The 68,614-nt window shown below is 34.7% G+C and overlaps 2 protein-coding genes across 4 annotated transcripts in view; one reads left to right on the top strand and one right to left on the bottom strand.

Annotated features, from left to right (window-relative positions):
- LOC129748282 (protein phosphatase PHLPP-like protein) overlaps window positions 1-3,817 on the top strand; it is a 55,289-nt gene extending 51,472 nt beyond the window's left edge. Inside the window, 2 exon segments of the mRNA XM_055742823.1 lie at window positions 493-646; window positions 708-3,817. Of these exon segments, the coding sequence (XP_055598798.1) occupies window positions 493-646; window positions 708-3,283 (2,730 nt within the window). The 3' untranslated portion in view covers window positions 3,284-3,817.
- A 7,278-nt stretch (window positions 3,818-11,095) lies between these two features.
- Window positions 11,096-36,002, bottom strand: LOC129745223 (LIM/homeobox protein Lhx3). 3 transcript variants are annotated; one of them, XM_055738161.1, is made up of 7 exons: window positions 35,107-36,002; window positions 18,341-18,515; window positions 18,002-18,213; window positions 17,726-17,921; window positions 17,516-17,670; window positions 12,659-12,850; window positions 11,096-12,587 (listed from the first exon to the last, which is right to left on the bottom strand). In XM_055738161.1, exons 1-7 carry the CDS (start codon window positions 35,291-35,293, stop codon window positions 12,217-12,219), a joined length of 1,488 nt encoding a protein of 495 aa, XP_055594136.1. In that variant the 5' UTR covers window positions 35,294-36,002; the 3' UTR covers window positions 11,096-12,216. The 3 variants fall into 3 exon arrangements, with proteins under 3 accessions (XP_055594136.1, XP_055594137.1, XP_055594138.1); XM_055738162.1 differs by having other exon boundaries at window positions 18,002-18,204; XM_055738163.1 differs by having other exon boundaries at window positions 12,366-12,587; window positions 12,655-12,850.
- Between the last annotated feature and the right edge of the window lie 32,612 nt (window positions 36,003-68,614).

Genomic DNA, 68,614 nt, shown 5'->3' with positions numbered 1-68,614 from the left:
ATTTACACAAATTTATAAAAATTTTCAAAAATTTACACAAATTTATAAAAATTTTCAAAACTTTACAAAAATTTACAAAAAAATACAAAAGTTTACAAAAAAATTTTGAAAATTTACAAAAATTTACAAAAATTTACAATAATTCACAAAAATTAACGAAAATTTACAAAAATTTACAAAAATTTACAAAAATTTACAAAAAAATCACCTTAATTTACTCAAAATTTTTAAAATGAACAAAAATTTACAAAAATTTACTGAAATTGTCAAATTTTTTTTTAAATTACTTAAATTTACAATTTTATTCAAAAATTACCAAAAATTCTGTGAAATAATAAAAAAACAAACATTTTCATAAAGTTTCATTGACTGCATTTTTGTTTTCCTGAAAATATGCATTCTCGAAATTTCGTTGTGTACTGAAAATTTTTGTTTTCAACAGCCAAGCATTGTTTCCTTTTAAATGTAACATTTTCTACTTCCCGATTACAGCTCCTCACGCAGCTGGATGTCAGCGAGAACTCCATCGAGATTATGGATCTATCAGCACTGGATAAACTGGAAACGATTCAGTGCTGCCGGAACAACCTGAAGGAACTGACGCTGAACGGCCGACATCTCCATTCTCTGATTGCCGGAAACAACAGTAATTTATTTTAGAAAAACCCTTTTTTATTTGTTGATAAAAATTTGTTTTAAAATTTTAGATCTTACCAAAATTATGGTCCGAGCTACGCCAACCAATCTGAAGCACATCGACATCAGCTTCAACAGTTTGAGGGAGCTTCCGGATTGGTTGGTCGGATGTCACCAGTTGAGAACGCTGTATGCCAACAACAATCAGCTGCACGTAATATCGGAACATCTGTTGAACAACGAACACGCAACCCTAGTTACGTTACATCTGGCCTACAACCGGTTAACCAACTTTCCTCCGATGGTGAAGCGGAAGCTTCCGCTGCAGAAGTTGTATCTGCAGTGCAATTTGATCGAAGATTTACCGGAAAACTTTTTCATAGCCTGCGAGCGGCTTACGATACTCAACATATCCAGCAACAAGCTTATGACGTTACCGATCATCTTTGGGACCAACTGTCATTTGGAAAGGTTGTACGCCACGAACAATTGTCTGACGGATAGGGTGCTGGATTCGTTGATTTGTTTGACCCGTTTGAAGATTTTGCACATTGGATACAATCTACTGACTACGCTGCCAGAGACATGTATTACTTGCTGGGGAGAACTAGAGGAGCTGGTGATCTCGGGGAATAAGTTGAGGCATTTGCCGGAAAACTTAACGAACTTGCGTAGTCTAAGGGTGCTACGAGTTCATTCGAATCAGCTTCAAACGGTTCCACCGCTAGCAAGGAATTTGAGCTTGCGGGTTTTGGATTTGGCACACAATCAGCTGGACAAGGTCAATATGGTGGCGTTGGTGTCGAAGAAGTTGCAGTTTTTGGATTTGTCCAGTAACAGTCAGCTGCAGGTAGATCCACATCAGTTGCAGGCTTGTCGATCGCAGCGACCCATGAGCTTGGTTGATGTTTCCGGGAAGAATCGGCCTTCGCTTCCGACGGGACCGATACCCTATCAGGAACATGAGATGTACGAGCCGTGTTGGAAAGTGGGATTCGCGGAGACGCCTGGATGTTTACCCAAATTGTATATTTCTCAGCTGAGGTTGCCAGGGTTCTGCAATACAGAAGGACTGTTCGGAATGTTTGATGGTGAGGTGAGCAATGTCATTCCTAACATGTTGATCAAGACGATTCCAAAGATTTTGTTAGAGGAACGAACTGTGAAGGAGACGGCCAACGATTATATGAAGTACACACTGCTGTCAGCTCACCGAGAACTTAAGCAATTGGGACAGCATGAGTCAGTAAATGTAACCCTATGTCACATTTCCAGAAGCAAGATTCCTTCGGAGGTTATGAGCTATCTACCTCCAGCTTCAACCGGAAGGAAGTTTGTATTGAGAGTAGCGAGTGTTGGAGAAAGTTCAGCAATTTTGATTAAACACAATCGATGTGTCAAACTGACAAACAGCAACGCTAGTAGACGGATAGGGCTGAGTGCAAACTACCCAGTAACTGTTCCCGATCCAGAAGTTGTTGAAATAGTTTTGAGTGATGCCGATGAGTACCTGGTAATTGCGAATAAAAAACTATGGGAAGTTATCACAATGGATACGGTAGCTGAAGAAATCCGAAAAGAGGATAACATATTGCTAGCGGCTAAGCGAGTCCAAGACATTGCTCAGAGCTACGGAGCTGAGGAGAACATCAGCATAATAATCGTGAAGTTCAACAACCTCGGCACGGATATAGATTTCTTGATGCGAGAGCTTAGACAGACGATCAGGAAGAAACCCTCCGGAGTGAGTAGTGTTATGTCGGGTTTTTGTAAATGCGGATGCTGCTGTGAGTCCAACAACAGCTGTTGCCATTCAGGAGCGTCCGCCAGCTTCATGAGACATCCATCAGGACGCAGTGATCGATCCTCGCCGAGTGGTCAGAGTGATCAAACTTCGGGCAGTGAAACCCACATGAATGGAACCAAAGCTAGGATGGATATTTCTTCTTCAACGCTAGGAAGGAAGACAAATCAATACTTGACCAACGAAAGGCGAAGTTTACGCGGAGGAGTTGTTCGGGCCGTTCGAGCACGGATAGAAGAAGAAAAGGAGAGAGAAGTCGAAGAATCTGACTCGGCCATGTCAGAAGAACAATTCAAATGTTGGGAATATATGCTGGAGCAAAACACTCAACTTCTCTTCGACAAAGAACTGAACACGATCTCGAGAGCGTTCACCAAACGACCATCAACCAACCTCACCAGGCCTCAAATGCGATCCCTCTCTTCCAGTTCACCCCAACTAGCCTTAGAATCAGAGCTCCACACTTCCCTCAATGGATACAACACCATCTCGAACTCGATCCGAACAACTCCCTTCCTTTCCAAACATTTTGGCAGTACCCGATCGTTCCACCCATCGTCTTCCCAGAGCTTCTTCAAACCCATCCGATACAGTACAATGCGACCCCAGCACCAGCAGCAGCAACAGCCAGCACTCAACGCGGGACCGAATGCGGCATACTTCGGATCGCTGCAACGGTTGATGCCGTACAATCTGGAGTACGATTTCGGCGCCATGCAGGAACGGTACGCCGCGAATGGTACGACGACTGTCCCGGAGGGAAGCACCATCGAGCTGGATGCCATCGATCCGGACGGTGGTCGAATGCAGCAGTATTGGGGTGTTGCGACTACGGAACTGTGATTGATCGTTGAGATCAACTGTTCACTGAATAATAATCTAAACGAACACTCGAAGTTATATTTAAGCTGAGTATATTGTTAGTATAGCGTGATGTTTGTAGATTTCGATAAGCACGATGGAAGTAGAAGTGCTTTTTGCAGTTCGATTACCTGTATTTTCGATCAAATACGATTTTTAGGTAGAAATGCGGAAATGGACAAAGCAAACTACTTAGTGTATATTGGAATAAAGAAAATAACAAATGTTTTATTTTCCTTGCCGTGTATAAAGTATAATGTATTCTATAAGAAGAATGTATAATAGAAAACTAATGTAAGCTAATATGTGACACGCGGATCAATCATAATTTTCTCTTGTTAAAGTTTGAAAGGAGTTTCCAATTGATGTAATTAATAGTTGACTTGTGGAATAGTAATTAGTGTTTCCAACTTCTCATTAGAATATTTTAAAATTTGGTATAATATCATACAAAAATGTGTAACATTCTTGATCAACATGAAATAAATGATTCTTTTTATGCTTATCGAAGATAGTTAATTAGTGTACAAAAATAAAAACGTTAACTTTGCCTCAACTGAATGATTTTATTATAAAAATCTACCGAATGAACAGAAACAAATGGTAATTATTAAATTAAGACTCTTTTGTCTATACCATGGGCCAGACTCCAGTTGCACTTTGAGGAAGTGTCATTTTGAGATCAATTGAATATTTTTGTTGAAAAACAAATCCTGGACATTCCCGTTTTTTTCTAATCTACTCTTGGGTAGGTCATTTAAACGAGGTCTATTTATAGTTAACCAAAATTATCGACCATATGGAAGATTTATAACAATCGTGGAAGGGTAAAATTCTGAAAATATATTTTAGAGCTTTCCAAAACTTCTTCTTCCAACTAAGTACAGTTCAAGTGGATAAAACAGCCATTACTCCAGTTTCCGATGCGTGGGGTGGCTCAAATAGCTTTCTTTCGATTTTTCGGAAAAAAATCACACCAGGTAAGACTCATTTGATTGAAAATTTTCAAGTCCGAACATTTGTTTTTCTGAATTAATGGAAAAATGTAGGGGAATTGAGGGTAAAAACAATCATAACTCCATTTTTCGTAGCGTACGGTGGATCAAATTACCTTCATTCGTTTCTTCAGAAATATCACACTAGATAGGACCTATTTGGTAGATAATATTCAAGTTCGAACATGCTTTTTCTGAACTATGTATATTAATAATGTATCTCATTTGATTCCTCGGAAAAAAATCACACAAGGTAGGAAGATTTTTGTTCAAAATTTTCTAGTCTAAATCAGTTTTCGTAAGCTCGTGCGGCGTCTGAAACTACATATGTCCAATCAATTTTTCGGACATTTTCACTTAAGGAAGGCATATTTATGAATTTTTGGGGCTTGTTCTGCAACTCGAATGACGTGACTCCAGAAAATGCTTCAATAGAGAAATTTGTGTATCGATGAGCTCCGAAGACCAATAACAGCTCAACTGAACGAAAATTTCTTGGCTAGAGAGGCTATTTAAGCCAGCAAAACGATATGAAATTTCGCAAGTCACGTCACTCGAGTCGCATAATAAGCTCCATTTTTTGGCATCCATTTTTAAAACAATCTGCGAATCTATAATATCCACTGCGAAAAAACGTTGATTAAAAGATAATTTTCTAAATTTGTATATTTGGAAGTTAAAAAAATTATCACTTTATGAATCTCCTGAATGGAAGTGAAACACACATTTTTTGAGAAGAATAAGTAAAAAAAATATCCATGTTATCTAAAAAGTTTTATTGTCAATTTAGGTTTCAATTCATCAATTACTAAATATAAACTTGATTCTAAAATACGATTACTTAATATTGATTTTATTTTGAATTTCATACCAAATTTTCAATTAAGGGCTTCAGTATCAGAGACAGATAAGTACCCAAATGATTATTTCGCGCTTAAAAGTTGTCAAGTTGCTCGATTTTTCATAGATTTAGCAGTTGTAAGTCAATTGAAAAAGTTAAAAAAAAAGGTTTTTCATAAATCTGAGTATTGAACCGGATGTAGATTAACATAACATTCTTCTTATTGGTAAACTTAACTTGATTCGATTATTTTTGCACTCACCCCCCTCTGATTTTAAGAACCTAAATTTTATTTGAACTGAAACGAATGAAAAAGTAAGGAATTAGCGACAAATGATTTATAAAAAAAGTAAAAATCTTTTTTTTTCATTATGTGCACATCACAACTAATTTTGGTATATTTTTTAATGTGATAAAAATCCGAAATAATGGGTTAATTTCTGATAGTTAATACTTTTCTTTGATGAAGAGTCTTAATCAATTCTTATTGAAATAAACAAACTTTCAGATTAAGAGTGGAATTTCTTCTTAAAATCTAAAACTGAATGTCTATTTTAAATTCAATTATAATTATCTGGACGAGCTAGAAGCAGTTTCAGCTATATAATTGGTAGAATCTTACAATCCAGTCGGGTTGTTCAAAAACCACAAAAAGATCTTACGAATGTTCAACTTGAGCTATTGCTTTATTGCAAAGAAAATAGTGGACTTATAACGGACTAATTTTAATTCACAAGGGAAAAATTTTAACATTTTTGGTGGAAGATTTTTGCGTCCTGAACTCGATCACTTAGTCAGATTTTGTCTACAGGTTCTAATGTTAGGTATATAGCGTTCAGAAGTTATGAAATTAATGAGTTTAGAGTGAATGAATTAACTAACCTACATGAAAAACACAAAGCGTCACAAAGTGGTGAAGCCCCGGAAGAAAACGATACAGATCTTGAAAATATAATGTTCCAGAGATACAAGGCGTTGAAAGAATCAATGTTACAAAATTTTCAAAAATTGAAAATTTTAAATATTTCTGACATCATAAAAGAAAGTTTTTCGGTTAAGTATTTGACTGAAGATTTAAATCTATTTTTATTCAAGCTTTCAAAAATATAATATTCATTTTGGTTCAAAACGATTTCAAAGTTCCGTAACGAGGAAATATAACATGAAAAATGAATATTTCTATAACTTTAACCCAGATGTCAAACTTACTCAAGGTCTTCCGGAAAATTGATCATTAAATTAAATCCTCCAGGTCTTTATAATATGTCACACTTTGGCCAAAAAAGTGCACAATATTTTTTGGTGATTTTTTTCTTATTTTGAAAAGGTATACCGAAAACGAGGGGCTTATAGAAATAAAAATTTAATCAGCGCCTAAAAATAAATCAAAATCAGTTTTCAAATAAATGCTCCTCGTGAATTTAGTTCCTTGTGTTATAATTGTGAATGTGGATTTTGAACTCAGGAGATGAATTAAAATATATATCGCGAAAACACTTTTTTTCATATTTAAAAGCATTTATATTTTACTTCGTAACATTTAATATTCGATTTCTCTTTTACAGTACCTGTAAAGTCATTCAATGTATGAATATTTTATGTGAACGATGTGATTTGAAACGGAATGAAATGAAATCGAATCCAAAATTTAAATAATGATCATTTGAATTTCTTACCATAAAGAGAATTTAACACTTAGAGGCCCAACGTCTTTTTCACTTCTGAAAAGGAGCAAGGAATGTTGATCCATAAAACATGGTTTAAATTTTTAAAGATAGAAAAATATTGCCAATCACATGATTCCGTACATATAAAGTTAAGGGATTTTTTTTTGTTTTCTTCTATGACAGTGAATAAAAAATATACTGCAGCAAAAAATATACTGGCAGCAATTTTATACCGTCAGCAGGAAAAAATATTTCAAGGATTTTATTCTTATAACCATATCCACTTTCATATTTGACTTTTTAAAATTTGTCATTCCATTAAAGAAAAAAAATGAAGAATTTAGAAATTAAAAAGTTAAAGTAAATAAAAAAAAAATCATATCCATTTGGTCGTGTAAATTTCGGCAGATAAGTGACACTTTTTTTAAGTTGCCTCTACATTTCATCATGTAACTAAATAGTAAATAAATCGTTAGCAAATTTGAAATCATAATTTTAAGTAACTCAACAAAATTTATGTTATATCTGTTTGAGCTTGGCGGATCCAATTTTTTTTAACATTAAACCTTTAAGTGATGATAAACTTTTTTTGTTTAACAAGATTCCCACGGAGTGGAAAATTTGAAAAATTCAAACGAACATCAACTAGGTAAAGTTCTAGGTTTTTATATGGCTATGTGGGAAAGCTAACGTGAAAAGCTTCACATACCTGCCAGTTCTAACGTCTGAGTTCTGGTCCATCCGTTTTAAAGTTTGTGTTTCCGCTTCAAACTGGTTACACAGTAGAAACCGCAGCTGACACTATCTCTGACAAATAACGAAATAAATTTTCTCCACCAGGTATAAACAAAAACGCCAAGGCATGTTGTTAAAAGTTTCGAATTGATAATTACCCAAGTAACCAAAAGTCCCATTTCTACATAAACTCGTGCCTCCAAAGTTCGAATTTTGCTGAACAAAGGTTCCAAAGGGAATTGGTACCGAATTTTCTCAAATGTGAACTTGAAAGTTACCAAAGGTTCAAATTGCCTTCTGTGGACTTGAAGTTCGAAGACTTTTATGACTTTTAAGACAACCATCTAGTATTAAAGTTACAAATTAAGTTTCAAATAGCCTTCTATGGAATTGAACTTCCTAGAAGTTCCTCAAATAGCCTTTTATGAGACATGTCCGCCATTTAATGAATTTGAAATGTAAACGAATACTACAAAAGGGCATATAATCAATTAATCATTTTTTGTAGCTTGGAAATTGTTGAAATGTACAATTTATATTGAAATTTCAACTCAGAACAACTTAAAGCTAACTCGCAAATGATTGTTTTTGAAACGAGTAAATATTTTGACTTTATAAAATTTCGTCCAACTGTATTTACTTACCACGAATTTATCACACATACAAAGTCAGTTGAAGCAATTCAATAATGAAATATCAATATAAACTCAAGAATTTGTATAATTTTATGCCGAACAGTTATAAACATGGAATACTTTTTTTTAAACCGATATTATTTTAACCTAAGGTTGCCAGAATTTTTTTCTCTACCATCCGGGCCTAGCAATTCCGGGCATTTTTTCGAAAAAACCTGGCAAAATCCGGGCATGGATTTCAATTTTTCAAATTAAAAAACCAGGCAAAAACCGAGCAAAATTTTGGTGTTATTATATATAAAAGCAAAGAAAAAACGCAAAAAAAATCGAAATTAATATTTTATTAATGTAGCTGCAGACTTCCAACAACTTTTTGGAACACTTAAATATTTAAAGGATTATTAAAGTGAATCAGCGAAATTATTTAAAACAACCGTTGAAAATTTCCATGCCGATAATCGATTTTGCTGAACCTTACTCAAAAACTTTGATGTTTCTTTGTGAAAATTGTGAAAAAATCCGGGCAATAACTGGACTTTTTTCACGATATCCGGGCAACCGGGCCGAACCGGACTTTCTCGAAATTTTGCATTAAATATCCGGGCAAACCCGGATAAAACCGGGCAATCTGGCAAGCTTATTTTAACCGTTGATTGATTTATATGCCGTCTCGTTATGTTTCTTAGTAATAATCAACATGCGTCTTTGCTGCTGGCCGCTGACTACTTGCGGGTAGATATTCTAGGAAGCTTATAACCACTTCAAATTTTAGCTGCCGGCATAGCAACATCTAGGCGTGGCGTCGTGGTAGCGTGTTTGGCTATCATCTCGGAGGATCGCGTTCAAATCTTGTACCAGGACTAATTTTTTTCCATTAGGTTGTTTAATTGCTTGAGTAAGCGAATCAAATAATTGTGAAGCAGAACTGGCGTGCGTGCCGACATGTATCGAATAAAGTTAAAAACAAAGCAATTAAGTAAGATCAATTGAGGGAGATGATGGGAGGAATAAATATGGATGCCGAGAAACCGGCAGCACCTCATTGGCTGGTGGTGACCAAAGTAAGAGAGGAGAGGAGAATTATTTTTTTGTTTTTGCTGATTAAACGTTTACTTGTGGGCTGAATAGAAGGCCGTTCAAATCTGTAATGGAACTTCAAAGTTTCAATAAGAACATAAATTTTGGGCTGAATAAAACGAACTTCAGCACATTGATTATGCTGATTAAGCTGTGTTTGACCTTTTAAACGAGACTTTCGGTTGCTTGGGTAAAGCCTTATTCGTCAATATTATTTTGACGCTAGTGTTTTGTCCCCAATATTTCTCAGAAGCCGATAGTATCTGATTGAATGCTACTGCCAAAAATAAGCTTTCTTACTTCGTGAAGTAAGTGAAATAAAATATTTTATCAAAGTAAATCGGAACAGACTCACCTATGTAGGATAGATAACTGGAGTCAATATCCAGAGCCGAAATCCAGAAGCCAAAAGCCGGAGGTGTAGAAGCGCCTCTGACAAAATTCATCAAAGGTGTGTCCAGGTACATTTCTTGAAGCCGTGTAGTCAAAACTTCTTATATTGTTTCCATGGTTCAATTTTAAAGCAGCTACGCGCTTTGAACAGTTGAATTTAAAATATTACAAAATCTATCGAGAAAATTTTCGCGGAACTGTCATGAACACCGGTAGGTACTAGGTACATAATTTTCTTCTGTGAAAACACGTCCGTCACTTACAGGCACAGCCTACCGAGCCAACAACGTTGAAATGGGTCAAATTTTGGATTTTTTTCGAAACCCCAATCCCAATACTCAAACATAAACGAGCTCAGAGAAAAATGAGAATGTGTGTGTGTTAGCTTTTATTCTTCTCTTTTCGCCAATATTTTTGTTTGGTTTATGTTTGCCCAATTTTGCTCAAAATGCCGTCGAAACAAGAAGCGTTCCGCGAACACGTTTTACAGTTCTACGAACTGCAAAAAATCTGGGCAAAAAGTATACAGTACAACATTTTAAAAGTGAAAATGTGGTGGCTTCCACTGTTTTCGATATCCTAAATTCCCAAACAATAACTTGCAAGCAAGGTAGTGACAGACCACAAAAATTTACTCTGGAAAATGTTCTGTTTTGCACGACGAAAGTTCTTCCCTCTTTCGAAGACGCACATCTCCGGAAACGATCGATACTGTTCCACCTATTCCAAGTTCTACCACGTTCTACTACATCTCCGAACATTAAATACTAGTTTAAACATAAGTTTGAACAGAAAGTTATGATGTACATCGCCATTTCCGAGAGAGGTTTTTCTAAGCCAAGGTTAATTTCGATCCAACTTGTACCCAAGAACCACAACCCAACAAATCTGCCTCAGTGTAGCCTAACCGGAGTTTTTTCGGAACCTTGAGCTGATTGGTGTACAAAAAAAATTGGAGAGCCAAGCACTGCTAACAATTGTTGGTAGAATCAAGAGATGTATTCACAAAGTTAACATGAAGGCCGTAAAAACAACGCTTCTTTTCCGACAACAAACGGAAGCTTCGCCTAACAGCCGATTATGGATCGTTTTCAACTGTTTACTGTTTTTTTCAACAATGGACAATGTACCTTTAATTCCAATAAATCAAATCTTCTTCAAGTATACTTGACTTTTTTTTTCACAGCTTGGAAGAGAAATTCCAAAACTTTAGTTGCCACCCGCTATTCATGAAGTTGCTCTCAATTTTATTTTTAAATTTTTAAACTTTCAAAAATAAACTTCAGTCTGAAAAAAATCCAAAGCATTATTTTTCTCAGCAGTGACCCTCACAAATACTTCTCATTCGGAATAAAATAAAACTCTTGGGAGCGTAAAGGTTTGTTTCACATACTGAAAAGAAAAATGAACTCCGTTTGTTGTTTTGAATTTAAGATTTATTTTCCGTGTAAAGGTCTCGTTTTACTATGTATCGTCTCAATAATTTAAATAAATAAATATGTACGCAGTAGAATTTGTTCTTTTTACATACTCAGATTCACCTAGCAGCTAAGTTTTGGTATTGTGTATAATAAGTGTAATTATCTTTCAGTGTATCTCCTTACTACTCAAGAAATGAAAAAGGTGAAACAGAAAACTACGTTTATTTCTCGTGACTAAGTTATAATGTATTTACAGTTTTCAACCGCGTGCGCAGCTTTGAAGAAACTTTCTTCCTTGGCATAGAATAAGTTCCTTTACTGATTCTTACATCAACGACGTTGTAAAATCAAACTGTATCGGACAAGTATTTGCATCACTTGCTACTGCCACGCCACGGCCGTTTAATTTTGATTACAGTTTCTGTTGTTATTTTTGGTTTTTTTATCATACAATTGTTAAGTACAACGAAAAATAAATTATCGACTATTTCGTGACTAGAGAATTGCTTGTTTTGTTTTTTTTTTTCTGTGGAAATAGAAGAAAGTATCCCTCTAACTAAATGCTTACTCTTACCAGTTACAATAGAAACTACTGAAGTTTGACAGTAACACGTGTCTTAAGGAACTTATAAAGTGTCTTAAACATTAATTGAAAATAACTTTTTTCTTTTTTTTCATTTGATCAACAATGAAAACCTTCGTTCGACTTAGTTGAGATGACTGCCTATGAGAAAAGATTGGTTACATCTGCACTGCATCCATGTATGGAATTTCTCAATTCCACTGTTTAGTATTTTTCTCACCAAATGTTAGTGAATACTTTAAAGTTTTCGACTATTTTTTTTTTAAAAGGACTAGATCGGTTCAGTGTGTTTTGGCAAAATTTATGAAACACGGGTTTTTTCAAGTTTTGAGGAAATTAAAACACTCAAATTAACCAAAAGAAAGGGTAGAACAAATTTGAAGAATTCAATAAAAATAAATGAAAAATGTGATGTTTTGATTGAATAAACCTTGAAGTCATTCTCGGAAACCAGAATAACAGAAGAAAATATAGAAGTCTGAATTTAATAATCAATAAAAAACATTTTTAAAGAAAACATAACCTAAACCTTTTCCTTCAAGCTCTTTGGATTGACTAGATCTTTGGATCAGTAGTGTAGTGCTCCATTGGAGCCGTTAGTCACTGGCATCATTGGCACCGTGGCACCGGGAGGAACTATCGAGGGTACCGGTGGTTGTGCTGCCCCCGGAACCACCGGACCTCCTGGCGTCTGCTGGACCGGATTCACTATCGGCGGTGGACCGATTCCATTGGGTGTGCTCGTAGCATTCGTCGTCGTAGTCGTAGTCGTCGGTGGGCAGGATTCGCCTAGCCACGAGTCCGGACTGGGCGGAAAATCGGGATACCCGTGAGCCGGACTGGAATCGTTACTCATGTCCGATACCGCACTACCGCCGTGGCCCGGAAGGCCGTGGGGACCCCGGTGAGTGCCATGGTGCATCGAAGTGATAGGCTGTCCTGTGGTTTGGGGGAAGAAGAAACCTTAATAGGATTGTCCTTCTCGTGCAGGCGGCGGATCACTTACTCACCTAGTGGCGTGTAGACGATATTGTCTGGATAGGATCCGAAATGATGTCCCGGACCCATGGGCGGCGGAGAATGACTAGACAGGTACGGAGGAGGGCTTCCATTGCCGTGAATGTAGGACCCCCGGCCGCTGTGCGGGGAGGCACCGTCCTCGAGGCCCATGTTCGACGTGCTGTAGCTGTCGTTGCTGAGATCTGTAAGATAGTAAAAATGTGGTCCATATGTTTTAATTTTGGTTTAGATGCGTTTGTTCTGTGAACGAAATGAAGAGAATTATAATTTCAATAGATTTTGAACAGAGTTGATTTTTGCTAACACCTTTAGAACTCCTCAAAAAAGAAAAAGGATAAACGTAAGATAAACAATAGCTTAGCCCCTAGAATAGTCCACAAGCAATGATACTTCACCTGCCATACACTCAGTTCAGGTTATATGGTCTTGGATAAGTAGTGTAACCTAAAGAGACTAAACAGTCTCACGTCTATCCAACCATCTTGTTAGACTAAAACTTGCCCTGTATCTGAAATACTAGTTGGGGAGTGCAGAGACTTAAGTACTTTAAGGTTACCAGCAAATACCGGACCATTATGCCCACCTTTATTTGGCTAGAAAAGGATATTTATTCCTACTGCAATGAGGACACACCCAACATTCAGAAATACCCTAAGAAGGATACAATGACCAACTACTTGCTACAGCTGTGGAACAACACAGATAGAGGGAAGTGTATTAGACTTATGATCGCGAATCCCGAGAATTGGATGGGCAGAAAATACTGCGAAGATTACAATATGACCAAAACTTGACTAGGCTGAAGCCAGTGAAGCCAGATGTATGGCTTAAGGTAAAATGGAGGAGACACCTGATCACGTATTGTGGTATTGCTTCGCAAGCTTCGTAGTGATGCGTCCGATTATATGATTGAAGCTACAAAGATAAGGCATCATCTTCTGCGTAGTGGAGGTCATGGGTGCGCCGCGAACGTGTGTAAAATACCCCATCGTCGAGGAGTATCCTAATAGTGTCGCTTCCTACAGGGGAAACTGCGGGGATAGGAAGGGAGTAAACCACTGTCGGGGAACACCTACGGATAGAGAGACTTTCGATGCCGGGCGGGCCTCTTGAGTCGGTGTAGGATGTTGTCACTGTTGTAAAAACCGAGTCGTAGCGTTCAAAGTTCAGAACGTGTGCTCTTAAAGGCACGAGTCAAGGACAAGCTGCTCTCGATTCGGCACACAAAGGGCCGAAAAGGTTTGCCAGCCAAAGGGAGAAAAGAAGACCGGACAACGGTCGGAGAGACTGACCTCCATCGACAGGAGGCCTGTCAAGTAGAGTGCGTCCGATCCCACGGTTTGAAGCTACAAAGATAAGGCATCATCTTCTGCGTAGCGGATGCGTAGGATGCTCCACCATCGGGAAGTATCTCAGTAGTGCGGTTCCCAGTGATTGAAGCTGCGCGGATAATACTATACCTTCGTCGCAGTGGGAATCGTAGGGAAGGGTTATTTCACGATCCGAGAACACCCACGGGTAGGGTGGCTCTAATCGCCGACGGTTTGCCATTCGAATCTGTGAAGGATGATGTCTTCGTCGCAAATCATTCGAGTCGTTGTATTAAGACACGTGCGTGTGCTGTGACAGGTGCGAGTCTAGAATAAGCTGCCTTCGATCGGCACCTTACGGGCAAAATGTGGCGGGTCTCGAATTACGGGGGTTCACGGAGACTCGAGGTCTGACCTCTTCTCTTAAGACTTGAGGTCCAATCTCTTCTTCTAGAGGAGGATTCTGTGGCCAACCCCGAGTCTTCATGATGAGGAATTTGGATTTCGAGTCGCAAGAGGAGAGATCAGGTTTTGAGTCGACAAGAGTAGGGGTAAGAGTGTAAACCTCAAGTCATTGCGAGTCGAGTCAGCTTCATCACCGTCCCGTTTGAGGAGGCAAATGAAGATGAGGGCTTAGGGGTGAACTGAGTCGATTTGGGGTCTTTTTAGGATTTCTCGAACTCCGAGGTTTTATTCCATAACTTTTCAAAGAATTTTGAAGTAATGTTTACATGAGTAAATTTTAACTTTTTCGTTGGCATGGAAAATTTGAATCAACACTGGAACCGAGCCATCTGATAGTGCCATTGTGGCAAATCATAAATTTTCTATAGGATTTTTTTTGCTGAACAACTTTGTCCAAGATCGTATCTAAGTATCTTTTCCGATAACCGAGTTATAACATTTCGAATTGAGGTTTGTTATTTGAAATTGATGCTAGGGCAATCCAAGTAACACAGATTAAGCCAAATAGCATTTGAAAGTTTTATTATGGTTTTATTATGGCATTTTATATGTAGCTAGTTTAATAACTGATTTATTATGGTCGTGAAAAAGCTTAGATTCTTGATTCAACCATTTGTTTTCAGGAAAATCTGAAAAAGCTAATAAAGCTTCTATTAAATATAGGGGAGAGTTTTTAATCATATCTTTTCGAAAAAAATTTAGCAACTTGCCGTTTTTGCATTTTCTCACAGCGTGTAACTTCAAGTTTATATGTTAAAAGTTGGAATGATACACCCGTAGATAAATTAGAAGCATTTTCGTGGAAGTAAAAAATGCGATAATTTTGAAGTTAAGGAAAACTTGATCCTTTATTGAAGGAGACTTGATCCGTCATTCCGGGGGCCCTAGTCCTTGGAAAAAATCAAACAAAATTTAAAAAAGAATTTCAATTAGCTATTTTGGTCATGTTTTTTCTCATTCCACAATTTATAAATGTCAGAGGAAGAAAATTCCAAAACTATGTCTCAACCCTAGTTTCATTGCATACTTTAAGGCGCTATTTTCTGAATTTAAGAGAAAATCAACTTTCTTGGCCCTATTTGCCAGACAATTATTGTATAAATATCACTTACTGGATATATAATCATTATTTTACAATCAGCAATGATCACGATCTATTTAGAAGAAAAAAAAATACCTCTTTGAACTCTAGGGATCAATTGAAACTTTATCCTAAAAATGTTGAGAGTTCACCATTGTTTTGAAAATAAGGTATTATGAAGTTCTTATTACACGCTAACGATTTATGTATTGGAATATATATTTTGGTTTTAAATTTTTCATGTCAGAAACATCTTAGTGATAAAAAAAGATCTTCAAGTCGCATTTTGTGAAATTTTTCAAACAAAGTTCAATCATTCAAAATATTATTATGCTAAAATTTTTTGAGCTTAAAACACAGTTGTTTTGCTCCATTTAGCACATTTTTCTAGAACATTTGATCCTTGCAAGTCATTTAAGTTTCGAGATATAGGCACAGGTAAGGAATCAAGTATCCCAGGGATCACATATCCTCATTTTCTTCTACTTTTTAAGTAGCTCAGAAAGAGTTCTGAATGCTTTATTAAAATCATCCAATAAATCATTAGCTAAAAAATTTGTTCCAAGCCTTTTTTGCATGTTTTATAAAGGCACGCATTACTTGATTTTTAAACCGTAATAAACCTAGGTGACCTAGTTCTCGATCAAGATATCGAAACCGGACACGCTCAGGCTAGATTGAACATTATTAAATTGGAATTCCCATTTTTACACCAATTTTTTTGATACAGCATGTGTGTTGTTTTTGAGTGAAATAAAAAAAAAATGTAGAAATCTTTGAAACACTTTAAATCACCGAAAGTGGTATGATGATCTCTACATTATGAGTATCGAGTGAAAGGGCCCAACTAGTAGGAGAAAAAAATTGTTGTTTGACCCCATCATTAATTCAAGATGGCGGCTACCGCTTCTCTTTTCGAAGCTTTAAATGACTGAAAATCTTATGAAATATCCGCAATATGGGTGTTGGGTGAAAGGGCTAAACGAGTAGAATTAGAATTTCGTTGTACGACGCGCCGTCTTGAGATCCAAGATGATTTTATCCGCTAGATTTAAAAATGCTGTAGATCACCGAAAATCGCATGGAACCCCCGGAATATGGGTGGGTATTAGTTGAAAGGACTCTACGAGTGCAAGTCGAATTTCGCTATCTAACACCATTCTGAAATCTTTGCTTTTTCAACCAGTATATAACTGATAATAGCTTGAAACCCCCATAATATGGGTATTGGGTGCTACGGCTATACAAGAAGAAGTCGAGTTTGCGGCTTCCGCTTAGCTTTAAAATGCTGTAAATCACTGAAAATCACATGAAATTTCAATGAGATTTTTGACCATTTACAGTGGAAGCCACTAGCTTGGATTTCAAGATGACGACAGGACTTTGCCTTCTTCTAGTTTAGTCCTTTGATAATTTTTGATCCTTTGGTAATTGATTTTGCCTAACTAATATGTGAAAAAGACCCAATTTATCATGAATTTTCTTTGAAATTCAAGGAAAAAGCATCACAGAAATCTATCACAGAATTTTCGAGTTAAATCACAGAAAACCAGAATTATTTTTCTCAAAAATACAATTTTTTTTTCGGCAACCTTGAGTTGAATTTTCGGTGACTTTGAACCCAGTACCGAGATGGGAATCGAATCCATGCTATCAGTGGACCAGCGTTAATCGTCTTACCACGCTAACCACTCTACCAAGACGTACTAGTTATTGAAAAAATACGTAGTTATTGAAGAAAATCATAACACAAAATTTCTGAATCGTCACTCATGAACCTATTAGTGTGACATCGGTTGCCGCCTCACAAATTGATTCATAAAACTTCAGAAAGTATACAGTGACAGCTTTATGACAGCTTGAACAAAATGTAAAATAGTAAAATTTGGAACAACAAAATTCAACAAAATATGTATGGGCGAGCTATAGAATTAATCCTCATAAAAATTTAAACATTTGGTTAAACTAGCTAAACAATTCTCGGAACTTACCATGATGACTAAAGCTATCGAGATCAATCTTAAGTTCATCCTTATCGAGCAGCTTATCATGGCGCCCGGGTGATCCTCCGCCCTTCATCGAACGGAAATACTGACTCCACCTCGTTCGGCCGGCATCTTTCTTCAGTCGTTTTTCTTTAGCTCTCCTGTAAGAAGGGTTCGATTAAAATGCTAATCGTTTAGGGTTGAAATTTGAAGTACCTATTCTGAAACCACACTTGTACTACTCGCATATCTAGTCCGGTATCTTGCGACAACTGCTCCCGAACATGTCGCGCCGGCTTCGGACTATTATTGTAGGCGCTCTTGAGTGTCTCCAGCTGTTTGGCAGTAATCGTTGTGCGGGGTCGCTTGTTGGACGATTCACCGTCCAATGATCCGTCGGACAGATAAAGACCTACGTGGAGTTAAGGAAAACAATACAATTAAAAAAAAATGTCAGCCTAGTTTTGATTTACGTTCAACAAGCCTCCTCACCCTTCGCTTTCGCTGCCTCGTAATCCGGCTTGCAGTACAGTTTCCCGTCCTCCATCAGGTAGAACTCGTCGCCGGTGTTGAGCTGTCGCGAGCACATTGAACACATGAAACACTGCAGGTGGTAGACGTAGTCCTGCGCCCTCCGGACGACCTGGGTGGGGGGAATTCCTAGATCACAGGCTGCACATTTGGTACCGTACCGCCTGTAGGACCCGCAACATCATCAGAGATAGGGGCGAAACGCGGAAAAACGAGGGACCAACATTAACATATAAACAGCTAAATAGAAAGGCGCAAGCGAAGGAATCGCCAATCCGGGTGCCGATGTTTGATACTTACTTGAAGAAGTCGTCCTTGCAGAACAGATGCCCATTCCGGGCGAAGCACTTTTCGTTGAGCTGTACGTGGCACTCGCTACATTGAAGGCACTTGGCGTGCCACGTCCGGTCGGCCACTTTCAGGATGAACCGGTCCAGGATCATGTCGTTGCATCCGCCGCACTTTGGGATGGTGGCTGAAATCGAGAATAAATGGCACTGATGAGCGATTGTAGGAAAATTGGTTGGAGGATCATTAAACACTTTTTAATTATTCTTTTGATTCTCTTGGAACAAATGGAATGATAAAGAATATAAAAAAATGTAAATGTAACTATGTCTGAAATATTGTATATCATATGTATCTAACATTCGCTTTCCTTAAATTTTGCAAAATGTTTTATTTATTAAGGCACTTTTTGTTAAAATTCATTAAAAAAAGTTTCATAAAGTTCAGCGGTTTATCAGACACACAGACTGGGTCTGTAAGTTTGATAGGTCCCAGCATTCTTGTTTTGCAGTTCAAAGCAAAATAATTTCAATAACTTTGTACTAAAATAAGGAAAAGTAAAAAAAACTGAACTGAAATCTGTGTAGGTTTGTTTTCGCGTGCGCCTCAAATAGTTAATAGGAGTTCAATTTAAAACCTTAATGCATAAAGTTTGTTTGAACGTACAGTAGGGTATATAAAAAAAGGTTTTACAACTCGAAGGATCAAATTATTACTTGGCATAGCAGAGGCCTTCATCAAAGCCAAATGGGTATGCATAATAACTACTTTAGGGAAAGCATTCTTAAGAGTATTGCGCGATTTTGCTAACATTTTCCGAATAGTTGTAGTTTTCGATCGAACAAGTATGTAAAGTAAGTATGAAAACGATATTCAAAAATTTATCGAAAACCTGTAGTCGATCGACTCAACATGAATATTTTTCAAGGTATTTTTAGTTGCTTGTTGAGAACGTTCATATTTTGAACAATGATGGTAGCGGAGTTGCAAGTTGCTTTCCTCCATGTTTTAGCGATGAAGCAATCAAACCAAGGATGAAGGTTGAGGTTTGGTTTGATTTTTGCATCGATTTCTTTTAAATCAATGGTTTTCAAACTTAGTTTGTTCTGAAAAATATCACATACATATCTTAAATTTTGGTAAACAAAATTATATATTCCCAATTAATTTGCATTATTGAATAAGGCTATGATCATTAAGAATCCGGGCAGTTACAAACGTGTGTATTTTAAAAACTACTCATTTGATCGAAAAACTTTCTATGGAGGAAATGGAGGTGTAAATATGACATTTCCTGTAAAAATATAAAAAAAATATTTATCAAAGATTTCAAGAAATACGATAACTATTTCATAAAATCTTTTTTTTTATCTTTGCACAATTTTTTCAGTCATGTATTGATTTATTTTTTTTTACCACAGAAGCAAAACCTTTGCAAAATCATGATATTTTACACCAACTCACTTAGAAAAAGCAATTGGAAACTGGTTGGAACCTTTTCATGAGTAGGCATCTCGAAGAATTTGATCTCTAAAATTTGGTTTTAACATAATTTTTTTTTGTCCATCAGAACACATGCGATAATGCGAAAAAACAAATATATTGGAATAAATTGCACGAAAACTTGCATGCAACCACATTGCATACTATATCATTGCACAAAACCTATAAATCTAGTAATTTTTTATCGAAAAATCAATAAAATCAAGAATACAAAAGGTGGAATGACTCCCATAATCCAAAATTTGTTTTTTGGTCTTGTAATCTTTCAGATATTTGATATTTTTTTCATTTACATAAAATACTTCAAACTTTATTTATTTCCCCCCTCAGGGTTTTTGGAAATTTCGAAGGGGGGGGGGGGGGGGGTTGACAAAAGAAGAAATTTATATTTGTTCCAGCCTTATTAGTTATTTACTTGGTATCTACTAGTCTGGCAACACTTTTTGCTTGCCGGAAATGGATTTTTTGCATTATTTAAGAAGTCTGCATTCAGTTATCCCCAATAACCATAGACTTTTCACCATATTTAAGATCAAGGGTTGCACTCCGATGATTGGTTTGAACTTCGTGTGGATCCTAGAGAGGCTCCTTGTATTTTTTAACCATTTGGTCCGAAAAAAAAAAAATCAGAAAAATTCAGCAGTTCATGAGCTTTTAAGTCAACAATGAAGAATTTTCGAGGCGCAAAATGCGCAAAAGGCGCAAATTCGTGCAAAATTATTTTTATCATGTTTTTTGCATCGTAAATATCTCAAACATAAGTTAACTTAAAAATCTGGCAAAAATAGATAAGATAGTCCTTTACATAACCAACCCAACGCTGCATATCCAATCTCTAGTAACGTAGTTATCACCGAAATAAAGTGCCCGAATACTAAATGATCATAGCTTTATTAAATGCAAGTCTGCCAACTCTGTTGTATTTATAAGTTTTGAACTATGTACATATGTGAAAATATTGTTTGAACCATGATAACTACCAAAAATCAAACTGTGTTGTGTGCAAACATTTTTTTAACCATAACTTTTTGCATCGTAAATATCTCAAACACACGTTATCTTAAAAATCTATCAAAAATAGGCAAGATAGTCGTTTTCATAACCAACACAACGCTACTGCAACGCTTTGCATATCCGAGCTCTATTGACGTAGCTATCACCGAAATGAAGTGTCCGGATAATAAATGATCATAGCCTTAATCAACAAAAACTTTAGAAAGGCTGGTAGGTGTTTTTTAAATTTCTGTCTTTATGCATTATTCAATCTTCCAATTTATGTTCACCTAAATGAAAAACGATACCAAATTTTCAGAACTTTTCTTCCATGTACAGTAATTTTAGGATTTTATCACTGTTCGATATTTTCAGTACTTGCCAAATTCGCGCTCGATTTTTTCACGGTTATTGTTTCAATTTTAACACACTTTTTTAGAAATCATTCAGAAACTATTTCCAGGACTTTAATTTTCTTTCAAAAGCATAGAGCATCTGTGTTCACGATATTTTATATGGTTCATGTTATGGTGTCATAATAATATGAAAATGCCATTGAACTGCATGTTTTAGCTGTAGGTATAGTGTTCGTCATTTTGATTTTAAAAACATTTGTAATAATCGACATAATAATTTTAACGTCATGCTAATGCTTGTGTTGTTATTTGTGCTTGGTAAGCCGCTATAAAAGGTAAACCTTTTTGGTTATGCGAATCATATAAAGATGGGTGATTAGAAGCATTTTTGAAAAGAGATATGTGTCTCTTATTTCTTTTTTTAATTTGTTTATTTGATAGGGTGGAGTGCGCAATGCTGATTGAACAGCCCTTAGTATTGTCTGAATGGATAATTTTCAATGATCAAAATGCAATTATTCTAGCTTTGCCTTAGAATATGTTTAAAAATCCAAGATTTCTGTTTTTCTACATAAGAAAAACAAAAAATTAACAGGTCATAAAGCCAATTTCGAGAAACACACTTTAAAAGTCAAAGTTGAGCAAATTTCAAAATATTTTTCAAAAAGGTTTGCTTTTTAGTCAATCAAAGGTGTGAAGATTAAAATATTGAAATTTAAAATTGAATAATTTGAATTAAAATCGATCCTCAGTGTTGAGTAAACTTTGATAATTACATCTTATCATCAAAATTTACTGATACGACAATAAAAATACTTTTGTCCACTTTAATTTTTAGTTTCGCTAAATTCACGGTTTCGCCATATTCACGGTGAAATTTTTTTTGACCTTGATAAAACCGAAAAACTACTATGATAGTTAAAAAAAATTTAATTCAAAGAACTGCTTAATTTATATCTTTTAAAACGACGACCCTTTTTCTTCCTCTTCAACATTAAATTCAAAATAAACGATTTTTTAGCCGTCTAGAAAACACATTTGAACTCGGTTGCTTGAATCTCAACACTCCCATGCATGTGCAAATTTATATCTTAATCTAATGAATAAATAACTTCGTCAATGTTGCAAAAAACAAGTCTATTTTGGTTTGCCTTTCATCAAAATTACGTAAAAATGATGAGATTAACATAAAAAAATTGAATATCACCGTACAACCAACTCAAGTTTTTTTTCTATTCAATTATCTCTATTTTTACTAAGAATTTTCACAACAAATATTCTGTATAGTATTGAGTCAATTTTTTTCTCTGAATAGAGAACATAACTAGCCTATAGTATATTATTTTTATTTAACCACGGATACATCCGAAAAAACATTTATATTTTTTTCATTAGAAAAAAATTCCACTGCATTAGAGGAATAATATAACTACAATTTACTCTTATCGACCAAGAGTTGAGAAAATAGTTGAGGTCTAGTCTACAAATTAAACACTCTAAAATTCTTGTAATAATTCATGCAACAAATCGTAAATTACGTCTAGCGTGCGAGTTGCATACATAATTTTATGCAAATCAGGAAAATTCCCTATCATTTCAACAAAATCCTGCATGTCCTCAAAATTTCTGATAAAATAGATAGTGGACTATACTTTTGATAGGAAAATAATAGTATCGAAAAAAAAAAAACTCTTTAAGATACTATTTTTAGTGTCTAAAAGTTCACTTTTCAACACTAAATTGTAGAAAAGAAGTTTTTTGGTTTCAGTTTTTTTAAGACTTTAAAAAAGTTACAAATTGATATATTCATGGTAAATTTCGTATGGGAGAGTGGGGAATCATGGGCCACTTTTTTTCGTTGTTCCATAACTTCTTTATTATAAAAGATAAAATTAAAATAAAAAATGGTATGGTTTTCTACATTTTCAAGGTATCATGAGGTATTTTTTTAAATTTTTTAATAAGTTATTTTCCACAAATTCTGACTGGTCGAAAAAAAAGCAATATTTTTTGGATTTTGAAAAATGGTGGGGAATCGTGGGCCACCAAATCCAAATTGACCAAATAACATGCAAAGTTTATGAGTTGACCCAAAACTGTGATTTCATAATTCATTTCGTTATTTAAAAGCAGTTTCAGATGATGAAATAAAAAAGAGAGCTGTGTATGATCGCATAGATTCCAAAACCTGGCTCGCGAACGTTTTGGCAAAATTTCTTATATAGGATGGACAACATATTTTTCATAACTCTTCATTTGGCATAACAAAATGTTACAGATAGGTAAAACGTATTTTAAGTTCTGAATGTGTACAAAAACATAAAAATATAGGTGATTCGAGATGTGTGGCCCACGATTCCCCACAAGCTATGATTTGCAAATTGGTTGCGTTTGTGTGACTTATTGATGTTTCATCAAAAATTCCTTTTTCGCGTGAAAGATCATGACAAAACTAAGATCATAAGCGTATGAGCATATTTTTGTTATGCACTTTAGGTTCCCCATCGATGAAATTAGCGGGTATTTTTTGAATTATGTAAGTAAATTTTTCTAACTTTTTTTAGCTTGATAAATAAAAGAAGCATATGATGCGTATTTCAGTCAACAACATATAGGAATACATGCTCGCGCAAAGCGACGACGATGACAGTTGGTTTGAGATTTTTATCTCAACACACATCTGAGATATTAAAAGTGGCCCACGTTTCCCCATGGCCCACGATACCCCACTCTCCCCTACTATCGGTTTTGAGAGAATGTTAAACCAGTATTCGGTATTGAAAAAAAACTCGGTTCTCGGTTGCAGTATTACTTTTGTGACTGACACAATGACAAATATCGATTCACTTATACTGGGGACTAGACTGAGTCGATTTGGGCTCATTATTAAATTTCTCAAATCTTGGGGTCTAGAGAGCTTCATTTTGGTTCAAAACTTATTCATGATTGTTTGCAGAATTTATATGTACGATCTTGGACAAAGTAATGGAATGTGCTTATTCCAGTAGGTACAATTATCGCGCACATGTTTACTTATACTTCTCGAGGATAAAAGAATACTTGAAAATGTGTTTCTATCAATTGTACAATTATGTATCCAAATGCAAGTACAATGTAAGTATGTTGGTATATACATTACTATTGAAAGATTAGCTTAGATAACAGAACAATAATTGCGATAAAAACAAATAAGTTTTATTTATTTGATCACCTTCAAACTAAGTATGGTTTCCAACTTAATACTCTAAGAGTCACATACGCAAACAAGAACAAGTAAAATGTATCATTGTCAACATTACAAGACGATAAAAAAACATAAATGCATATGCGAAATGTCCTACTCGTTTTTATAAAACAGTAATATACATATGTATGTTAGGGTGACAACCAAATGGGTCATGTCGAATTTCGCAAATCAACCATAGGGGAGAGTGGGGATACTTGATCCCCTTTTCTTATTTTCACCATATCTTTTTGGAAAAATTTAGCCAATCGCCGTCTTTGACATTTTCTGACAGCTTGTAACTTCAAGTTTCTATGCTCCAAAAATTAGAACGATACTTGAACCCGTTGATGAACTAGAGCCATTTTCGTGGGAGTAAAAAAATTGCGATTTTTCTGAAGTTAGGTGAGACTTGATCCCCTATTGAAGGAGACTTGATATTTTATTCAGGAAGTCCTAATCCTTGTATAAAAATCAAACAAAACCCCAAGATAGAATGTTAATTGACTATTTTGGTGATGTTTGTTCTCATTTCACAATTTATAGCAGACATAAGAAGAAAATTCTATAACTTTGTCTCAACTCTAAAAACATTGCATACTTAAAGGCGCTATTTTTTATAATTAACCCTCCAAAGCCGTTCGGGTCAATATGACCCGAAGCGCACATTTCAAACATCTTTAGCATCATTCCAATATACTGATGAACTGGTAATTTTGACAGACCAAGTATGTTCTATGAAAATAATGATCAAATCATCGCCAAAAAATTAAAATTTGAGTTTTGAAAATCGGTTCATTGGGAAATGAAATACAGCTATGCAAAGCCAAAATTGGATGTCGTTTTTTTAAAGTAAGATTTTTTTCTACCGTAAGATTAGTCATAGCGGTCAACACTTTCATTGAACCCCAACATATCTATACATTGTCGGATAGATGGATTCTTAACGATTTCAAACATTAATAAAACAGTTAAATACAGAAAAGCTGTCAAAAGTTATGAGTGTTTTAAAAATAAAATTGATTTTTCGGACTTTTTACTTTCTGGACCAGTTTCTGATAATCTGGTAATATTTATCAACTTTATTTTGAAATGTTGAGTAATTAGAATAAATTACCTAGACAATGAATATAATATCATCAAAATCGGTTAACATTTGCAACCAGGAGAACGAAATCAAACCACAGTTCAAATTTCCCCGAAACGGATTTTTAGCGAACGGCTTTGGAAGGTTAAGAGAAAATCAATCATTTTTGCTCTTTTTTCAGACAATTGTTTGATAAATATTAGTTTTAGGATAAATATTAGTAATTTCGTAATCAGCAATCATAACGATCATTTCAGAAGAAGAATATGCCGTTTGGAAGGGGGATCAATTGTACCCAACTCAAGGGGATCAATTGTACCCATAATCAACATTTTAGAAAACTTTTTCTGAAAAAAGTTGAGAGTTTTCCATTGCTTTGAAAATATGGCATTATGAAGTTTATTTTACGCTCGAACGATTCATACATTGGAACAAATATTTTTTTCATAATTTTCCCATGTAAGGAACATTTTAAAGTGATGAAAAAAGATCTTCAAGTTACATTTTGTGAAATTTTTCAAACAAAGTTAAACTACTCAAACAATTATTTTGTTAAAATTTTTTGAACAACAAGCATTGTTATTTTGCTCATTTTGGCACATTTTTCTAGAACATTTGATCTTTGTAAGACATTCCAGTTTCGAGATATAGCTAAGGAATCAAGTATCCCCAGGGATCAAGTATCCTCATTCTCCCCTATACATTTTGTAAATTGCGCTCAAAGTTTCAGTTATTTGACCCCCAAGAATCACAAAATGGGGAACCGAAGGAAATTGGAAAAATTGAAACATTAATTCTAATGCCAAAATATTTTAAAACGCATAAAATTTTGATATTTGGTGTTATCTTGAAAAAAAAAATCGGCTTTAGAATTTGAAAAATCTTGTGAAGGGGAACCAAAGGAAATCCGGAAAATCGAATTTTAATCTTGACACCAAATTACTTAGAAACGATGAGATAAAGTGAAATTTCGAAAAAAATGTTTTGCCAAAAATAGTTTTTCTGGGACTGAAGGTCAAAAACCGAAACTTTGAGCGATTTGAGGAACCTTTAAATGAAATTCGACTGAGGTGAAATTTTGCACAGGTTAGTTTATTAGGCCAACTTACATAATGTATAAAGTCGGTTTATAAAAATCGATAATGAAATCTCTCTCATTCATCCATTGCCACCTTTAATTACATTTGAACCATATTATATAAAAATCACGTAGAAAAGGATCGATTTATGTCATATTTTACGTTGTTTTTAAATGACACAAAACACTTCTGCATATGGGAATACACGCCAGCTAGTTTCCAACGTAGAATGGATCCTACCCCACATTCAGTGCAGGGGTTCCATTTGAAAAGACGTGAAAACAATAAAATATTAAATTATTCACTTTTGAAATCGCTATAACTTTTGATTGGAGCCTCTTAGAGGTTCATATTCTTTGGAAAAGTTGTTATTTGAATCTTCAGCAAAAAGATGCGGTTTGAAGAATTTGAGGCTGTGGGGTTTTTTAAACAAAAATCACTTTTCTATACTAATTTCCATACGAACTTTGAAATTTTTGATACAGCCCATTTCAAATCTGAGGGCCACGAAAATTTGCACAGTATAAAACTTGTTTAAAATTAAATAAGGTAGCCCTTGAACAAATAAGCTTACTTATAGATAACTCTACTTATATATTTCACCACCGAATGAAATATTCGCAGAGTGATGAACTAAATGTAAAGCATGAACAATTCAAAAGACCCGGATGATAAGAGCTAAAATTTCTCTTTGACGTTCAGTTAAGAACATGTCTATAAAATTTTTAGAAGAATTTTAGGATACAATCAAAGTTTTGAACAAAATCAATTGGTGAAATAGAACTATGCGTATCTAATGAATTTTACATATTGACTTTTAAAACTACTTAATAAACCTTTTAAGTACAAGACAAGTAGATTCGAAGCAATTTAAAGCTTTGTAATCAAAGCTGAACTGTTGTTCGACCAAGAATGTCTCAAAAAATGTTATTCCACAACATTAGCCAGATCATAGAACAAATAAATTAATATTTTGGTGAAATTTTAAAAATGTATTTCCATTGTTACGTTCTTTCGGCAAATTTCTATAATTCGAATAAAATATAACTGTGACTATTCCGAACAGATTTTACTTTCTTTAACCTTTTGATGTATGGAGTTATTCAAAATAACACTTACGCGTGGATGTGCTGAAGATTAATAGTAATAAGTCTAGAGTATAGGGTATTGTATTGGAAGGCCAGATTAGACATGAATAACTATTTAACTGACTCTAGTTCTTGGAGAACACTTTGATATTGGAAATCACAAGTTTGAAAGTAGTTCTAGACTAGTTGTCAGTAACCCTTTGAGTCAGAAGAGCCAAAAACTACAGTCTTGAACAATAATGTAGTAATAAATCTTTAAAATCATTTTAACGAAGCGTTCTTTTCCTCACTCTTGTATATATTCACTTTTTTGCAAAAATTACAAACTGCATTCTGGATAAATCAACACTTCTAGCTAGCAGGGCTAGAAGCGATCGTGAGGCAAAATAGTTACTTTAAAATTAAATTATAGCAGGGACATCTAAAATTCCAACCAACAGATCAAATGATCAATTTACCAATTCAGTATATTTTAACACTTTACTGCATACGGGCCCATAACTATCCCAGAAGTTTTTTCACCTTTTCTGGCATAATTCAGTACTGTAAAAGAATTACAAAACCTTAAAAGTACTAAAAAATTTTTTAACACTATTTAAATAAAAAAAAACCATCGAAAAAACAATTTTGTTTGCATTTATTGTTTAGTTAGAGATCAAAGAAGTTATTACCGTAGACGATTTTTTTTTCTGAACGAATTCATAGACGATTTTTATAAAAATTCATAAGCATGGTAAAGAAGCAAATATGTCCTGAGTTCTTTAAAGTTTCGCTTTTGATTCAAAACTCCTCCTTTTTCACATTTTCGTAGGTGATGGAAAGAATTAAAGAAACATAAGCTATCAAAGAACGAAAGAACATAAGCCGTAAATATCATGAATTTTTCGAAAAAGATACAACGGCTCACCGGCAGGACTTGAACCAGCAATCTCCGCTTCAAATCCTGCCGGTGAGCCGTTGTATCTTTTTCGAAAAATTCATGATATTTACGGCTTATGTTCTTTCGTTTTTTGATAGCTTATGTTTCTTTAATTCTTTCCATCACCTACGAAAATGTGTTTCAGGTACAAAAATGTACCAAAGCAATTTCATAACATCAGTATTGATTTCCTCCTTTTTATTTTTTGTAGAATTATCAAGTTATGTATTTATGATAAAAGCTCAACTTTAAAGTTTGTATGGGACACTTCTAAATTTTGTTCTGGAAAACGAACATGATCTGTCTTTTCACTCTGGGACCAAACTGTCTTATCGTGTTTGTGCAAATTCATAAATTCTTCAAATAAAATTTTCTGCTGAACAGGGCAGAAAAAAACGTCTTGTCGAATTTTAGAAATACTCCAATTTTCGAAGATTTTAATTTGAATCGAGGATAAGAAAAAGAAAACTTAAAAATTACATATCAGGATGAAGACATAAAAATGTTGAAAACACACTCTTGAAATACTGTTAAATTTACGATAAAATAGATACAATACCTACTTCCAAAACCTCTTGAAAAAATTAAGTAAGCATTTAAAAAAGTTACAAAATTTTGAATCCTTAAATCATGGGATGTAACTATTTATATTGTCCAATATCAAATTTCACATTTTAGAGCTCATAAACGTGCATTTGAAATTCGATTTAAAAAAATTAAAAAATACTGTATAGATGACGGAACATAAACGTTGACGAAAACGCGTTTTTTATTCATGGATAAGTTGGTATTAAAACAAATAATCGGGTGATGGATATTTGCGTCAACGGATAATTGAGTCCGACCTTTAAAATTAAATTTGGCAAATTTACAAGAAAGGTTTTTAAATGTGGGTAATACAATTGTACTAAAATTGTTCAAAAAAGTGACCTTAGTGCCCAAATTTCAAAAAAGTAAGTGGGGAGTGACCAGCTGAAAAAAGTTACAATGTAACTAAAAAGTAATCAACTTCTAGCCCTAATCGCGAAATCAATTCGTATGCTTTAAAAACAGCATCAAACAAAAAAAAAGAAATGATTTAATTGGGTTTCAATCATTCCTCATTTAACTACTTTTACATCCAAAGAGCGCACACAGGGGTAAATGGGCAAAAAAGGTGATCATAATTATTTGCGGCCAAACGGTACACGTTAGACATTTGATGTCTTCGAGACATTTTATGTAAATTTAATGATCTTTCATATTTCATTAAGTAAAATGTAATTAACTTACAAAGGAGGGAGATAAAAAAATTATTTATTGATATACTTAGTTTTAAAGCTTGACATATTCAGTAAAGTTGTAGATCATGTAATTTTAAGAAACTTTGTCGAAGACATTATCAAAATTGCATTTGAAAGAAAAAAGTTACAAGCATTTTAAAAAATTAATAAGTACTTTTCAGTTTTTATTAAATAACTTTTTTTGTGTATGATTTGGAAACTTAATATATCAGAACAAATTGTTTGAATTGCAAAACCACACAACTTTGTTGAACATTTTAAAAGGAAAAATCGTCTTCCAAATGAGATAAAACAATTAATATGGTGAAAATTGCCTTTTTTCGGACAGTCAAAACATGAAGAGTTCGGACGAGTTCGTATGATTTTATGAATGGATTTTGTTATTCAAGTTATAAGTTTCATAATCATGTTTGAATTAAGGAACGGTTTTTAGCGGAAGTTTTGCAAACTTCCTATTAATAATAGGTTTTTTCCCCAAAAACAGTCGTAAAATCTTCTATTAAAACCCACAAAACGAAACGAAATGAACTAAGCAACCAATCTAGTATCAATACTAATAACGTTTTCGTTTATACGTGGCATGCCTCAAGTTGTGCCCTCCTTGATGTTTTCGTGTTCGTTCATTAATTTAGAAATCCACCAGTTTTTGAAAATGCTTGTAACTTTTTTGTTTCGAATGCAATTTTGATGATGTCTTCGACAAAGTTTCTTAAAATTACATGATCTACAACTTTATTGAATATGTCAAGCTTCAAAACTAAGTATTTCAATAAATAATTTTTTTATCTCCCTCCTTTGTAAGTTAATTACATTTTACTTAATGAAATATGAAAGATCATTAAATTTACATAAAATGTCTCGAAGAGATCAAGTGTCTAACGTGTACCGTTTGGCCGCAAATAATTATGATCACCTTTTTTGCTCATTTACCCCTGTGTGGAGCGGCTCGCGAGCCGTAGGTTGCCGACCACTGATCTAGACCATGACGATGGTCAGGATGTGAATATCCAAATGGCACTTCTTTATGAATTCTGCATCATTGAAGAATATTAGAAATGCCGTTTTGGTAAAAACAATTGACATAAGACAATGTCGAAGCAATAACAAGAACAAAAAACAAGAAGGTAATCTGATTTTTTAAATCCAAGAAATGAATATTCAGAATTCTTTGATTTTTTATTCAAAAATAGTATACATTTAAGAATTTTGAAATAAAACCGATATTTTATTACTTCATAAAATACTTAGATCAAATTACACGAACTTAAACTAAACAAGTGATTGCGTAGTCATTGCGTAGTCACGACCCGTTTGAAAATCTGATATTAAAACATTTTTTTCGAGTAAATCTTCTTATTAGAGATGAACATTCGGCAAGCTGATCGTTCCTTTCAATACCTTTCTTGAAGACTTTCATCTAATTCGATGCCGTGTAAGTAGCAATATCAAGTTGCTTGGTACCGTAGGGGTAGCTTTGATCAACATGAAATTTTGCCACATAATCATCAATAACTAAGTATAAAGTCAACATATTAAAAAAAAATTTCTACGTTTCAAAACCTACATGTTGAGTTTCAAATTGGGTAAAACTTCGGTTGTTTTTGAAAATTTCAAATGAAAGTAAAAATGTTATTTCAAAATCTTTAAATATCATTTTATTCGAAGGCTTGCAAACAAACATCCTTCCTGATGAAATTAAAGCATTTAGAAGCAGCAGGTTGATTTATGTGAAAGTTCAACTTTTCACTTAGTATTTTGATAGTTTTAGTGTAGTTTTTGGTGTATTTTGAGGTAAATTTTTGATATTTAAAAAATAGGGACATTTTCCATGAGTAAGCCAGTCTAGGACAAAAGGCTACAAACACTATCAAATGGTAGAGTTTGAAGAGTTAAAGGGGCCCTCGCACTTATATGTAATGTTAAAAAATTTAGCCCCTTTAATTCTGCAGCATCATGGACCATCTTTTAATTTCAATTGTTGTTCGGCCTTAACACACGAACCGCCTTAGTTTATCAATCACTAGCATTTTTAATATTATGAAGGTGTTTTATATCCTATATTATCAAGACTAGATCAACAATGTCAAAATGGAGATAGACCAATGTTACCCCAAAGCATCAAATTCTTAACAAAGACGAAATCGATTTTTAAATCAAATTTAAAGTAGTCTAATAAATTTCTGCAACCATGTTTTTCGTTCACAGGAGTTCAGTACTGGTTTTAAAAATATTAAACATGTCATATTCCCCTTCACAGAAAAAAATAATCGGAAAATATTGAAAAAAATTATCAATCAATCCCCAGATTACGGTACCCACTTTTTCGCGAGAATTTTAAACCAGTAATAAGAAATAATAAACAATATAAATCATTTAGAAGTGGCTTTATATGATACTAGCTGATCCCATACGAACTTCGTTTCGCTTTCAATTTAGAATATGTTAGAACAGTTTGAATTAATGTCAATTTACAGACATTTTCCAGATGCAATTCCGGGTGCATTTTTAAGCAATAATTGCAAAAATGTTGTACACATTATATGTAAGTTCGCTTTTTTTGTCGTTCGCTACTAAATTTGAAATCAGGAATCAATTGACCATGCCTAAACACCCCTGTTTATGAATTTTCGTTTCAATGCGATACAATATAGTTAATAAGACCCCCTTTTTTGTCGTTTGATATAAATATTGAAATCAGAAATCAATTGACCGTCCCAACCCCAATAAACCGTGTATAAATTTCGACTCGATCGTGGCAGATAAGTGGCCTCTTTTCCGAACTTTGATCTCTGAAATTGATTGCCCTTCCTTCAAAACTCCCGTGTGCAAATTTTCAAACCAATGCATTGCATAATAACGTCTATATCGCAAAAAACAGTAAATAGTAAATATGGACGTCATCTTTGGCTGACCTCTGACCCAAAATTGGATAATTGGAGTCAATTGTTCGTCTTTGATAATTTCTACGTGCAAATTTACATCTCAATCCGATGTACAACAACGTAAATATTACAAAAAAATTGAAAAGGTATTATAGATGACCCCTTTTGCCGGTCCCTTACACAAAATTTGATACCTGCAATCGTTTGCACATCATTCAAAACTCTCGTGTACCAATTTTCATCTGAATCCGATGTATAATAACGTCAATATCGCAAAAATAGCGAACAGGTAATATGCACGACCCCTTTGACTTGCCCCTTATACAAAATTTGATACCGGCAATCCATTGCATGTCCCTAAAAATATCCGAGCGCAAATTTTATTACCCCTTTGGCTGGCCCCTTACACACAAGTTGATACCGGAAATCAATTGCCCGTTCCCAAAACCATCCGAGCGCAAATTTTTTTCTCAACCCGATGGAAAATAACGTCAATATAGTAAAAACACTGAACAGTTCATATGGACGACCCCTTTTACCGACTCCTGACACAAAAATCAATACCAGGAATCCATTCCTCATCTCTGAAAACAACTATGTGCAAATTTTGGCCACAATCCGACGAAAAATAACGTCAATATCGCGAAAACAATATTTGTCTAGTATGGACGACCCCCTTTAGGAGGGGTTATCCAAAAATCTGAAAACATTCTTCATCATTCCTGGTCCTAATGAGTATCCATTAGACCGCTGCAAGCTTTGTATGGAAATTTCAAATTCTTAAATTTTTACACCTCCCATTACTTTTTCTGGTTTTTTTGCTGCCCGAAATAGCAACAAAAATATTGGTAGCGATCCATCCAGTCCTGAATAAGCGCAACGAGTTTTAGTTTTGTATGGGAAAACAAAATTTTTCATTCAAAAATCGCCAGAGATGTTCTGAAAGTTTCAAAAAATATAACTATAGATGAAAAATATCCCTTGATTCTTGTAGTACATTTCATGTGAACAAAGCATAAACCTAAATTGTACCCCAGAAAAAATATTCAGTGTTATAAATTTGTTTTTTGTTTTCAAAATTAATTTTTTAAATTTTATCGTTTTTGACTGCTTATTTGAAAGCTGTGTAACAGTAGAATGGAAATAAAAAATCTCAAAAAACTGTTTTGCACTGCCAGAGAATTTATTGATTTATAAAGCTTTTGCAAAAACATTTCATGCAATTATTAACAGCTCTAACAAGCAAAGTCTACCATTTTGGAATACTTTTCAATGAAATCCGATTTTTTATTTTGAAATGATTATAACTTTTTTCATGTAATTCTTAGCTGCTTGTCGTGTAAGCAAAAAATAAAGCTTAAGAATAGCCAAAACCAAAAATCAAAGACCGACTTCATTTCAAGCTTATTTGAATTTTCTGGATGATTTAATGTTCAAAAATTTCTTCTTCCATACAAATTTCCATACCAAAATGAATCGCGTTGCGCTAACTCAGGAATCAACCAAATCACCTCAAATTTTACACTGATGCTTGGTAACCCAAAAGGCATCGAAAAAACATATGGGAGCAAAAAAGTTATTTTTTGCAGCGGTCTAGTATCCATGCCAAATTTCAGCTCTCTAGCTCTTAAGATGGCTGAGCCTATAGAGGACAAACAAACAAAGAGAAGAATAAATTGCTTTCCATTTCCCACCGCTTTTTGTGAAAAGTAAAAAAATATATTAAGTCCTGGTCTTACCAATCGAAATCACTTAAAACTTATTCCACATTTTTCAATTCATGCATAACAAAATGGAATGATCCATGCATACGTCTAGTTGAATTTATCAATTCAGAAAAAAATAATGTAGGTTCTCAATTCTTAGCTATCGTTTTTAATGTCCTTTAGTGAATAAGAGGTGCTCCATTTCCTGAACTTCGACAAAGACAACTTTCTGGCTTTCTTCAAGCTATCTCCAAATTCAGGGTACTTTTTACTTTCTTCTTGAAACAGATTCACAGTTCTTCAAAAATTCTTTCTTGAATCACAAAAAAAAATTCAGCTCCCAAAAAAACTTTTGTCAGCTTCGGGCACAGCCTACCAAGTCCAATAAAGTCCTGTATGATCATATTGTATATTTTCGATCTGCTCATAAAGTTGAACAGCTTTTTTTCTATTTTTTTTTATCAGCGAGAATGTTCCGCGTAACTTAATTTTGATTGTTGGCGAACCCTATGCATAGGAAGTCTTTAAATGTTGAACATCGTACATCGTCTAAAGGAGAGAAATGTGAAATTGATGATCTCAAGTTTAAGAGATGAGCGCAACATGTCAATTCAAAGGAAACCTTTTAAACTAACAAACTATGTTTTTCCCGCACTTACAAAGCAACACCTCCGGAAGTTCATCCAGATTGATCGGCGGCACCCGGTACTCCGGACTCGGCGATCGCTGCATGCTATCCTTTTTGCAGATATCATTGTTGTTATTATTGTTGTTGTTGTTATGATGCACGTTGGCCAGATTCGCCATATAATCACTGGTATCCATCATTAACTTTAACATTTCCATGCTGGTTGTTGTCGTTGACAAGTAAATTTTTCACTAAACTTCACCGTGTGAACCTTTCATTCAACATCGACCGACATAAATCACTCAACACATTTGCCGCACTTTTTTTCTTCGCTTCACCGTTTTCCGTTGAGTTGGAAATCTTTTATGCATCAGATCGGTGTCGGAGAAAAAGCTCCAAAAACGACCGGAAGCTGTTCCGTGGCTTGCTCCTCAATCACTCTCGACGGCGCGGCCTGGTGTACGTCTATCAGATTTTACGACATTCCTTAATTTTGTTATTTCATTTGACCCGTGCGCACATAAAAATTCACTGTCAGCAAATTTTCACCACCATATCCGGGGAGCTTGGGAAGTGATGCAGAGATGAGGCATCCGTTGAGGAAACCAGACCATTGACAGACCCCGGTCAGGTGGTTGTGAGATGGATTCTAAGGGGTAGCCAGCAGAAAATCGATCCCGTTCCGAGGCCGCAGAATCTTCTTCGGTCTGGTCTGGTCTAACGAAACAGGACAAGATGGCCCAGGAATCAATGGCAAAAAAGTAATATAAAAAAGAACGCGCGCGCACTTTTCCTACAGACGGAGTGGGACGTTCTTGGGGATATTCCTCAAAATGCCGTCAGGTTACGTGTTTACGATTAACAACCGTCGACGGTCGATGAAAAACGTAAACGCGGACGCAGGAACTCGACCAAACCGTTCTACGTATCAACTGCTACTACTGTTTGGTACGGTTTTAGACCAAGCGAGAACCCTCCACGCGCTCCGATGCGATTTGGTGCGCAAGCGAACCATGTGCGTACGGCCGAAATGCTCTCGCGTAGAAAATTGTTTCACTTGCGCTCGTCGTGAGCAGCAGCTGCATTGGTGTAGGACTTTTTTAGTACAATCGATCCGGTCCCTGATTGGCTTGTGGTGCATTGGTGTGCGTAAAAAGGGTGTGGCCTTTCTTCTGTTTTGTTCCTTGGCTTCGCTTCGGGCAAGTGCTAGGCACGGACAATGTGGTTTTTCCTCGGTGAATTATTCTCCCAAAGGGGGTTTGTTCTATGCTGGGGGATGATGTTGAGCTGTCATTGTGTCCATTTTTCCCCCACCCGTATCTTTACACTCACCTACAAGGGAGCAGCCAGCATAAAAGATTCGCGCTTATTGGAATCAAAGGATTTTGTTTGAATGAACGTTGTCGTCCTTTTTCGGTGGGTATTTAGTAGGATTACCTACTACCTCCTGAAAAACTTTAAGGCAAGGCTTGACGGACACATTTGGGAAGGTGAAGAGGATCTAACAGCTGACGGATTTGATTTAGAACGCTTGAATGCAGTCTCAAGGTCTATAGCGTACCTAATATAGTTCTATGGCCTCCAGTAGCGGCAATGTTCTGCTCGTGCAAGTATGATGACTTTTTATCGAACGCAACTTCGGTAGTCTCTAGAAGAGAATTTTACTACTAGAGAAAACTCACCGAAATGGTTGCTTAAAAGATATTATTTTTATTCTTTAAAGCAGTCGCGAATGCCATGAAGATGATAAAACGGCTATTATCGAAACAACAACATAATTCGTGATGTCTTATACAAATGAGCCTTTGGGTATCCAATAGAGTGACAATGGATGCATGGGAAAATTTCATGATCGAATTTTGAAAACCAACCATATACCTACATTTTTCAAATGGACAACAAAAATGCCCTGTGAAAACTTTCAACTAATTTGAACTTGATTTGGAGGTGCCTCAAAGCATGGCCGTAGGAACGGAGGGGAGGGGAGTTTGGGGGTTAAACCACCCCCCTCCATGAGGGTCCAAAAATGTCAAGCAAAATCTTTTTCTCTTAACTTAAAATTTCAAATTCTTAATTAAATTTTAATAAACTACTAAAGTAAACCAAGAGTAATAATCTCTCTCGACTTAGAACTAAGGCCAAAACTTCAAAATCTTATACCAGGCCCACCACAGTTTTTCAAAAAATTTCTCACTTGTTGATAGACATTTAAAGACTGTGCTCAAAAAAGCTATAAAAAGTTATTCACAAAAGAAGTTGGTGCATTAATTTTGGGTACAGTCCCTAGTCTTTAATATTAAATTTTTAATGAGATTATACTCACTAAAGTTGGCTGATCGTCTTTTTTTGCTAAATAAAAAAAATGGTTTGATGACAATTATGTATTTTGCGTCTAAAAAATTTTTTTGAGTTAAGTTAGTTCAAATATTCTGGCTGATGTGTTTCGATGAAAAAACTACTTTCCCAGTTTTTTTTTCTTCTTGATTTTAATTGGTGAATTTCCAAATTTTCCTGGGTATTGCCAGACTTTGGGTTGTAAACTTTGAAATCGAATACCCGGATGTATTAAGGTTTTTAGATAAAATAGCAATGATTTGCCCTGCCCGGAGAAGTGCGGAAATTTTCTGGTGAGCTAAGGTTTGAATCGTTTCTGATGATCTGGTTCCATTTTTTTTTATAAAAATCAAAATTTGTTGCCTGTTACCGAATCGTGGAATCTGGTTCGGTTCGTCATTGGGACGAAATCATGATTCAAAATTGCCTTTTAAACTAAAATTAGATTCATTTTCCATTTTTGAAACCCATCATTCCAGAATATTAAAGAAAATGTTCAAAATAACAAACCACTTTAAAGATTTAGATTTGAAATTTTTTAACTTCATTCTCATGCAGAATTGATTGAAACTACATATAACGGTGATATAGAATTGAAATAACAGAGTCTCATCATTCGGAGTTTTCATTCAGGTTCATTAGTTGAATTGCGAATAAACAATTGAAGAATGAGTTCATTTAGAAAATCAAAGATTCAAAATACATATAAGAGATTTCTGATTAAGGATCTATTATAAAATACAATTTATGGTTCAAGATTTTTGTAAATTTTTGTTTGGAATTAAGATTCAAAAATCAATTTCAAAACAGGACTTTTCATTAAAATTCAAAATGGTCCAAAACAATACACAAAACAGATGAAAACCACTATTTTATAATATGATCTGAACTCATTTTCAAGTTTGCGTTCTATGAAAATTCTTAATTTTAATTTTTTTTCCACAGGATTTACGATAATATATTGTTGATAAAAATAACTCAAGTTTCAAGTTCAGGAAAATTCAGCTGGAAATGTTTTTTTTATTGATTTGTTGTTCCACATCATTTAAATTGAAGATACATAAAAAATAAAGATTTAAACTTTAATCTGAATTTGAACCCCAAATAGGTTTTTTTTTTCAAATGAAGCCCTCAAGATTCCTCATATATTTTTTACAGCTTAAAAAAAAACTGAACACTTTTAGGGCTTGTTTTCGATAGTATTAATTTTAAATGAATAAATATTAATATAAAAGAATTTAAACCCGATAATATGATACTTTTAGTTTCACGATTTTTTTTAAACTATTCGTTATATGAGTATTTCGCATGCAAAAATGTCATAGGAAAAATATTGTCACCAAAACCACCCCATGAAGCAGTTCTTCCTACGGCCCTGCCTCAACGTACCCCTGGTCCTAGAAACCCGATTTTTGCAAAAAAAAAATCGAGGTAGGTATCACCAGATCTCGACGTTTCATGTATTTCTAAGTCATTTGGAATCAAAATTCAATTTTTAATTTTTCCGATTTCCATCAACCCCCGTGATACGTGATTTCTGGAATCCTATAGTCGATTTTTGACAACATTTTTTTTCTAGATAGCAAGTATCTATTGAGGGAAAAAAATGAAACTTTGAGCGCTTTGAGGCACCTCTAAATCTAGTTCGATTTTAAGTGAAATTTTACACAAGTCAGTATTGTGCGCCAATCTACAAAATGTATATGGTCGATTTGCGAAATTTGACATGATCCATTTGGCGGCCACCCTAGTATCCAATTCACGATTCGATTTCAAGTTGTAAGGTTCATTCGATACGATTTCAGATGCGTTAAATATTTAAACAAAGTGTTTTGATGATTAATCTGTAAGCAATTGGATAAATTGTTGACATTAGAATGAAAAATTGTTAAAAAAAAAAAACAAGATTTTAAATGACTAAACACTCTTTTGCACGAGTTTTGTTAGTGAGCATTTAAATCTCTGATCCTAAAAAATATCTGCTTTAAATTTTAATTTTACAACTGAGTTGGTTTTTCCAATTTTGTGTCAAAGCTCAGTCGTCAAACTTAAAACATATTTTTGGAAAGTAGGCCGGAACAAAGATAAAATTCTTCTTTTGAACTCCCCCTTCTATTTTACCAAAAATCCCGAAGGGGGAAACAACGCGCGTCAACTTTAAAAGGAATGAATCATCCTAAAGGATGAAAATCCTGTAAAAAAGCGTCAACTCCAAGTGATAAAGAAGGATTTCTAATTTATTTCGGCCTTATTGATTCCTTTTCAAACGATTCATAATATACAGATTTTAAAAAAAATCGTTGAAGAGTGGATATGTTCTGTCATTTAGTATGATTTAGAAAATCTAGTAACAACAGCGTTTAATAAATAAATAAATAAAATAAATAACATTTAACATATCAAAATAATTATGATTAAAAAACATGAAATGGAAGCTGAGCCTTAGTCTAAAGTCTTATAGTGTTTTCGTTTATTGACAGTGGAAACCTAGTTACCCACGAGTTTTGCCCTAACTGCTGTTATTATGTTCGGTTATTAATTCAGAAGTCCACTAATTTTGCCCGAGATTTGAACCTCAAGCAGGCGGTTGCGCCCCGTAAAAGTTGTCAGGGTTGGGGGTGAGCATAAGGGTGAGTATAGCAACCATATATTTGCATCATCCCGGGTAACGATTCTGTTTGTTTATTCAGAAAAAGTTTTGCCCCGCGCGAGTGGAGATAAACGAAAACGGCATTAGTTTTTGTGTGCGTCTTTATTAAAGAGACTTTCAGCCTTTAGTGTCAATCTTTTAATTTTAATGTCGAATAAGTTTGATTTTTGTTTTTTTATTATTATCTGATTTGGAATCGATTTTGTAACAATTTTTTTCACCAAATATTTTTTTATATTCTTTTTATTTATAATCCAATATATGAATTTTTATGGACTTTCAATAAAAAAGCGGTTTTAGTATTTCTAGTATAGAAATAAAATGCTGACTATTTCAACGATTTTCAATTGTTAAAATGCTCAGTAATGAAATCAAAAAATATTTTTTTCGAAATTCAAGGCTCCGTTGTTGTTCTGGTCTAATTTATAAACAATTTTCAGAACAAAAAAAAACTTTAAATGATCTTGAGTTTTCCAAAAAAAATTTTTTTGTGTTGACAGCATTCAATGTTTAATCGTATTTGTTCCATGATTTGTGAACAATTTCATTCGAACACCATGCAAAAATTGAGACGGGATAACTTTGCAAACGAACATTTAGCGATAAGAGCCCCCTTGGTACAAAATTGGAAAGGTTTGCAATATAACAAATCTTCTTATTATTAGGAAACTCGTTTCAAACAACATTTTTTTGGGGAAATACCTTGAAAGATTGGTGCACTCAAGGTAGCTTTAGGAGGTTTCTTTTACAAAAATGTAAGCGGTTTTCAATTAAAAATGCATCTCCTTATATCAAAACACTCTCGAACCCTTTTTGAAAGCACAAGAAGTCTTTCAATGCAGTAGGTAAATCTGCCGTTAAATCATATCTGGAAAGGGTACCAAAATTTATAAAAATAGTTAAAAGTTGTTTTGTTCTTGTTGATTATATTACTGTGGTCAAATAAAAAACTTTTCGGTTTTTGTGAATCGCTGAAGAATTCGTTTCTGTGAGTTCGTAGTTCTGTTAACAACATCTGTTTCTAATTTCTCATCGAAATCTTCATCAGTGTCTGAGTTAAGTTTGGTTTTGAAGTGAGGTTACAAATCTAATTTCTTAAATTTTTTAAACTCTCGTTTTCGTAATTTTGTTCTCGAATAATATCGTTTCGCAACCACCATATTCGCTTGATTAAGCTTCGTGTAATTTCTGGCTGCTCAGCAAACTCAAAAGACCACTGCGGGGACACCGCACACAGGGGTAAATGCACCTAATAAGCGATCAAAATTATTTGCGGACAAACGGTAAACCGTAGACATTTGGTGTCTTTGCAATATTTTTATATTTTTTGATGATCTATCAAATTCTTGAAAGAAAAAAGAGATTTTTTCACCTGGAAGGGAGATAAAAAATTATTTCTTGAAATAATTAGTTTAGAGACTTGATGTCTTCACAAAAGTTGTAGATCTTATTATTTTAAGCAACTTTGCTGAAGACGCTCTATAAAGATCGCATTGAAATCATAAAATTTACGAGCATTTTAAAAATAACTAGCATTTTAACCAGTTATTTTGAGTTTTTATTTAATATCTTTTTTAGTATACGATTTACAAACTTGGTATATTTGAGAAAGTTGTTCAAATTGTTAAAACACACAATTTTGTGGATCATTTCAAACACATATTTCAATTAAGAAAGGAGATATACTACAAAATATCCAAAATAATGCCATTTTTCAGTAAGTTACAACCTTAAGAGTTCGGAGTAGGTTTTGTTGGTCAAGTTATTGGCTTTCCATTGATATATAAATTTAACATTAGTTTTGGATAGATTTTCTACAAACTAGCAATCAATAATGCGCTTATCCTCTAGGAACACTTAAAATTCGAAGAAAAAAACCTTAGCTTTTTCCTGTTTCTAGAGGAAAAAGCTCATTTTTGATTGCTAGTTTTTAAAAAATGAAGACATCAAGTCTCTAAACTAATTATTTCAAGAAATAACTTTTTTATCACCCTTGCGGGTGATAAAATCACTTTTTTCTTTCAAGAATTTGATAGATCATCAAAAAATATCAAAATGTTGCGAAGACATCAAATGTCTACCGTTTACCGTTTGTCCGCAAATGATTTTGATCGCTTATTACCTACACACTATTAATTTTTTGGTGTAAATTTATGTCAAATTGGATGCACAAAATTGAAGCATCACTTTTGACATAAAATTAAAGCAAAGAAAACAGAAACGCTTGGAGACATAAATTCTCAGACTTAAATTGAAGGCATATTCGACATAATTTTATATCATAGATGATGTAAATTTATGTCAAATTGGATGCACAAAAGTAAAGCATCTTATTTGACGTAAATTTAGATCCCCTCTGAAACTACATTGCTTTGTGTTAAATTTCAGTGACGTTAGCTTTCAGAGATATTAATTATTAGGAAAATAAATTTTCATTAACATAAATTTTAGTTAATTTTTACAGTTTCCAAAAAATAATTATTCATCGTTATTTTTGTTCCAATTCAATGAAATTACGTTTCCCATAATTTGGAATATAAATAAGGATGAATGACTTTTTTTCAAACTGTGAAATTTCACTAGAGTTTATATTAATAAAAATTTATTTCACTAAAATTTTATGATTCCGTAAGCTTTAAATAGTAATGTAAATGAAAGAGGGATAGTACCAAATAATTTGGATTTGTCATCTTCGTTGTAGCAAAGCACAAACGCTATCTCATTGTAAGTTAATTTTATTATAAAATTAAAGAATATGCATTTACTATATTAAGATTTTTTCTCATAAGTAAAATGACTCGAAAATAGTTATTAATAAATTTATTCAACATAATTTCATTATTTTATTTTTTCATCAACTCATATTGAGCCAACACTGAACACTTAACTTTTAACACTTGATTGAGGCTGTGAAAAGTTCAACACAATTCGTAGTTGACGATTCATTCTTTCTGAAATGTTTCGAACATTTCTAGAAGCTTCGTTTCAGTACTTCAAGTCGTCAAGACGTCCCTGAATGCTTAGATAGGACACAAAGTCATCGAATCTGTGAAATACAAAAACTTCAGCTAAGTAATTTAGAAACTTTCACAATGTTGATACTCTTATTGATTATATTTTGAATTTGTTATCACAAACTTATTAGCTTCATTAAAATTTTGATGAGTTTTTATATAGAGTATAATTTAATGAAAAAAAAAACCATCGCTCTTAACAGTTTGAAGTATGTATATATTTCTTCTTCAAAATCCAATTTTATTAGTTTGATCTTTCGAGCAAACTCGACTACCTCACCGAAAGCTCCAAGGCAGCAGGTCTCAAAATCAATGTCGGAAAGACCAAGTCGATGGAAATCAATACAGAAAATCGTTCCAATTTTGTGGTAGCTGGACAACAGGTTGAGACAGTGGAGTGCTTCCAGTATCTTGGTAGCCAGATTACGCCTGATGGTGGTACCAAGAAGGACATCGAAACCCGGATCAGAAAAGCCCGATTTGCGTTTGCGAGTCTCCGAAACATCTGGCGGTCACGCCAGATCTCTCTACGAACTAAGATCCGAATCTTCAACTCAAACGTCAAATCCGTATTGCTGTACGGGTGTGAAACTTGGTGCACATATGCGGTGACGACGCGAAAACTGCAAGTTTTTGTGAATCGCTGCCTGCGGAACATCATCCGCGCTTGGTGGCCTGGCAACTGGATCTCAAACGTTGAACTTCATCGCCGGTGTCATCAAAAGGCGCTAGATATCGAGATTCGGGAACGTAAGTGGAGATGGATTGGGCACACGCTGCGAAGAGATGAAAACGAGATTTGCAGAGAGTCGCTTGACTGGAATCCAGATGGGCATCGAAGAAGAGGCAGGCCCAAAAGCTCGTGGCGGCGAAGTCTAGCCGCTGAAATCCGCACAGTTGACGAGAACCTTGGCTGGCAGCAAGTGAAGACGCTGGCTCCGGATCGCCAGCAGTGGAGATCTTTTATCTCAGCCCTATGCGCCGGTCAATCGGCGCTGGACCCTTAGGTAGGTGTAGGTAGGATCTTTCGATATTAAAAAAAAATAATTTAAGATATTTATTTCGTGTCACCTGGATTGCGACCCTTTACACCTTGAACCAGATAAAACATATATTCATAATCAAAATTAAATGTGCATATGATCTAGATTTCTGATTTTGATGATTAGGATTGTGACAATTTTAAGTTCAGATATGATTCATTTTTTTCATTTATAATTTACGATGTCTGGTTTCAGATTAAAGTCATTAGGCTCAGAATCAAATTTAAGTTAGTTTGAAACTAAAAAAAACTTGAAGTTTTTGAACTGAGCTTCAAAAGAGAAACAGAGATATCCAAACAAGAAAGAAGTATATACATATATAGGCAGGAAAAGAAAATTTCAAATATTTCTTTACATTAATTACATAAATTCACTCACTCAAACGTTTACAACACGAAAAAATGTTGCAACTGAGTTTTTTTTGTACATTTTGTATTTGAATATGACAATGAATTGAACCTTTCTAGAAACAGTCATTTATTCTTGACGTGAAATGATGGATATGGGATGCAAAACTTTGCAGGAAAATAACCATTCATTTTTCATTCCAAGAATTTAAAAATAATAATAATAGGATAAAAATTGGTCAAGCAGAGCAATTCTGACACAACCAGAAAGGCTTATCCTAATTTTTCAGGATTTGCCTATATTTTGGATGCCTATCTTGATAACGTGATAAGTCTCGGTCTTTCCTCAATTTTTGGGAAAAATCCTGATTTTTAAGAAAAATTGCGTGTTTTATTAAGCTGAATTTTGAAAAAAATCGTTCACAACTTAATAGACATTCAGTGCATGTCTATCTAATCGTCATTCACCCTTTCAACTAAATAGCTCTAAACTCTGTTTTTTCTAAAATATCTGTTACTGTATCTCAAACAGTAGTTCAAATTAACTTAGACTTTAAGGACTTCATTCAAACCGCAATTTTTGCAAAAAATTTACAAAGGGGTTCATGATAAATTAAGCTAGACGTTACACCAATAACATACTGTTTTCTTGCATCAATCAATTTAATTCGCATTTAAAAATAACCACTGACGAATGTTCATTTGAGAAACTTAGTCAAACAAGATATAGAAATTCAATCTGTAGAGGAAGTTTTGCTTAACTAGCAATTTAGAGAAAAACATGTTGAAATTCTATTTATCTATTTAGAAAATATGTTCTAATTCAATGTCACTTTTAATTTATTACATGAATTTTAAAACAAAGTCCGATACTTGAAATTTGTGTAATCAAATACTAACACGAACATATGATATTATTGCAAAAAACGATAATTCAACTTATTCAACATGTTTGCTGATGTTAAGTTATAGTAAACAATATTAGCGATTAATAAAACTGTAAATTTTAACTCACTCTGTTTAATGTTTTTCCTAGTGGAAAAAGTGGTGCCCACTATACTGAGACGATGATAGAATCGCATGATAGCGAGTTCATAGAACCCCAATTATCGATGCTGTTGTGTGGAGGTCTGTCAAAAACTATTGTTGTTGATTCCATTAGAATAAAAAAGTGAATAAACCTAAAAAATACAAAAAGGCGTTATGCATGTACTGACAATTAGACTATTTAACTTTTGCATACTTAGCCTGAGAATTTTTTTCTCAAATTGAACTTGATAAGTCCTTCGACATCTTCTACCGATCGCTTTTGGAAACTTTTTCACAATATCCAAAAAAACTTGAAGTAATATCAGCATCATTGGCAGGAGTGGCCATCATTAAATCTGAATGAAACCGTTCCACAAATTGATTGATTGATGTTGTGTTCCGACAACTACCTGGTTAGAACGGTTCTGCCGTAATTACCGTTCCGTCAGACTATCTGCGACTGTTTTTCGGTCGGATATGTCAGTTGTCGTAACAAGGAATGAAGAAGGACCGACAAGCAGCAGCATAAGATCGAACAGCAGACCGGCAGCAGCCAGCTGTGATGGCAGATACCATCACCAGTTTCATGCGGCATATGCCGAAGATGGCCTTCGACAACTTACAGTCCGGCAAATGTGTGAAACCGCTGTCACATCCAGATCATGGCAACTGTAACATAAAAACATTAGAAAAAATCTTCGATTTGAAAATTTCTCTAAGTCAATATTAGTACTCACCTACCTTCCCCATTTCGAACACAATCTCAAATAGACAGAAACAAATTCGAAAGAAAACTTTTTGCTGCAGCGTTCAAAATATTTTCAACTCGGGGAAAAATACAAAACATGTTTTGACAAAACAACCGTGGTTTGAGTCCATGCTTACAGTAAATGCTAAAATAAGAAGCAAATGGGTTTTTTTTACTCAAGTTAAGCAAATCGCAAGACGAAATGAGAAAGTGCTAACTCAAGTAAAAAAATATTTTTGCTAACTGAAAGTAACTGCGATTTTATGCTAAGTGGAGCCCCGAAAGTTTTGTGTGTATATCGGTTTGTTTACAAACGTTATGCATTCATTGCACACTAAACAGCCGGTGAAGCATAAACTTAGGCGAAAATTGTATTTTAAAACACTTTTTCACTCCATATTTATGGAGACAAACTGTTCGATTAAAAATGGCTGGACTTTGTCGAAAATGGGTTTACTGGGAATGAGTTGTAAATAATGTAGCATGTAATGACCAGTAAATTGGTTTACATGTAATGACACATAAGTTTTATTGAAGAAGCGTTGGTCTGCTGCTGTTGATTCCACTTATTGCTGCAGCAATTACGTTCAGCTCCGGATTAAAGGTTTTTTTTCAACTGAAAAAGTATTTAAAACACAAAACATTATTTTGAAAACAAAAGATTTCTCACATTACCTTTTCAGACGGCCACAGATAAACTGAAAACCCACTGAATTCCACTCGATTTTACAAACCGACTATCTCCATTTTAACTCTCTTACTGAACGGAAGAGGGAAACGTTTTTATTCATGTCCCTCAAATCAAATCTGCGGCAAGCTACTTGAATGGCTCAGTGGAAGTCAACGACTGATTGATTTCAACTCATGATTTTACATCTTCGTTATCGTTTTTATATTTACATGACATAAAAACACATCCCTTATTCAATAAATTTAGATCTTTTCGAGCTTAACATTTGTTCCAATGTGCAAATTTTTGTAGTGTGCGTCGTTTAGATACAAAACGACGTAAAATTAGATCTGATCTAGATTAGATAAAAAAATTATTAGGTGTTGAAGCGTTTCTGGCTCGTGTAATTTTAGAAAATTTTTGGTGTGTAGGTGCATTTACCCTTGTGTGCACCGTTTTGACTCGTTTAAGAAGATAAAAGCCGATCGAAGAAGGCGTTGGCATATGTATATTGAAGCGGAAGGAGATTAATTTGAAGGCGATATACATATGTATTTGATATGAAATAATAAATAGAGATTTTGAAAATATAAAAAAATCTTTCATAAGTTCTGTCACCTCCCCCCTCCCTTTCCATCACTTCCAACAATTGTAGCGAGTTTCAATAGTCTTTATTCAGACTTTAATTAGTTTTACTCTCTTAGGTTTTGTTCAATTCAAGCAAATTACAAATTGAAGCCCCCCAGGATTAAGGTGCACATATTTTGATCATTTTTGATATCAAGCATTGGAATGAAGTAGATGATCGGCAACTACGGTTAAGGGTCATCCGGGAAGTCAATTCTCATACCAGCATTTTTAATATTGAATAAGCGAAAAACTGAGTGTAGATCGCTGAAATGTCCAAAAAAAATTCTTCGATAAGCCTAGTTATGATTCATTTAAACCTAACATCAAACAACAAATTTTTGCTTGTTCCAAAGCTCGTTAGCTGTGTAGCCAGTACCGAGGCTATGTGACAGATACTTTCTGATGAACGGCAAAACTTATGAAAAAACCTATTTCAAACAAATTCCAGCGCTTGAATCCTATACCATGTCTACTCGTGGCAAGGTCCCTAGCACATTATAATATGTATTGGCTGGTTATTTTGTATAAAATACTTGCCAAGATTTCGCTACTGTGGAGAAAAAAAAACAAAATATTTTAAAACGAAAACTTTAGTTTTCTCTGTTTTTTTAGCCCTAAACTTGGATTTACCCTTAGCAACCTACGATCTATTCCTACTAACCGATTATACTTTAAATTCAATCTCATGATGGTTTTACTTCGTTATTGTCAGATTTTGTCACCTGGAATTCCATTAAAAACGCTTAAAAGGAGCTAAAAAATAATCAAGTTTTGTGAATTTCGATACAGCTGCATCCACTAAATTGCCCTCAGTTTCTTTTAAAAGAGAAGTACTGGACCCAAAAGTAGCAGAAATTAAAGGAGAAGGATGCAGCCACCTAAAATTCAGATTAGACGCATAAGTTTGAAAAACTGATCAGAATCATGACTGGAAAAAGTGTGCGCCGGCCGATAGGAGCCACAAAAAATAAAGTAAAGAATTTTTTACAAAAACAAAACTAATATTTTTTTCAAATTTTTTCATGAATAATCATAAAATAACCTTCATTTCCTTCATAGAAAGTATTTCGATTAAACGAATGGTTTTTGAGATACACTCATTCGTAACTGGCCCATTTCTAAAAGAACTAAGGTTTATAAGTTTCAAAATTATCATTTGCAACTTGTCCACCCCCCCTCCCCCCTCTCACTTCAAACTATTTCTTCTCACCGATCTGACATCCTTTTAATCCTGTTCTCATTTCATAATGTAGTGCAAGATAGATCATTGAAGGCTACAAAAGCACAAGGAAGCATAAGATAAGACTGCCCACTTTATTCAAAGATGATTCAAAGATGATTCAAAGATGATTCAAAGATGATTGAAAGATTATTCAAAGATTATTCAAAGATGATTCAAAGATGATTCCAAGAAGATTCCAAGAAGATTCAAAGAAGATTCAAAGAAGATTCAAAGAAGATTCAAAGAAGATTCAAAGAAGATTCAAAGAAGATTCAAAGAAGATTCAAAGAAGATTCAAAGAAGATTCAAAGAAGATTCAAAGAAGATTCAAAGAAGATTCAAAGAAGATTCAAAGAAGATTCAAAGAAGATTCAAAGAAGATTTAAAGAAGATTCAAAGAAGATTCAAAGAAGATTCAAAGAAGATTCAAAGAAGATTCAAAGAAGATTCAAAGAAGATTCAAAGAAGATTCAAAGAAGATTCAAAGAAGATTCAAAGAAGATTCAAAGAAGATTCAAAGAAGATTCAAAGAAGATTCAAAGAAGATTCAAAGAAGATTCAAAGAAGATTCAAAGAAGATTCAAAGAAGATTCAAAGAAGATTCAAAGAAGATTCAAAGAAGATTCAAAGAAGATTCAAAGAAGATTCAAAGAAGATTCAAAGAAGATTCAAAGAAGATTCAAAGAAGATTCAAAGAAGATTCAAAGAAGATTCAAAGAAGATTCAAAGAAGATTCAAAGAAGATTCAAAGAAGATTCAAAGAAGATTCAAAGAAGATTCAAAGAAGATTCAAAGAAGATTCAAAGAAGATTCAAAGAAGATTCAAAGAAGATTCAAAGAAGATTCAAAGAAGATTCAAAGAAGATTCAAAGAAGATTTAAAGAAGATTCAAAGAAGATTCAAAGAAGATTCAAAGAAGATTCAAAGAAGATTCAAAGAAGATTCAAAGAAGATTCAAAGAAGATTCAAAGAAGATTCAAAGAAGATTCAAAGAAGATTCAAAGAAGATTCAAAGAAGATTCAAAGAAGATTCAAAGAAGATTCAAAGAAGATTCAAAGAAGATTCAAAGAAGATTCAAAGAAGATTCAAAGAAGATTCAAAGAAGATTCAAAGAAGATTCAAAGAAGATTCAAAGAAGATTCAAAGAAGATTCAAAGAAGATTCAAAGAAGATTCAAAGAAGATTCAAAGAAGATTCAAAGAAGATTCAAAGAAGATTCAAAGAAGATTCAAAGAAGAATCAAAGAAGATTCAAAGAAGATTCAAAGAAGATTCAAAGAAGATTCAAAGAAGATTCAAAGAAGATACAAAGAAGATTCAAAGAAGATTCAAAGAAGATTCAAAGAAGATTCAAAGAAGATTCAAAGAAGATTCAAAGAAGATTCAAAGAAGATTCAAAGAAGATTCAAAGAAGATTCAAAGAAGATTCACAGAAAATTCAAAGAAGATTCAAAGAAGATTCAAAGAAGATTCAAAGAAGATTCAAAGAAGATTCAAAGAAGATTCAAAGAAGATTCAAAGAAGATTCAAAGAAGATTCAAAGAAGATTCAAAGAAGATTCAAAGAAGATTCAAAGAAGATTCAAAGAAGATTCAAAGAAGATTCCAAGAAGATTCAAAGAAGATTCAAAGAAGATTCAAAGAAGATTCAAAGAAGATTCAAAGAAGATTCAAAGAAGATTCAAAGAAGATTCAAAGAAGATTCAAAGAAGATTCAAAGAAGATTCAAAGAAGATTCAAAGAAGATTCAAAGAAGATTCAAAGAAGATTCAAAGAAGATTCAAAGAAGATTCAAAGAAGATTCAAAGAAGATTCAAAGAAGATTCAAAGAAGATTCAAAGAAGATTCAAAGAAGATTCAAAGAAGATTCAAAGAAGATTCAAAGAAGATTCAAAGAAAATTCAAAGAAGATTCAAAGAAGATTCAAAGAAGATTCAAAGAAGATTCAAAGAAGATTCAAAGAAGATTCAAAGAAGATTCAAAGAAGGTTCAAAGATCATTCGAAGATGATTCAATGATTCAAAGAAGATTCAAAGATGATTCAATGATGATTCAATGATGATTCAAAGATGATTCAAAGATGATTTAAAGATGATTCAAAAATGATTCAAAGATGATTCAAAGATGATTCAAAGAAGATTCAAAGATGATTCAAAGATGATTCAAAGAAGATTCAAAGAAGATTTAAAGATGATTCAAAGATGATTCAAAGATGATTCAAAGATGATTCATAGAAGATTCAAAGAAGATTCAAAGGTGTTTCAAAGATGATTCAAAGAAGATTTAAAGATGATTCAAAAATGATTCAAAGATTATTCAAAGATGATTCAAAAATGATTCAATGATGATTCAAAACAGATTCAAAGATGGTTCAAAGATGATTCAAAGTTGATTAAAAGATGATTCAAAGTTGATTCGAAGATCATTCGAAGATGATTCAAAGATAATTCAAAGTTTATTCGAAGATAATTCAAATGATATTCAAAGATGATTCAAGTATTCAATTTTTTATTTGATTTTTATTCAAATAATTAAAGAAACACATAAATTACACAAAAATGTTATCAACAATGTTGATCCAGATTAAATTTACGATCTCTAACCTTGACCTAATGCACGACACTTGCCATATTTTTGATACCGGAATGTTCTAATTCTATTCCGGCTAACTCAGAATGTTATTCTCTGTGGAACCATTCCATTCATCGATTGGCACCGTTAGATCCGCAGCTTTAATGCCGAAGCAACGGGTTCCAGTTGCCGGAAAATTCAATCGATTAATGAAAAACCGCACCACACCCATCGGTTCGTCGAAGCATTAGGTCGAGTCAGTACTTAGATAGCCCCATACACCGCATTCGAAGAACCGGGTCGCCTAAAAGGGGCTATTTATCAAAACCCGTCCATCCGAGCCGTGTACCCGACACGCCATTCCCGAATGGGCCGGTCTGGCACCGTTCGTAAACCGTAAACGCACATAAATAAAGGTGGCAACAAAATCATGCGGTATCATCATGATGACGGTGAGGTTCCGTCCGGTGTGGATTTCTGCTTAGATACGAACATTGACTTTTGAAAATTCTATTCAAATTCTACTGCTGCAAAATACTAAACTGAATAAATGGCTTGTGATCTAAATATTAGGCCTTTGAAACGCGCAGTGAGTCTCTGGCCATTCGCTGCGATCAATAGAATTCTCATTGAACTGTATACAACCGCAAAGCTCCCACAATTGACATGTGAGTTGACAAAAAATCCATGAAAATAGTCACAGGTAAGAATAAAATCTGTCGTTCCTAAACATTATGCTGTTTTGGTTACCAACCAGTTTGTGACAATCGGTGCTGAATGGTTCATTATGTGTCATTTGATAGAGGTATCTAGTGAGCGATGAACAATTGACAATCGTTGTTTGTGTTTTTGCTTATTTTTATCTTTTGAGCGACTCATTGATGTAACTAAGAATTTATGCATGATCTTTCATAATGGTTTTAGCTCTTCTTTCTGTCAATTTGAAGTTGATCATTAACATGCATTAATCAAACAGTTCTATTTAATGCTTGTTGTGATTTTAGAACGAACACACACATATAGGATCTCAGTGAAACTTCATGTTTCTTTGAAGAGATCTAATTTTACTCTAAGGCGTACATCTTTTAGGGATATTATGGCTAGCATTTTACAAATGCTAAAACCATCTGACCTCAGAAAGAGTACTATATGTGCCGTGATCGGGATTCGATCTCATGGACTCTGGCTTAGAAGACTGGAACGCTATCCTCTAGGCCACGACCGGCGGCTTACCGGTGATTCTTTGTGCTTTTGTATACTTCATGTTATAATCATATGCACCGATGTGCGATGAACTAAAAATTTTAAAAAGAATAGAGTTCCCTAATTTGTATATTCAGTATTTTTATTGGCAGCGGTGATCAAAGCTCGTTAACATTCAGCTTTTTAGTACCTATGTATGTACCTCAATATTTTCAATTATTTATCAACATTTAAAAATTTTAGGATTTAGGATTACAATATTTTATGCTGAAATCATGAATGAACCAATTTAATACATGTAAATTTTAGGATTAATTTTTGAGCTAATAACAGAGCGTGTAAATTATTGCTTGTAATCATTTAAATCTGAACCTTTATAAGGTTATTTTTTGAAATGAAAAATGAGGTTAAAGAACAAATATTTTGGATTTTCAAGTTATTGATTATGTGTTTAGTAAAATGTTTTCTGGAAACAGCTGCATTTCTAAAGATAGGTTTTAAAGATATCGTGAGGATTACCAACCGTCAATCGTACAGCTCAAGAAAAAAAAATTGATAACACAATATATACAAGGTATTATGTTATGTTCTTCGTGCAACCAAGCTGTATAACACAAGAAGACCATTCATCGAACTAAAGTAGAAAAAAACGTACCAGGAAAATGGTTACTCCCCAACCACTTGGAAACGTACCACTGACAAGAAAATTTCTCTCGGAAACGGACCCCGAGACGCAGACATCATCACCCTCGTACCAGTTAGCCAAGCCAAGAAGCTTGAGTTTTCCATCCAAACTTGGTATCTAGAAGGTAGCTTCTTCTAGCTATGACATGTACAGGATGATGGCAGCAGGGACGAGAAAAATGGGAGCGTTCCGGAGATGCCATAAATAAAAAGCGGAAAACCAACCCCCATACCCAACCAAGTCGAGTGACTTCTTCTCTAGGAAAAAAAAGAAAAAAATCGAATGGTGAAAATTCATCCACTCGTACCCGGTCTGTTTGGTGGGGAACCCATAAAATATATTCGAATGGATGCGAATATGTATGCGACGACCGAGCGAAGAGGCAAGCACAGGAGGGATTAAACGAGTCGGGTCTTGTTGAGTCGAATCGACTCAGCAGGACCGGATAGGACACGGGGTGGATCTGGATATGGTTTCTCTGTCTCTCGGTTGAAGTTGAAAAGAAGAATAGAGCCCGGCGAATCTTGCCATCCCTTGTACAGCTTCGACCCACTCCAGCCAGTACATCTTCGGGGTTGGAGTTGACTAAAACGGAACACTAATAGCTCATATCTCCTCCATGCGAGGCAGCGTTGTTCGGGGAAAACGCTTCGAGCCATACAGTGTGTTTAAGATATAATGATATTATTTATCGGTTTTATTCAATCCTTATTGAAGCCAGCAGATTTTTATTCAAAGAATTATAAATGCGGTCTTATTATTTCTTCTAATATACTGATAGGAAAAATTTTCACCATTTTTTTTTCTAAGGTAGAACTCTTATTTCAGCTTATTGATTATCAGACCATATACTTGAATCGCTGATGGATTTGTTTCCTTTATCCTCCATTAGTTGGAAGAAAGTTAAAAATATACCAAAGAAAATCGTTAACCACAGAATACCTTAGGTGTGTCAGAGACTCACTTTCTATGCCTAGTGGCGGCGCTCTTATGAAAAAAAAATAGCGAGGGAGCTTCGATTTCAATGTGGTACATACAGTTCACCTCGATGATTCGTCGCGTTCAGATGTGTATTTCGCGCAAGCCCTGAGTAGCATATATCTATCTCTATCACGGCCGTCTGATTATTGTGATTTTCTTTTGTGTACCTGAAAAGTTTTCCCTCTTTTACAGATCAAGTCTACACATAAGACAATTGTGCATGGCCACAGCCATCGTGGAAACCCCTCCACCGTGGAGAAATTCTTCACAACCCTCAACCTCCTTGCTCAAGCCCGAATCACCTGCAGAATTGCCGAAATACCTTTTAGTCATCTCGAAAACCGTCGAAAATGCAGCTGGACAAAACAAACTTATTGAAAGGATACAACCTGCACACAGTCTCAGACTCGTCATCTCGACAAGGAACTGATCTGGCTATAAAACCCGGTACCCCCTACAAACTGCTGACCGTCAACACAACACTAAATGCAGTCTGAGCCAGAGTCCATAACCCGATGCATACATAGAATCCTTCACGAAGGTCCTCATGGAAGCTGGAACGAAAACTATCCCGCGAACTAGGGTCCCAGGCAAGACTTGGTGAGGACCAGAAGTCCGATCCGCCATAAAAAGTGGCCCAAAGCCCTACAATCCCTCAGGAGAATCCCCAATGACGACCCAAGAAAACAACAGGTCCTCACTGAATTCAAAACAGCGCGTTCTCATGTGAGAGCAGCAGTTCGCTCAGCCAAAGCCGAAAGCTGGTAGAAATTTACGGAAGAAATTCATCCCAACACCCCCACCAAAGTTCTGTGGAACAAAATAAAAATCCTAAACGGCGAAAACCCCAGCAATCCCTTTCACCTTCTCCTAAATCAAAAATATACCCATGATCCTGAGAAAAGTCAAAGGACTTTCAGCTGGACCAGACGACATCGGATGTCCTCTCCTGAAAAATCGGCAAGCCATATGCAAAACCACATTACTCTACATCTACAATCAAATATGGTCTGATGGCAGACTACCACAATGCTGGAAACTTGAACTTGTCATCCCTATCTCCAAACCAAAACAAAACCCCCACCTCCTCGATAGTTTCAGACCCAAAACTTTGCTGGACTGCGTCGGGAAAATCATGGAAAGAATGGTGAACCGACGATTACACGCCATCCTCGAAAAACAACAGCTTCGGACGGGATCGATGAATATTTCGGGGAACTGGAGTCTATTATTGATCTAACTACACAAAAACAACATCATATAGAATGCCTATCTCTGGACTTGTCGGAAGCTTTCGACCGTGTCGACCGAATAGCGATTAACAACCAACTCAACAACTGGGGAATCGGCGGCCGAATGTTGCGATACATAGCCGACTTTCTCCAAAACAGAACAGCCCAGATCCTTGTTAACGGCAAGCGCTCTCACACAAGACCCATCCATGAAGGCGTACCACAAGGTTTGGTTATTGCTTCATCTCTATTTCTAGTAGCGGTCAACTCGATATTTCAAAAATTCCCTAGAAATACTAAAACTTTGGTCTACGCCGATGACATTCTCCTCATAACATCTTCAGCTGTCTCTAAAACTACACGAAAAAGACTCCAAACTGCTCTGAACGAAGTAGCAAACTGGGCACCTCAGTCGGCTTCCAGTTCTTCCCCAGCAAATCGCACCTACTCCACATCGGGCCGAACCGAAAAAGACTTGGAAAGCTATCAAGTCTCACTAATAACAACCAGACAAATCCGTTGACTCGCTTCACCCGCCTGCTAGGACTATGGATGGACGATCGTCTAAACTTCAAATACCACCTAGACCAAGGGCGAAGAAAGCCAACAACACCAGCCACGCACACAGAGATTCTCTATTTCGGTTCCTTCACGGCTAGTTTTTGCCTTCATACTTCACGGTATAGGTCTCATCAGTCGTGCCAACATTGCACCAGTCCAATTCCATCCTTAATGGCTGAGAGTGGCCAAACCACGTTCAAATATATTATCCCCATACATCTATCATCCAAGGCTCTGAGAAGCCTGGAAAATGGCGGTTCCAAAGAATCCTCTATGGCAGGGGTGAGCAACCTTTTGAACCAACGGGCCAGTTTTGTTTCAAAATCTTCTCGGCGGGCCGCACTTATATAAAAGAACATTCATGAATCATTCTCAGTACTCTAAAGATTATAACAAAAAGGGACGAATGCCTCCTGTGGAGTTAAAATCCCATAACAAAATTACAAAAAAAAATAACAAAAAGATTTGATATTTGAAAAAATTTAATTCGGAAAAACTACAAGATTTCAGCGAATTTCTTTTTGATATTGATAATGATATTATCATTGTTATTTATTTCACATCTTAAAAAAAAATTAACATCGTTTTTTTATGATGCAAACCGGACAAAATAAGCCAAAACTGATAATCTACGTAACTTATTGAAAGTCAGGTTTTCTTGGTGTTTTGTAAATGATTGATTTTTTTCTGGTCAAAACCCACGAATTACTTAACAAAAACCAAGAAGAAAAATTGAAAAAAAATTGTTTTTTCATCAAAATCCATGTTTTGATAAAACTAGTTAAAAAAATGGTGTTTTGAAGTTTTGGAGGCATAAATTCAAAAAATTTTACAACATAATTTGTATTTTATGTTAAGTTGTCCAATAAAGTTAATGAAGCCAGTCAAAATTCGGACATTTGCAATGCATTCCGGGCAACCGAGCCGAGCCGGGCTGTTCCCAAATTTTATATTAAATATCCGGACAAACCCGGATAAAACCAGGCAACCTTAAGCTAAGTATCGCACACTTATAGCTTTAAAACGAAGATTTTTTTTAAATTTTGTGGTTCAAACTCACTGATCAAAATTTCGGTTTTCTTTACATATTTCCAAAAAGTCTTTCCACAGTTAAAATAGCCTTCGAAGCCTTGATTTTTTCTGCTATTAGTGTGAAAATATTTTCAAGATAACATGTTGATCAAACTTGCTGAAATCTTGGGAATGATAATAATTTCACAGATTCCTAAGATACATATATGAGAATTAAGACAGAGTTTACATTCTTTATTGTTAACTTTTTAAACATTTGTAAATGGTTTTATAAAAAAAATTAAAAAAATTAGTGCTACTTGGATACGATTTCTAACGCTAAGAAAATTTTCTGACGCTGTTAATATGAATTGTTATTTACCAAGTGAAAAGACTAAATTGTTCAACATTTGGTATAAAATCAGCAAAAAATTTTACTGATTTTTTTTTATCGGACACCGAATAACAATATGTGTTTTGTAATGAACATAGATTTTTTAAGCAAATTTTAATCTCAAGTTTTAAATCAATTACCAACGAAATAAGCGTTTTTGTCGAATTTAATTAAATAATTATATAAAAAAATCTGATGAGTAGATTTATCATACAATTTTATCTTTGACAGAAATATAAAAAAATCATTATCATGTGCTCAGCAATAGTATTCTGTTTTTTTCCATTGCAAGCTCGCTATTAGTTATTGATTTTGAAATTAAAAGCCTTCAAAAAATTAGGAAAATTGTATTTCAAATTAGAAATAACTTCCATATTACGTTTTTGACAATGATGTTGGACTTATCGCTTTTAAAAATCACATTGAATGTTAGAATTTCTGGAAAAAAGAGTCACCAACCTTAATGATTGTTGAATAAGTCCAAACAAAAACACTTGAATTTAAAAAAGTAATTGACACATCAACTATTTCTGGTCAATAAGAATCCAGTCAATAAGAATTATATCATAACTAATGATCTATAGCAGAAAAAAAATCGAGAAATTTATTCAATTTTAGAAAGGCTTCGCGGGCCGCATAATGTGGTCTCGAGGGCCGCATGCGGCCCGCGGGCCGCGGGTTGCTCACCCTTGCTCTATGGTAATCCGAACGAACAGCATCCTCTCGAAATTGACAGGCAATGAGATCCCACCTATCTGGAATTTTTGGTGGAAGCTTGATAGAAATCAAAAATTTACCTAGAAAAAGGAATCTTTCTCGGAGTAATCATGTGAGCTGAAAGCGTTTTCTTGTCGGTTGTAAAAAATAAGTGTAGCAACACTATAAATGTCCATCGAATTTTGGATGGAGTCTATGTCATGAGTTAAAACATATAAATCAATGGGTGTAATTTTTATATTACGAGGAAAACGGAGAAGTGAATTTCTGCGGAACTATTTCAAAAAAGAAAGTAGTGTTCCGAGAATAATGATGTGAGGAAAATAACAAATCATGTCTAGTGATTTGCTTCAAAGATCTGTTTGTTTGGAAAAGTTTACAAATGATTGGCAAAAAATTGATTTTGATGTGAAAAACTAACTGCAGACCGGACGCAATTTTTCGTTCTCCATCGGTGAAAATATTTTTTAAGTAATTATTTAAAACTTGGGAATTGGGAAATTTTTTATTGTTTCAATCTTAAGTTTCGGAGATATATTAAGAGTTTTTAGGTGAAAAGTTAAAGTTATGTAAAAAGACGTTATACCAACGTATGACCCAAGTGATGCACAGCGGATGAATTTGAATGTTGCTACCCGAAAGGGAGAAGATTAGCGTTAAAATTGTGTTTGAAAATTGACCTATGGGAATCTGAACCAAAAAAAGAAGTTTAAAGATTTTTTATGTGATATTTTTTGGAACTGACCCAAAAAATGGGATAAGTTAAGTGAAAATGTAGTTCAATTAAAAATAAGAGCATTGACATGCAGCGAGATGTCTGTCGATTTTTATGACAAAACGAGGCTATTATGTTTTTATTGTGGGGTATTGGTGTAATTGGTAGAATACTAGACTGCTGCGATTAGTGATTAATCAATATGTTGTATTTGGATTTATCGCCGCGAATGTTTGCTCTTGGATTTTATGGACTTTTTTCGGCGAGTTTTAATATAAAAAACCAATTTTTTCCAATTTATTTAATTTCATAAACAACGTTTATGATTTTGTTCTTTGGAACAAAAACATAAACAAAAAAAGAACAAAAACATAAACGTTGTTTATGAAATTAAATGTGGACAATGTAGTAAATCATACATTGCTGAAACTAACCAGTTTTTAGAAAAACGCATAAAACAACATAAAACAACTGTATCTCCAAAACAAATAAGCACAGGTTTAGCGCAACACAGTCTTTAGAATTGACATTTGTTTGATTTTGAAAACACTAAAATTTTGGAAAGAGTTGCTGGATACCCATGTGGTTTATCTATAGGTGAGGACAAGAATACCCTTGCACGAGTGTGAGAATCAGTTTTTTCAATGTTTTGATTGCTACGTCACAAACGTTCATATGCGTCTCGACGTTGAAGTCGCAGTTCATCGACGGCATGCAACGTTTCGTGTTATTTAAAAAATCATAATCAAAGCACCCTTTTATTTATTCTTTTTTTCCTGACACACCCCGAATAGCCAAGATCGTGGTATTAATATAACAAAACAATTATTTTCATTTTTACAACAAACTTCATCGTAATTTCTAAATATTTTTCTACCGATTATAATTGTGAAATTACCATAATTTTAAAAGTCACCGTGAAGAATATAGTTCCTTCAAAATATTTCATTGTTGACATTTCTGTCAGAAGCATGGTATCACAGTACTTTTCTTATGATTTTTATTGTTACAGTGAACTTTACGGTAAAATCAAAATCCAAACCATACGAATATTGGTAAATCTTAGCTTTTTTGCACATTTATATTTTTTCGTGTAGTGAAAAATTATTCGCGCTCATAACCAAACAAACCCTTTTTTCCTTCGAAATTCCGGAATTCCATAGGCTTTATTGATGGTGATCATGGTTACGAAATCAAGCTGGCGGATTCGGATATGAAAACAATGCCTTCAACTCCGGTGATAATGGTGAGTACTTTTTTTTATTGTTTTCATTGATTTGTAGGGCAACTAAACTGATAGAAATTTCTTCCATTCTAGAAGCTGACGAAAACGGTTAAGTTCCCCAGCTCCAGCTTCAGCTGAGACCCGCAGGCAATGGCTGACGTGGACGTTTAAAGCATCCCGTATCGCACGGATTGGTGGCCACGATCCGCCCTTATGATAGAGATGAACAGGAATCTAGCCGTTTCCCAGGGAATGTAAGAAAACAAGGCTCTAGAACCACCGGTGTTTTATGTGAATGGTATGATAGTTTTTTTAATGTTTTTGTGACTAGTTTTATTTAAAAATTCCATAAGCTTAAATAAAAACAAACCAACAAACGCATGCTAATTAAACTATATTTTTTTAAATAGAAAATATAAATTTAAAAGAAAAAAACAGCTGAAAACAATCATTCAAACCATAACATTTCACGGTCCTAAAATTATAATGAATTATGAATTAACATTGATTTACATGATCGTTAAACGATTGAAATTCAATGGAAAACAATGAATTCTACAGTTTTGTTGAAAAAAGTGGAAGCTGTAAAAACCATTAACATTATTGTTTTGAGTTTCAACATGTATGGAAAAAAGTGGATTTTTTCATTGTTAAGTTGCTTAACAACCCCCTTTTTTCATGGTAAATTTTGCCAAAACCATAAATTTCACTGTCGAAAACTATGAATTTGACAGTGCATTCAAGGTTTTATGAACCATGGTTCGCATAGTCTCGACCATAAATTTTATGGTTGCGTGAAAATGAAATTCATGGTCATTTCACAATGTTTTTCTATTCGGGACAGTACGGCGACGCTATGAGTTCAAAATAATAAACATTCATTTGCGTCCCAAACATTCCTCCTAATAAGTCTCTATGGCTACATTTGGACGCCTAATACTCGACTTCATGATGGCGTGGCGTTACGTCACAATCGTTCATAAACAACTGTATGGATACAACGAACTTACACTTATGTTTTCGATTGTCCCCACCTTTAGATAAACCACATAGGCTGGATACAACTCCAGGATAACAACCGAAACGTTTTATATTAAGCTAAGAGGCGACGATAATGTAGCCAATAGACAAAGGGATTCATTGAATTTTAAAAGTGCTTCCGACTCTGTCATTGCTAATTTAACACAGACACTGACAAACAAATGTAAACGAAAAACAAAATAAACTGTCCAAAATCAAAGTAGTTTAGACGATGGCCAGTAATTTGCAAGTTCCAATTAAAAATTAAAATTAAGATTGAATGTTTAAAGATACCCGAGCAGACTTTTATGGCAAAATTATAGCAAATTTTGCTATCACGCCTTGAGAGTTTAATTTGCTTTCATTTTGCTTGACATAAGGTGGTACACAGCAAAAATGAGAGCAAAGATTTCCATACTTGGTTAGCAAAGTGATACCTAATTTTGCTAAAACTGAGAGCCTAACAACACCTCAATTTCTGAGAGCTTGGAGAGCACAATGAGGCCAATATAAGACATCATAAAAATTTCATTGAAAGCAAAATTTGGCCTCAATATACCCTCAAAAGTTTCAAAACGAGCTAGCTTTCAATTCCCGAAAAAAACAAAAATGAGCTAAAAAAATGCTAACCATGTATGATAATCTTTGCTCTCATTTTTGCTGTGTATTACTTTATGTCAAACAAAATAAGAGCAAATTTGACTTTCACGGCGTGGTAGCAATATATGTTATAGTTTTACTATAAAGAATTTCAACGTTTGTTAGTATCGTCAAATCGAATGAACACTCTAGTCCAATAAACGCCTGAATGTATGCATAAAACTTATCAATTTCGCATAAAAAACTTGCTGACAATAATGCGCCTTTGTGCTGACAATGCGTGAGGAACAGATTATATACAAGCGAAAACAACAAAGTTTATTATATGTTTGTTATTTTCACAAGGGCGTTTCAATCAACACGATATGTTCTTGAGTTTGCAAGAAATGCAATTTCAGAATAAATTAGATTTTTTTTAAAAGAACGAGCTTGTTAAAATTAAAAGGTTTACTTACTTGGATTCATAAAAAAGCTTAGTGATTATTTTTAGATTTGGTCGGGATTCGACCAGACCGAACTGAACGCCATAAACTTCAATTCGAGAAAACCGAGTTCGAAGTTCACAGCCCTACCAATTGGTACCATTTCATCAGATATCTTATTTAATCATTTTACCATAACATTTAGACTCTTATAAAGCCGTCGAGGTCATACTGGTCGATTTCTGACTACACATTAAGCAGAAAACTGAACTTTAATAGCATTATGTTTGCACCCAGTTCACTCTGGTCGAACCAAAATGTTTAAAAAATTGCCATGCACCATCATTTGACTGGGCCATTTGTTCTAAACGTAGGAGCCTACTTATAGGCGCTTTACGAGCAGCACCCAACTAGTATGGCTGATGCTTGAAAAATGTTTTTTTTCGTTGTGCCAGAGAGAACCGAGCCATACAAATTTCGCACTTTTGAAAAGCGGAATATCTGAGATTTTAACTTACCGGTTGCGTTCTGAACGACAGTAAGCAATAAAATAAATCAAATTTTATCGTTTAATGTCAAAAATCCTAACATTCCTATGAGTAAATTGGACAACAAAATACAAGGTATTCGGTTCAGTCTGGCTGAACGAGATTTCAATAAATGTTGGCAATCCGCAACATGAAGATTTTAGCCACGGGAACGTTTCTTATCATTTAATTTATTAGATATTAGTTCTTGACAAACCGAAGAACTGTTTTGAATTGAAAAAAATCAACCTACACAATCTTATTTCGCATAAAATCAGTTTCATGGCCAAAACATGCTTTTCATCTTCACCTCAAAGCTGGCTCTCAGTTCACTCTGGCGCAACGCATTTTTTCCATTTCCACTGTCTGCAATATTGAAATTTTCTAATAAAATCAGTAAAAATAGGAAAAATGTTCTGATTTTCATTGGATAGGAAGTTTATCATGTTTCGCATCCGCTGCAATAGATAACTCAATTTTTTTCAAATTGGCGTTCAGTTCGGTCTGGTCGAATCGCGACCATTTCGTCCTCAATATTTCTGTCTGCTCAACTTCAAGCCTCTTAAACATATTCGTGTTAGGCCTTTGCCTGTTTGGGCCACTTTTGACACAGTCAAGGACAAGTCAAGGTTTTGCAGATGGACAGTCAAGGTTTTGCAGAAGCTCCAAAGTTTTGTAAACCTGGGGGAATATAGGGGAAAATAGATCAATATTCTTTATGATAGCATATTCTTTGAAAACCTACCTTCATTACTTGGGTGGAAGTTGAAGTGGGTTTTTCATCTGTTGTTTTTTTTTCCAAATAATTCGAACACAGTAGATAAACGGCCTCTTTTTGTTCCAGCATCCTTCTTATAAGTTTCGTGAGTTGTCCCATTCTAATCAAACAGCTTTTGCTGTTGCTAGTTTTTTTTATTGTCGGCTGTACAAAATGTCCTGCCTTTTTTTTACTATGAGCAGGGAAAGCTGTGCCCGGAAATATTACGGATTGGAAGTAAAAATGCGTTCCATTACCTTGATATCTTATCACCCGGGTTTTGCATTTTTTCGTTTGAAGTTCCTTGAAACAAATTTCATCATTGAAGGGAATGGGTTTTGCTCCTCCTAAGCCGGTTAGAAAGTCACAACGTGCATTCCTGTTGTTCTGGTGGCGTTGGGCCAACATTAGATGGTCGCAATTCGACCAGACCGAACTGAACGCCAATTTGAAAAAAAATGAGTTATCTATTGCAACGGATGCGAAACATAATAAACTACCTATCCAATGAAAATCAGAACATTTTTACTATTTTTACTGATTTTATTAGAAAATTTCAATGTTGCAGACAGTTGAAATGGCAAAAATGCGTTGCGCCAAAGTGAACTGAGAGCCAGCTTTGAGGTGAAGATGAAAAGCATGTTTTGGTCATGAAACTGATTTTGTGCGAAATAAGCTTATGTGTGTTGGTTTTTTTCTTTTCAAAACAGTTCTTCGGTTTGTCAGGAACTAATATCTAATAAATTAAATGGTAAGAAACGTTCCCGTAGCTAAAAACTTCATGTTGCGGATTGTTAACATTTATTAAAATCTCGTTCAGCCAGACTGAACCGAATCCCTTGAATTTTGTTTTCCAATTTACTTAAGGGAATGTAAGGATTTTTGACATTTAACGATTAAAAATGCTTTATTTTATTGCTTGCTGTCGTTCAGAACGCAACCGGTAAGTTAAAATCACAGATATTCCGCTTTTCAAAAGTGCGAAATTTGTATGGCTCGGTTCACTCTGGCTCAACGAAAAAAAACATTTTTCAAGCATCAGCCATACTCGTTGGGTGCTGCTTGTAAACCGCCTATAAGTAGGCTCCTACGTTTAGAACAATTTGCCCAGTCAAATGATAGTGCATGACAATTTTTTAAACATTTTTGTTCGACCAGAGTGAACTGGGTGCAAACATCATGCTATTAAAGTTCAGTTTTTTGCTTGATGTGTAATCAGAAATCGACCAGTATAACCTCGATGGCTTTGTAAGAGTCTAAATGTGATGATTAAATGATTAAATAAGATATCTAATGAAATGGTATCAATTGGTAGGGCTGTGAACTTCGAACTCGATTTTCTTGAAATCAAGTTTATGGCGTTCAGTTCGGTCTGGTCGAATCGCGACCAGATATAAACTTCCTGTCACCGTTTTAGAAGGATCTTCTGCGAATGTCATCCTTCGACCTAAAACTTCGCTGCTGATTCCAAGTCCGCGCACTGCTGAAAAGGTTAAGAATAACTACAAAATGAAAACCTGATAATCTATTTGTGGATTTCATTCTGAACAAACCGAGGAAAAGCAGATTCCTGTTGAAAGATTTTTTCCGAACAGTGTACAAACCGTAAAACTGAACCGTTTAGGCCTCGGATCTTGTGATAAATTCCAGATCCTATTCTGTTCCAAACCATAGTCCAAATATAATTGAAAAGAATCTGCACTGGTTCCATGAAATGACCGGAAATCCACAGGAAGTTTAGCAAATTTTCACAGTATCGTATCACTTTTGTTTTTGTTCTCGTGGGAGCAATGAGATTCAGTGAACAATACAATATGCCCAGACACTGTTTAACGGTGAGGTGTCTTCGGGGATGATTTTTATTCGTTCAAATGCGATAGTGTAAATTAACATTGGCCCTTTCGAATAATTTTACATCGCGGTGTTTGCAAAGGTGTTTCAAAACATAGAAAACTAAACGCTAAAGAATTAGTGTAGAATTGTATGTTCTTCAATGCAAATTTAGATTTTTGCACATTATTTTAACAACACATTATTTGCATACCTCAGACGCCCTTAAAGTTTCTTTCTCTTTTTTTAGTTTCAAAGCTGTTTTCTGCTCCAAATGTTGGGCCAGTGGAAAAAATAAGAAACATCGCAGAATTGACAACAACAGGTGGCATTTTCAAAATAACACCATGAGGTTTTTTTTCACTCAAGTATGCGGTTAAACACGGTTAAACTAAAAAGCTCAAAAAAAGTTTTAGAGAAAGCAAAACAGCGTTTCATTTTACGAGTTTTCAAAAAACTTCTTTTCAACACCAGAACGGAAGTTCAAACAACATTAAAATTACTAAATATTCAAAATATCTTTCAAAATAAAACTCAAATTTGAGATTTATGATGGATAAAAACATCAGGGATAGTTTCTCTTTTCAAAATAAAATATTTTCACACACAGAAGAATTATAATAGCTTTGAGCTCGGCTTCGGAATTTGCGGACAGTTTGAGTTCGGTTGTCGAACTTAATTTTGAGTATGAATCAAATTTCGTTTAGGGCTACCACAACTAAACCATCGTTCAGGACAAAGTCTGATACATCAGGCTACCTGGCACCGCTATTCTAGTACCACCAAATTCAAGTGTCATATTACGGCAGATTACGGCCTATTACCGCAAGAAAAATTAACAAAGTTTTGAGTGAAAGCGAAAAAAATATTTTTGATATTTAAATTTAAAATTTTTCAAAATTTAAATATAAATTTTCTTGAATAATTAAGTTGTTTATGTCTATATTTCAAACCAATTTGAAAAGAATTTTTCATCGATGGAATAATCTTGCAAAAAATCTGTGTATGAATCAGGAACATTTATGAATAATTTGCGAAAATTGTTGATCTTAGCTGTTCTTAAATCACACGTCCTTGTATCAAGTAAGTACATGATAAACCCCTTTTTTGAATCCCAAGGACAGATTTGAGTTTTATGTGATTTACATGAAAACAATATATCAACTCCTTTGACCTTAAATTTTGCAGTTTGTTAGCAAAACTTAAGCGCCTTTGCCTAAGAGCAAACGCACCAATACGGGAGTATACGCGGCCCGATTTTGCTCATTTCAGCGGACCGATTTTGGTATACACACTCGTTCGCGCACCGGGCGGAAGCATTTTTATTTTTAAATTGAGCATTGCACTGAGAAAATTTTTGCAGAAAATCTTAAATTAAATATATACTGATCGAGTTAATTTTCAGAGTCGATATGTTTTTCGCATTAATTTCGGTGCATGGTGATTGTTGGCGGCTATTCGACTGGTCAACTGCTATCCGTGACGTTACGTCAAAGTCGACATCCTGATTGAACATGCCATACAGCAGCATCAGGGCCAAGCAGCTTCGAGCGACCATTAACCAAGCCCGGTGGTGGATGCAGTAAGAACTTCTGTGCAGTAGCAGCCGGAATCATCCTAGAGATGGCTCTATATCAGGGGTCGGGGAACTTTTTGAATCATTACCCCAAAACAGTTGATATTACCCCATGACGAAGAGCAAAAAAACGAAATCGAAATTTTTTCAGCATCTTCATATTATGCACCAACAAATTCATAAAATTGCAAAATGAAAATATACACTTTTCACTCACAAAATATTCACTGTTACCCCCATGAATTTCACTTCTAGCCCATTTGGGGTAATTTACCTCGGTTCTCCGACCGCTACTCTATAAGATCTTTAACACATTTCCGATCCCCCCGCGAACAAAATTCCATCCGCACATTCGACCGAATCATTAATTAATTAGTTAATAAATTGGTTTACCAAAATTACAAAATTTCAATGAATGTCAACAAACTCTGCAACGTCGTTTGTTTAACTTAGCCTTAAATGGCAGATTTTTTTCAGTGCATGTTTGCTCTCGCCCCTTTGTAGTGAGCAAATTTGGTGATTTTGTCGGTCCCGACGACAACGGCCCTATTTTTCTCACCCTCATACTAACCCCCGGTGCGGTATGAGGGTGATCAAACGCGTGAGTATTTTCACTATACTCGCGATTGCTGCGGATGCCCTAAACAACCAATTAATTTTCGCTGTCCATATTACATGTTTTGCTCATCCATTTGATGTCCACGCAAATGCGTTAAAATATTGAAAAAAAAAAACAGTTGGTGAGATCATTTAAAAATTGTGAATTAAAAATGCTATCGATCTAGTTTACAATTTCAAAAATCTAACGTATTTTTTATCTTACATTAATATTTAGAAGAAAAAAAATGATGCTCTAATGATGCTTAATTTTGCTCTTGTTAAGGATCAACAGCAAATGATGCTATCAATTTACCGTGTCACCTCATTTTGGTCTTAGCTAGCTATCAACTTTGGGTTTTTGAAACCTTAATGATGCCTTATTTTGCTGTCTTAAAAGAACCAACAGCAGATGATGCTATCAATCTGCTGTTGACACCTCACTTTGGTTTCAGTTTGCTATCGATTTAGGCATCAAAGTCTGCTCGGGTAAATATAATTTTAGTGTCCACTGAAGAGGAGCGAAAGCCATAGTAGCTCGAAACGTCTGGACAACTGGTAAAAAGTTTTTTTTTATATTAAAACTCGCCGAAAAAAGTCGATAAAATCCAAGAGCGATTAATGAATATGTAACTGAAAAACATGCAGATTTTTGCTTTCTATATAGATCGCCGAAAAACTGCTGAAGCCTTTTGATGGTCTCAAGATAAGTATCATTTCATTTCATCACTTCTTTTAATTGCAATTGATTCATTCAGAGTAAATAGCTTAACTCTATTTAAGGGGATTCGTGGGGGAGTTTGGACAGGACATCCAACGAAAACTAATATACAATGGATTGTGGGTTCAAGCCAGCCGGAGTATCTCGACAAAGTTGGAATATTGAGTAGGTTACTTAGGTACCTTTTCAGGATTCTTTATTTGTTTTGAACAGTTTGAAGGAAGTGAGATGAGTCAAACCTGTCCCAAGCCAGTGGTAACGGACCCCTTGGTTGTACTGCAATTATTGTTGATGAGTTAAGCATGAACAGTATTTGAATGTGCGATCGAGACTTTCCGTACCGACTCGGGTCGAAAGACCTATCAGCCACTGGTGGGTCAAACATACATACATACATACATATCAAATTTGCAACACAAATATACGTGCAAATATACGTGTAAACATATCGTATATAATGCAGTAAAACCAGTAGATACGTATCATTTCGGAGGTCATATAGGTACAT

The sequence above is a fragment of the Uranotaenia lowii genome, chromosome 2 (genome assembly GCF_029784155.1).
Source record: "Uranotaenia lowii strain MFRU-FL chromosome 2, ASM2978415v1, whole genome shotgun sequence".
NCBI classification, from domain to species: Eukaryota; Metazoa; Arthropoda; class Insecta; order Diptera; family Culicidae; genus Uranotaenia; species Uranotaenia lowii.
This window is presented reverse-complemented; position numbering and strand designations above follow the sequence as displayed.

Coding starts and splice junctions, on each gene's coding strand:
- LOC129745223 (XM_055738161.1), bottom strand. CDS start 35,293: ATGGAAATGTTAAAGTTAATGATGGATACCAGTGATTATATGGCGAAT. Junction 17,922..18,001: donor CGAGGCAGCGAAAGCGAAGG/GTGAGGAGGCTT, acceptor AACTCCACGTAG/GTCTTTATCTGTCCGACGGA. Junction 12,588..12,658: donor TATCGTCTACACGCCACTAG/GTGAGTAAGTGA, acceptor CCCAAACCACAG/GACAGCCTATCACTTCGATG.